The following is a 72089-nucleotide window of genomic DNA, read 5'->3' on the forward strand; positions in this document are numbered from 1 at the left end:
AAGTCAAATCTTGATCAAAGCACAAAAAAAAAGAAAAAGGTTCACGACAAATAAACCTACTAGGAAACAAGAACCAAGAGCTTTAGAGTGATATGTCTTATGTATCTTAAATCTACTGTTAAATTTTAAAATATAGTCACTGCCACTACTGTCACAGGAAGTTTTCAGCTTTTATAAAAAAAAAATACAAAAAAGATCCAGTCACTTTGTCACTGCAGGTCTGTTTAGGTGTTAATGCAGCTTTACTTGTAGCTGTGTCCCCCTAAGAATTCATTCCAAAACCTTACTGAAACTTCTCCCAGATATTATGGGGAAAACAACAACCAGATCAGCATCAGAACTGCTAATTACATTACAAATGAAAATATGAATGATCGAATGTGTTTCAGGCTGGAGTTATGAACTTTTAGGTTTGAACTTTTGATAACCTTCCTGTTTTTCAAGTGCAGGAGAAGAACCAACAAAGGGAAATTAACTATTGGGACGGACACACACACACACACACACACACACACACACACACACACACACACACACACACACGATATAAATTAAATAAAGTGAATCCACTCTAGTTAATCCTGTGATCTAGGCTGCAGTCTTAGGCTGCGTGATGGTGTTCCGTATAAAACCCACCGTGCTGCTTAAAAGTGAACAAAACACAAACCTAGTTCCGCTTTATCCGGTAAATTAGTGGGGACGACTTGTCCTTCGTAGCCGTCAATAATTTCCAGTAAAACTTCTTGTCCAATGTCAGAGAGAAGCTTCCTTAAAAATTCAGTGTCATTAGGCCCGATCTTTACTTTCTCTATCAGACACTCAAACAGCTGAATGCCACTAGTGATCTGCTCGCTTTTCTTCTTCCCAATCGTGTCTCCACACAGAAATTTCAGCTTCGCTAAGTTGTCCTGGGAAAGTTTTTCGGATATTTCCAACAGCATCACTTTAAATTGATCCATGTTTTTTGTGTCTAAAGTTAAAATTGTAATGCAACTTATCTTACAACTTTACTTGCTTACACACACACAGCGGACAATTCCGCTTTCGTTTTCAGCGCCGGTGAACTCAATGTCCAAACCAGCTGGGATAGCAAACTTTTTTATGTTAACCTCCCAAAGGAGGTCGTTGTTGGTTTATCTTGCTTGGTATATCCAAAAGTCGTAGACTGGCCTAGATATCTTCCAGGATTTGAAAATGAAACTGTAGGGCAAATTTCCGGTTTAGTGCTCCACCTCATTTCACTATTCTCATTCACGGTCTTAAAGCTACAGTCTATGGTTTTAGTCAGCACACAGATCAAGAAAGGAGGCTTTCAAACTTCTGTTGTGAACAACTTTTTTCGGCTGCTCCCATTAGGGGTCGCCACAGGGGTCTTCAAACTACTCTGTCCTCTACATCTGCCTCTTTCAAACAAACTACCTGCATGTCTTCCTTCACCACATCTATAAACCTCCTCCTTGGTTTTTCTCTTTTCCTTCTTCCTGGTGGCTCCATCCTCAGCATTCTCCTACCAATATACCCCATGTCCCTCCTCTGCACCAACTCTGGTCCAAAGCATCTCAATCGGACTTCTCTCACTCCCCAAAACGTCCTACATGCGCTGTCCCTCTAAAAAACTTGTTTCTACTCATGTCGATCCTCGTCACTCTCAATGAAAAACTCAACACCTTCAGCTACCTCCAGCTCCACCTCCTGTCTTTAACTTAATGCCACTGTCTCTAAGCCATACAACATCGCAGGTCTCACCACGGTCCTATAAACTTTCCCTTTCACTCATGCAGATACCCTTCACCATCTCTTCTCCCTGAAACCGCACCACTCCACTGCCTTCCCTCTAAATTCACACACATGTACTCTGTCTTACTCCTACTTACTTTCATTTTCCTTCACTCCAACGCATATCTCCACCTCTCCAGGCTCTTCTTAACCTACTCCCTACTCTCACCACAAATTACAATATCATTCACAAACATCATGGTCCACGGAGACTCTGTCTGACCTCGTACGTCAGCCTGTCCATCACCACTGCAAACAGGAAATGGTTTAGAGTCGATCCTTGAAGCAATCCAACCTCCACCTTAAACCGTTGTTCTGACTGCACACTTCACTGCTCTCCCACTGTCCTCATACATGTCCTGCACCACCCTCACATACTTCTCTGACACACCTGACTTCCTCATACAATACCACAACTCTTCTCTTGGCACCCTGTCGTATGCTTTCTTAAAATCCACACACACACAATGCAACTCCTTCTGACCTTCTCTATACTTCAACATCAACATTCTCAAAGCAAATAATGCATCTGTAGTGATCTTCCTCAGCATGAAACTATACTGTTTCTAAGATGGTCATCTCTTCTCTCAGCCTGGCTTCCACTACTCTTTCCCATAACTTCATGGTGTGACTGATCAACTTTATTCCTCTGTAGTTTCTACAGGTCTGCACATCTCCCTTAATCTTAAAAACCGGTACCAGCACACTCCTTCTCTATTCCTGAAGCATTTCCTTACCATCCAAAATCTTGTTGAATGACCTGAATAAAAACTCCACTGCATCTCTCCTAAACATCTCCATGCTCCATGCACCAGATGACATACTGATATGTCATCTGGTCCAAACGACTTTCCACTCTTCATCCTCTTAATAGCTGCTCTCACTTCCTCCTTACTAATCCTGTCCCCTTACTGCTTCACCATCTCCACAACATCCACCCTTCTCTCTCTCTCAATTTCCTCATTCATTAGCTGCTCAAAATAATTTCTCCACCTTCTCAACACACTCTCCCTACTAGTCATCACATTTCCATCTAAATCCTTAGTTGCTCTAACCTGCAGCACATCCTTCCCATCTCGGGCCCTCTGCCTGGCCAATTGGTACAATTCCTTTTCTCCTTCTTTAGTGTTCAACTTCTCATACAGATCCTCATATGCCTTTTCCTTTGCTTTTGCCACATCCCTCTTCACCTGCTGCCGCATCTCCTTATGCTGCTGCCTACTTTTCTTATCTCTCTGCTGATCCAAATTCTGTTTTGCCAACCTCTATCTCTTTATGCTCTCCTGCACTTCCTCATTCCACCACCACGTCTCTTTGTCTTCCTTTCTATTAGCTATTAGCTCCTAGCTATCTCCCTTATCACTTCTGCAGTAGCTGCCCAATCATCCAGCACCTCTTCACAACCACCAAGCCCCCTGTCTGACCTCTTCCTTGAAACCTTACACTACCGTCTTCTTCCTTCAGTTTCCACTATCTTATTCTTTTTTTAGTCCTCACTCTTCTCTTCTTCTTCTTCACCTCCAAAGCCATCCCACAGACTACCATCCCATGCTGTCTAGCTACACTGTCCCCTGCCAACACCTTACAGTCTCCAATCTCCTTCAGGTTGTATCTCCTACATAGAACATAGACCACCTGTGTGCACCTTCCTCCACACTTATACGTCACCCTATGCTCCTCTTTCTTTTCAAAATACATATTTACCACTTTCCCATTTCCCATTTTCCTTTGAGCAAAATCTACCACTATCTGCCCTTCCACATTCCTCTCCCTAAGACCATACCTACCTATCAACTCCTCATCACCTCTGTTCAGGTCCTCTCCTCATCACGCCTTCAACCTCCAGCTTCACGATCATCACCCTATCAGAAACTCTGTTCACCTCCACTACATTCTTACTGTTCTCTTCCTTCAGGATCACCCCTACACCATTTCTCTTTCCATCCACACCATTAAAAGAAGAGTTCAAACCCCCCTCCAATGGTCCAGGCCTCAAATCAAATCAAAACAAATAAAATTTTATTTGTCACATACACATACATACAGTGTACGACATGCAGTGAAATGCTTTTTTCGACTTGGACTCCTGAAGACAACATATCTAACTTTCTCCTCTCTGTCATATCAGCTAACTCTCTCCCTTTACTAGTAATAGTACCAACATTTGAAGTGCCTACCCTACCCTCATCTCTCCTACACTTTTCCTTTCCCTGCTGTCTCTGTAGACGTCTTTCTCTTATCCTTCTCTTCCCTCAGCCAACAGTAGCACAATTTCCACTGGTACCTTGTTAGCTAACAATACCTGTGGTTGTTGTTGGTAAACCAGGACTTAACAATCCGGTATGAAAGTCTGATTCGTGATCCGCACATTTGATTTGGCACGTTTTACGCTGGCTGCCCTTCCTAACGCAACCCTTCCCATTTATCCAGGCGCGGGACTGCCACTAAGAGTGCACTGGTTTGTGCAACCCTAATGGCTGGGTTAAAACTAAACTCCACTAAACGCTAAGTGACGTCATGTCTCATTTGCATATTTAAATAGTTATGTGTCATAGCCAGTCTTGCCGGATTCAAGAAATCTCAACAATCTGTCACAATGGCATACTGTAGACTGCAATTTGTATGAACAGTTCTGCATTTAATCACCCCTCACAGAGCAGCACACCTCAACAATGATAAAATTATAAATTAATAGACAATTGTTGCCACCCAGATGAGAATGGGTTCCCTTTTAAATCTGGTTCCTAACAAGGTTTCTTCCTCATACCATACCAGTGAGTTTTTTTCATGCTACAGTTGCCACTGGCTTGCTCATAATGGATAACTCATAAAGACAAATTTTTAGGCACAAAAGTTAAAAACAAAATTCCAACAATATTTCAATGTAATTTTTTTTTTTTTTTGCATCTTAAAAATCTATATATAAAAGAACATTTAATATTAAACATGAAATTATAAATAAAGATATGTATTAGTGGCTTTTTTCCCTTTTCCCATACATGGTATAGGGGATCAAATCACCACATGCCAACTTTGGCTAACAGGTCTTAATTTGGGCAGCTCTGCAATAGACTTTCAGCAGGAAAATTTTTGATGTACAGTGAAAATGGGCAGTAACCAGATATGACGTTATTAAAATATAAAATTTGTTCACAAGTCATGTGTAATCTCCTTTCAGTCGCTTCATCATCTCCACATGATACAAATTTGCAAATCAGAGAATACCAAGCTTGAACCCAGCCATTAGGGTTGCACAAACCAGTGCACTCTTAGTGGCGGTCCCAAGCCCGGATAAATGGGGAGGGTTGCGTTAGGAAGGGCAGCCAGCGTAAAATGTGCTTAATCAAATATTCGGATCACAAACTGGTATTTCATACCGGATCGGCCACAATGACTGACACAGGTATTGTTAGTCAACGGGGTGCTAGTGGAAATTGGGCTACTTTTGGCTGAAGAAGGAGAAGGAGAGGAGGAAGGCGTCTACACAGAGGCAGGGAAAGGAAAAGTGTGGGAGAGTGGAGGTTAGGGTGGGCACTTTAAATGTTGGAACTATGACTGGTAAAGGGAAAGAGGTAGCAGATATGATGGAGAGAAGAAAAATAGACATGTTGGGTGTTCAGGAGACCAAGTGGAAAGGGAGTGATGCCAGAAACATTGAAGGTGGGTTTAAACAGTTCTACCATGGTGTGGATGGAAAGATAAATAGTGTAGGTATAATCCTAAAGGAATAGTACAGTAAGAGTGTAGTGGAGGTTAGGAAACATACTGACTGCTACAAATTGCTGACACAGGAGATTCCTCCCAGAAAATATTATATAAACCTTTCATAACAGAAACCTCAATACATCAATGATGTTTATCTTTGTGAAACAACACTTTTTTTTTAAAATCCATTTACTAGCCACAGATCTTTTTATAGTAGGTTTCTATTATAGAAATGATAATGTACAAAAATATAATTATGTTTCCCCTGAATCTAACGTAAGAGCTGTGCAATTCTAATTCTGATCTAATTCTAATGCTGATTTTGTTGGTGTTTTATTTAGAAAGAAAGTCATTACTGAATTCCATTGTCATCTCATAATCTCTTTATTCTTTGAACATTCACAACACAAAATACAATCGCAAGTGCTTATCGCAAGCTTATTTGACTGTGACTGTGCATTGTTGCCTTTATTATGTTGAAGAAGCCAAGTTCTAAATATTAAATAAGTTTTATAGACATCAAGAAGTCGTTTTTCTCAGAAGATTTCTTACTGTGGCTATACAGTACACCATAATTGCAAAGTAACATTCCTGTAAAATGTATATAGTTTATTTATATTTCTCAGTCAGTATGAAATTCAGGAGAAATCAAGACATTTTAAGAAAGAGTTTAGTTGTGGAGGAATTTAGCATTGTTTTTTTTCTGATTTTGAAGGCAGAATATGCAAGATTCATGGGCTTTACTTAAAATAAAAAATTCTGTAAAATTTGATTACAAGTGTATAAGTGCAAGTATTACAAGACATAACTATGCACATGCAGTATTAACATTCAAGACAGGAGATGAGACTTTACACAGGTGTGTGGGCATAGATATACACAGTATTAAGGAGTTAATCATGAGTAAACACCTCTGAATCAAAACACTTATGATTTGATCTCACCCAGTCAGACAAACTAGACAAACTAAAAACTACATTAAAAAGTAGAATAATTAAAACAAAAAAGCAACATATATTTCGCATTGTTAAGGCCTCCTGAGTTGCAGATAGTGCACTATGCTCTACCACAAAAAAACATCTTAGTTAAACATGTATATTAAAAGACAAGACATTTTTAGAAGTACAAAAACATTAATGCACCTAATGATGAATGCACCTAATTATTTGTTTGATTACAATCTAGTCTAGTGTACCCCTTAAAGATAATGCATGTTTCTTCTGAAATGTATTACGAAATTCAAGGAAAAAAAATATCAATTTGCTTTTGCTTGATCAGCTTCGACAAAGTGAACCGTTGTACATGAACACACTTCAGCCATTTACATTACAAGGTGCAAATTGATGACTCATTCCAGTTACTTATAATCAGTCAGTTTTTCTTATAGTAAATAGCAAGGGGCCAGATTTTTTATTTTTAAGTATTATACAATAATACTATAAGATTCATTTGCTAGCAAGCATAAAAGGTGCAGGTTTAATTTTTATAAAATTTTCCAGAATATTAGCTTTACCCAAGCATGACCTTGCACGAATATTTGAAATATTTATTACTAAATTATTATCGATTGAAAAGACTACGCATTTATATAAGTGTGTCTTGAAGAAAATGTTTTGGATTTGAGTGTGGTTTTAAAAAAATCAATATAAAAGCATTGAAAAAGTGAGCTTTTCTATAAATGAGACAAATATTAACAAAGACTACATAGAAACTTTCTTATGACACACAAACAGTAAATTAGTAAAAACCTTCACAATTTGCTTATTGATAAGATAAAAAAACAAAACAAAAACAAAACAAAAAACCTGTTTGCAATGTAACCGAGACAAAAATAAAAGCTAAGTTGCAAGGTATATGGCAGTACTGGGGCATTCTTGTGATCATATTTAGCCAGTCTTTGTGCCCGTCTCTGACTCTAGTCAACAAGCTGCTGTTCTTACTTACCGTTTTACCTTAAACCATCGTAACCTTCAACATTTTTACACAAGCTGGCTCATATCGATTCATACAAACTCCAGATGTGTTTTTTGGGATCCCCATTTGGGTACATGGACTAGTGGTTGTTGATTTGCACATGCAAAGGTGTTTGAGTGTGTGCCTTGGGACTGGGGTTGCTCTTTCGCTTGCCCTTAAGCCTCTTTCCATGTTCCTCTTTCATAAAGAGCTCGACAATCAGATTCTTCTCCTTGTGGATTTGCAAGCTGATGTCTTTGGGGATGTCTGGGATTATCCAGTCCACAAAGTCACTCATTAGCATCACCACATTCTGCAAAGACAGTGAGTTCAGAAATCAGCTGGAAAAGCCTCTCATTTACATTTTCTTTGGTAAACAAGTTCAATTAAACCCTTTTCTGTCACCTGAAAGATGATGACAAAAGCCAGCCGTGCTGCCAGAATATTCCAGAATTCTCTTGACAGTTCATATGGTGTATCTGACCATGGAGAATCTCTATAATCCTTATACCTAAGGACAGTATTCAGATTATTAAGAGTAAACTTGCCTTAAGTCAGTTATTAGTTACTGTATATAATATAGATGGCCCAATAGCCACATTGTAGAATAATGTGCATGGAGTGCCATCATGGGCCTTGTGTGACACTGTTCTTTGTATATGTCAATATTTATATACACATTTCTTAGTAAGCCTAACTTATGTCAGGCATCTATCGTACAAGTCCCTATGCTCTTATGTGTGATGTATTGAAAGAACCATAAAATGAATATAACTATGAGCTGAAATCCAGTTGAAAAATAAATCAACACATTCCGACCAATCAGAACCAGCAACTTTGTAGTATAAATGAGAACATCTAAACTCGGTATTGTGGTAGAAATATCATAATAATCAATACTAAAATTGAGCAGCAAAGACTATTGATGTTGAACTAACTGATTTCTGCCAGCACCTGCAAACATCCACTTTGTAGCCCAGGAACATCGGCTCCATTGGTTCTGTTTGTGGCTCAAAGTCGGTGACGTTAAAATAGGAAAGGGTGTGGTTGACGAAGCCGTGCAGTGTTCCGTCAGGACTATACACGTACTGATAAACCAGTCGGGGGATGAAATCCGATGTGAAAGAGATCACAAACGCCTGAGGGAAAAAACAACAAACAAACAGAAAATCTTCGTTTCAGTTCTGATCAAAAACCACAAGATGCAACAGGCCAAATTCAGTATTACCTAGACCTGACAATTTAATAATACAAAATTGCTGTTGAGCAAAAGATTGTTTCTGACAGTTTAATAACAGAAAATCTATAATTAAGAACTTACATTCACTATAACTGCCACTTTACTCAGTCCTCGCAAAAGGTTGTACCAGATACCTGGAGTAGAGAAAGATTTAAAATAAGGGAACTTGTAGATATTTTTTAACACCATTTTTGCGCTATTTTATATCCATTTAAAAAAATTTTACTATCAGAGTATCACCACAAGGTGGTGCTCAAGTATAGACAGATTTTTCAAAGAAGAATTTTCCCAAATTTAACGAAATTCATCATTTGTTTTGAAACAAATGGTGGAGGAAACAAAGTAAACACAAAATGGTAGAGTTAGCGTTTCATGACTCCTATGAATATTTTCTGCTTAAAGTATCCTTCGAGGTTTGCATTATATGAGTTATGGTAAATCAGTACAAGTTTCTTTTCCTCTTCAACCAGGAATAAAACCCGGAATTTATCATTCCCCATTACCATCTTATGTTGTTACTCTTAACCTTTCCTTCAGTCCATATTTACAGTAATTATATCCTACCTCTGCTGTACTCAGCTGAGAAGGAAAAGGCTACAGAAAGGAGGAGTAGGGGAATGCAGATACAAACCAATATCTTTTGCCTTAGCAGCAATAGGCCGTCTGAACTCGGTGACAAATTTCTTGGCATCAAGGCGGATCTCGATAATGTTGTTGAGTAGTGCAAACAATGGCGCCAGAGGGAAGGAGGCCACAAACAAGGTCACCATTCCAAACTGGATCACTAGATATTAGGAAATAACATGTAAACATCTTGTCTGATGAAGCTTTATATAGAACCTCCAGTAAATATAAAAAAAACACAAAAATAGCCTGGGGATTCAATCCAGGATATACATCAAGTGCAGTTCATGAGATAAAAATGTTACAAGGCCAAGTCAACAGATTCCCACAATATTTTTGATGCAAATCACTTAAAGCCACATTCTTTTCTTTTTTTGCCTGAGAGGTTTCTACAACTAACACTTGTAATCTCATAACGCTCTGCAGGACCCACAGTGCTATTCTCTTAGCAGAAGGCCAGCCTACGCTGCAGCAGAGAGAGAGAGATGGGTGAGAAAGCTGCTTGGATTCTACTCTTTCGCTTTTTCTAGTAGTAAGCAGATGGCATTTTCTGAGTTAACATCAACCAAATCCACTCAAACGTAAAGGACAAATGAGGACAGACTGAAGAGATTATGTACAGATTATGTACTAGATAGGCACTGACTAAACAGCCTCCTGGCAGTGTGTGTTATAATAATCATCAATATTTCTACTTCTGCATTATTTTATTGTCCGTTTTACTTATATTTTGTTATATTATATCTGTACTTTCTCCTGCACTGGTAGCTCCTGTCGCCAAGCCAAATTCCTAGTGTGTGTAAACATACTTGGAAATAAAGCTATTTCTGATTCTGATTTTGATTCTGAATATAAAAATCAGGTCTGATAGGGAGGAATAGTGAGGTTTTGGGAAAATCGCAAGAAATGCAGTTGTCCATATTGCAGTTGTTTTTGTACTGTATCTGCATGCGTGTTTCTGTGTGTGGGTGGGTGTGTTATTGACTCACTCATCTCCATATACTCTGGATTAAGGCCAACATAGGGGCTGAGGAAGTGATCTTTCTCGTGTCGGGCCAGGGTTTTGTAAAACTCCTCTTCTTGTTTAGAGTCTCTCTTTGACTTTCGACGACGAAGCAGTTTCTTCAGTTTACTGCAACATGGAATATACAGTGTGGTTGTATGCTTAAAATGGTTATGTAAATTTCACTTCAATATAAAAAATATCAGTGCACTGACATAGAAAATTTGAAGTTAATTATTATTTACTAAGTTCCAATTGTTTTATTCCTCTTATGACACAATAATATATTTTTTTGTAATGAATGAACTATCATTCTTTATTTAACTTAATTAACTTCTTATTGCTGTGCTTAATTAATATAAATTCAACTCATTTCATAAATTCAACTGTTTCATAAAGCAGCTTTACAGAAATATTCTGAAACTGTTACAATCAATTGTTTCTTCAACAAACTTTCTCTTGAAGTAAAAAAAAATATTATTACACAACTAAAAAGTCTGCCCTGAAAAAATTCTTACAAAATAATTATCTCCTTACAGAAATATATAATAGATTTCAAAGTCTTTTGTGTTTACAATCAATTTATTTTTAAGGTTTGTATTATATGGCATGTCCACTATCTCATTCACGAGTTGTCAATATAAATATGATAATGCTTTAGAACATTACCACGTTATATAAACCTCCAAATTGTCTTGCAGCCAAATCTACAGTCACAGCTGCTAAAGAAAATTTATACATTTGTATCACTTATTTTCGATTCTGTATACGAAAGGCATATTCATTGATGCGACATGATCACAGCGGTGGTGGGCTGAGAGCGTACATGCGAGTGCTGGGATTTACTTACGGAATGCCAATCTCAAACAGATTGTTCTGGATAAGCTGCTTGCCAAGCATGGTGATGCACAGCTGAATACACAACTCCATCAGGCAGCCGGCATGAGCACACTATAGAAGGTGCAAAACAGACAAATCACCGTCACTCATAAAACAGGAACACGTGTTATAGTAACAGACTGATATTAAACTTCTTTTAAAATATTTTTTTAAGCAAAAATACCTGTGTTCAGGTGCATGTTTCTACTACAAAAAGCTAAACTCTTAATAGTAATAGTCTGAATAAGCTTAAACACATACCTCCTCCATACGGTAATTCCCGACAACGTAGTAATAGTTGCCTGGCCGACCAATGAGCCTGAAGGTATTGTACATAATGTCAGCATAAGAATTGTTTACCAGCCATCATTCTAATCCAGGCCCACAAATTCAAAGAGGAACAATGCTCCTCTACAACTATCTTCTCTTAATACACTGTTGAAAGATTTAGTTTATGACCACCAGGTGCTTGGTGGTGGGGTGTAAGCTATAAATATGTAATGTAGAATCTTGGAAATTTTGCACATAGGAAAATAGCAATTAGAAAACTGCATGTAGGGTCAAACTGTTAACAATTTTTTTTATTGTCTTTTATAACAATGGTTATCAAAAAAGACCATATGATCACATGCTTGTTTGATTCATCCATTGCCTTTTCATTCCTTTGGTCAAATAGTATATACCAAGAAAGTGCTGCTTTTGTAAACATTTTAGATGGCATCCATAATAAATATAACCCAGTTAACTGATTTTTTAGCTATATGAACATAGCTATTTAATGTTAGGGATGTCAACAAATGTATTTTATGTTATTTAGTTTGACAGCAAGCATGGACACATCTTTCAAGTTAGAAAATAAGATTGAGATGAAAAGAATCAGTCAAAACATGTGTTCTGAGGTGGTTAAAAAAGGAACATTAAACCATTTCAGATTCATATCTGAATAGCTGATTTGACATTTTTATATCGTGGGGAAAATATGTTTTGACAGTTTTAGATTGAATTCAAAGCAGCGTTCATAGCAGCATAGGGTGATGATTAAATGCGACACAAAATACATAAAAGTTGAAAGGTCTGCACATGCATACAGTTTTAAATAAGGGCGTACATCTTAGCAGAACATATGGAGGCTGTATAGAAGTTTTTTACTGTAATGTGTTTTCAGCACCTGTATTTTTTGGTTATAACTATGTGGTAGACTAAAGAAGAAAAGAAAAGCCCACAGGGGTATGCTCTGACCTGCCTCTGAAGAAAGCCAGGTAGACAATTGGAGTGAAGGCGTTGGCAAACTTCAGGACGAAAGCCTTGAAAATCAGCCTCTCTTCAAAGCTTTTGTCTGTTTTTGGCACCTCTGATGAATTTCAAATGAGATCAAATATCAACTTCAAACAGAAGCCCAAGTCATCCTCATTAGACATTTGTCCACATATTTATAAATTCATTAAGTTTCTTCTTAATCTACATTACTAATACATTGAAAACTTCATCAGATGCTGTCAGCTAGCTGCAATCAGGATTAGCTGCATTCACCTGGTTTTATAAGCAGAATTTATTTTCTTGCTAGATAATTTGGGGGATTAGTAGAAAGATTTTGTTACCTTTGGTAAATATTTCCTTACTTGTTGAAAAGGGGCCTAATTTACCATCAGTTACTATGTGATAAAAAATTTAGACAGATGTCTCTTACTTTTGTATTTACACTTTTTATGTTTCTACTATGAGTGAAGGATCTAAAGCTTCTATGAGGGGATTATATTTTGGAGAATCACTGATCTTTAACGTGAGTAAAAAATAAGATTTTTAATTAATATTTATTATTATACTGAGATTGATTATTATAGTGAGATTGATAGTGATTGTACAGATTGTACAGTTATTACAGCAGTCTGGGCAAAAAAATAAAAGAAATACTTGAACTTACCCAGAACCGTGAGCCAGCGTGCCACCATTCCATAGATCTCATCCATGATGATGATGATGATGAGGTTGATAAGAGCCGCTGTGGTTTTCACTGTGGCACGGATGTTTGAACGGAAGGGAGAGGAGGAGCTCATGTGCAGTGCTGTCTTGATAGAAATCCTGTACAGGACCACTCCAAATACGATGGCAAAGGTCACAAAAATCTATACAGAACACACATGGATGGGTATAAATAACAGCTCCAAAAGACCAAAATATTATCATATAAATATGGTATTGTATGCAATATTTAATATATCCAGGAGTATTTTGTCATTAAATCAGTAACAAAAATGCTAGTTATAATATACAATATTTTACTATATTTTACTAGATCTTTTTACACGCGAATGCGCACGCGCACACGCACACACACACACACACACACACACCCACACACACCCACACACACACACACACACACACACACACACACACACACACACACACACACACACACACACACACACACACACACACACACACACACACACACACCTGGCAGGAAAAATGACAGCCAGGGGGATCATTTTTGTATATTTCTATGTTTATTTATTATTATATTGCCAACAACTGAGATAAATATAAGATACGTTGCAATGTTCAATGCTACTTATTGAAGCATAATATAAGGTTAAAACATATTTAAACTGAAGGAAATTAACATACCAGGAAGACCATCATCATAAGGATGGTCATGTAAGCCGGCATCCTGTCTTTGCACGTCAGCTTGTGTTTTCCATGCTAGAGCAGAACAAGAACATAACACATAAAAAAATAAATAAGTGAATTCTGTACGGCCATGCAGATCAAACTGCGGCTTTCGGGATGTGACTCATCATGCAGCACTTATCATTTCAGCATAAAAACGAGTTAGGTCAACAATATTTTTTTGCGCAAGGCACAGGGAAGCAAGAGGCTTTCTGACCACAAAATAGTGGTCAATCAATAAAGAGACAGGAATGCACTGTTGGATATGCCACAGTCAGGGCAATCAATCAGGTTAAAATTAAGATAATGGATGCATAGAATTAGAAAGAAATACAGAGCTCATAAAAAAATTCAGAGGAAATCATGATTCATTGTCCACTGCACAGTGGACAATGAATCAGAGAACCACTTTTGGGACATTAAGTCAAGGCCTTATTCTTCACATGCTCTAGAGATGGTTAACCTTGTGTTTTAACCAGCATTGGAAAAGCCCTATTATTTTATTAATAGATGCAAACACATTATAGTAAAATTTTTCTATTTTTATTTATAAGGGCCTAATTAATAATTACTCAGGTTTTAGCATTAAAATGCCTTAGATGAATCATATAATAAAAAGTACAAAAGTAGAATACAGGTGAAGTAAGAAGTTCACACTTGGAATTTGTGATTTCTTATATACAGCTATTATTATTATTATTATTATTATTATTATTATTATTATTATTATTATTAATATTATTTATTATTATTCAGATTTAAATATTTAAATATCAATTACCATTACTATCATTATAATAATAATAATTATTATTATTATTAATTATTAGCACCATTCAGAAAAGGTTCTAGAGCTCCTCCTCTGAGTTTGGTTCCCCTTAAGAAAAAAGAAAAAAAAAAAAAAAAAAAAGTATATATATAGATATAACAATAATTTAGAACATATAATTAGTATGTTTAAATATAAAAGTCTTTGATATTTGTTTTACATTTGTGGAAGCTCACCATTAGACTATCAGTACTGTTCGTCTCTTTCCTCTGCCTCTTCTTCCTGACATGGAACTCGTACTCTGGCCGCTGTTGGTTCTAGAGACGACAGCACAATTCAAAATGTGCATGAGGCTTTGACACCCAGCTCATCCAAAGGAGTGATTGGTGAAAGATTCAAGTGCATGATGACAAAGTTGAAGGAGGAATTCTGTCAAAAGTGCCATGTTAGCATTTAGTGAGCATGACACTAACACAAATGCATCCACTATACATTCAGTGCAGTTATTCTGGGTGGCATTCTCTGTGTTTGTAATGGTAACGGTGCAGGGTTCTGGGTGACAGATGATGTAAATGTAAGTGGGTTTTGACCGTGGCCACAGGAAAATAAGAGCCTTCAAACCCCCACATAGTCACTTGAATTTGGAATGTGTGTGGATTTTGGGCAACCTATCCCCTGAACAAGTGTTACAGGCCACAGCAAAAACAAAACAACAAACAAACAAACAAAAAAAAAAACACCACCACAATATGGTGACTAGACATGAAGACAACGAGAGTAAGTGTCTGGCTACTAGGCAATGGCTAAAAGTGGTGTTAGAATTCAATATCATAAATCCAAACCTTATTTTTCTCCTGCACAAGACACACAAACAAAATTAAGGATTATCAGGTGCTTTCATTTCTCAGACAGACATTCGCTTCAGGATTAAATCAATAGCTGAAAGTGAATGGTGAAAAACATAGAATTGATTCTCGATTGTGGATTTTTTTATTTTCATGTCAGAGTGCATAACAAACCTCTTCATCTTCATACCCTGTCAGGTCCCAGATGTAATTAAGTCTCATCTGTCTCCTTTTCCAGTGCTCCATGAACATTGTGGCTGCACAACACAAAGATGCCCAATTTAATTTGTGGTACTGTCCAATTTAGACCTTCTAATCCATTTTAACATTGATCTCAACATAAAGCAAATGTTTATGGATCATTAACATGATTAGTATACTACAATTAAATGGAAATTTGCACAGTGTGTCAAAATGTTATTAAAGTCTGACAAGTCTGGAGTTATTAGCAAAACAGGGAAATAACTGCTTTTGTCTTTTATTGCCTGGAACTAGAGATGGGGTGGGGTTGGGGGGGTTTCAAGCTTCTGACAGGAAAAATCTGAAAAATCCCTAAGGAAATGATAAGCCAGTGATTTGACAACAAACAAGACAGATATTCTAAGTAATAAGTCCAAGATATTTCAAATGCATGAAAGGGAGTGAGAGAGAAAAAGACTGTTGATGAGAAAGTAAAAAAAAGTGAGAGGACCCCAACCTACCTGCTGATAATATTGTTTCTAAATACTTCATAATTATTACAATTGTAGATAATTTTAGTTATAAAAAATAAGCACACTACAATGGCACCTACCCCAAAGCGCCATAAAGATGGAAAAGAAGACGGTGGCCTCATTATCGAACAGGTGGCTGGCCCTGGCAGTGCCGCAGGCCTCAATGAGCTTCCAGTAGCTGCATGCGCGATCACACAGCGGGCACATTGTAATGTTGTTCCTTTCATCGCAGATCTCCATACTACAGCATGTGAAAAAACAAGACAGGAGATCAGCAGCATGTTCATTCTTTCCTGAAAATGTTTCATTAGATTTTGATTTTAATGGGTAAAAAACCTTAATAAAATAGCAGGTGCATTAATGCAGATTTACACTCTAAAGTATTTTCTAACCAGTCAAATATAATCTTCATGTATATTTCATAATGTAAATGTAAGTAAGGCAACATATTACATTTGGATTGGAGTTTGAAAGAACAAACAATAAAACAGAAGCATGATTTGTTCAGTTAAAAACAGAGCAAGCAGAGAATATATACTGCAAGTTCATAACCTGAGAGTGAATCAGCACAGTTAATGCACGACACAATGCTCTAAATACAAAATGTCAAGCATTTAATTGTTGCAAATGTCAAAAGACGTTATCACAAGGGTTGTAGGCGGGATTGAGCTTTTTCAGAAATGTTTCTTAAGCTCTCTATTCACTCCTCATCAAGAATAGGTCCTACATGTTAAAGAAACATGTTTGAACACCGTTGTGAAACTTTCACAGTAGACTTCCACTTTTATTTTTATATCTATTAAAAATAAATAATTAAGACTGTAAGCTCTTAACTCAAAAACTACCCTAGATCTTCAAAAGTGCCTTACACAAGATGGAATTAAGCCATTTTAGTCTAACACATGATTTCAATTCAGGATTCTTCAGTAAAGGAAATTCTTCTTTATAAACCCATTTGCTTGTAATTTAAGATTTTAATCACAATTGATAACAACTCCATGACCACAAATCTTTGAACTTCCCACACTCTTTCTTGGAAAAGACATTACAACAATAATTTCAATCATGTGAGTGTGTAGTAGCTTTAAAAACTCAAAAAGCACAAAAGAACAGAACTGCATATGCGACATAGTGGTCCAACATGTAAACACAAATGTTGAGGCCATGAGTGAATATTTAAAAACGTATTTTTAATAATACCTATGAATTATGTTAATCACAAACATGTTCATGAATTGTGATGAAAGACGTGAATGAAAGACATGTTTATGAATTGTGTAACTTGAGGCAACAACTTATGCTGTACTTAACATGCGACCTTTTGTTAATTATTAGGTGGAAACAGATAAAACAGCATCTGCACATTTTATGTGAGAATTCACTTGAGGCGCTTTGGACTAATTTCATAGCCACAGTGCAACATAAGTGTCTTTTTAAGCATGCCTTTAATCATGCCATACTGTGCAATATTGTTATGTTAATCTCCATGTTTAGTTTTATTTTGAATACACAGTTTATTTCAACCGATTTTTCACCACCATTATCAATAAAAAAAACAAAACACAAATTTGTTTTGATGTTGAGATTTTAGATATTTCATTTGTCAAGGCTCAGGAATTACCAACACCAAAACCAATCTATATTTATTTTGCACTTAATTATGGCTTCAAATTACATTTGACTGTAACAAATTACTATACATGGCCACAAAACTGAATTTAGATTGATAGACCTAATTTAGCAATATTTTCTTAAGTCAAGGTATATACTTCATAGAGACTCAAGTCCACATAGCCTCATGAATATAATATTTCCTCATAGTACAAATAACTGCTAAAAAGTCCAGTTTTAGGAGGTTTACCCTTATAAGGAAATTTACTGATATACTGCAAAACACAAGATGTGTTTTATTGAATACATTTTTTAAACAAAAGAGAAATTATTTAATAAAACTATATGTTTTGTTTTTGAAGTCAGGATGTCTATATGGAAGATCAATATAAAATTCTGCATATTCATTTAAGTACAATAATTTAATTCAATGCAATATATTTACTTTATATATTAGGTATTACATATTATACAATATATGTATATTACACAATAGAGGTGTAACATCCGTAACATAATTTTGTAAATCCTCCTCACTGCTAAGGACAATCTATAATAGTCATTATTTTTATAATAATGCTATGCTTTTCTGTTTCTGATAGCATTTTTACCTTTCTGGCCAAACTACAAAACAAAAAGAAAGCCCTCATAGAAGACAATTAATTATAATAGATGGTGGAGTAGTAGGTCTCTTCAGAGCAACTCGATATTCCTGCACAATAACACATTACTGGTGCAGTAAAAGAAGTGTTCAACGTTGCTTTAAAAGCTTCAGACGATAAAAGGATACCAACGGTCTAAATCCATTCACATGTAGTTAATCTGTGCCTTAAGTGCAGCTCAAGAGTGCGGTGAATTCAGTGCATATTTTCTAGAACTGTCATTATAGACTACATTAGTGCCCATTATGACTGCAGACAACTGTATAACAACTTTTGTCCATCTAATTACAATGTGTTCGGAAATCCATTAGAAGGCCAGCTGACTAACCGACTCTGAGGCCAATGAATCAGAAAAGTTTTTCCTTTATAAATGCTTTCGTAATTACTTTTATTTTTCATGTTCTCCACTAGCTTTTCCTAAATAAGCCATAGGGCACTTGGCAGCTCTGTAGTAAACGTTATTGGGTATGGTTTCATATTGACTTAGACATGTACTGCTCCATCAACACATATGTCTCTGTCTCTGTGTTGGGTGAGAACACAGGTTGAACCTGCTCAGCTGGAACTTTAAAAGTATGCCAGCCAAATCATAGTGCTTGCCTTATCGTTCTGCTCAGCAGGTGTGCCACAGGAGGTGTAGATTTAAAGCAATTTTGAGAAGTCAATAATGATAATGTTGCATTGTGGTAAAAGAGTACGCACATTCTCTCAGATGCACTCATGTGGTGTGTTCTGGACTGACCTGGGGATGTCTGAATCCACAGTGACACAACCAAACAAGAAGACAATGACTCCAATGACTGCGGCTGGGATCAGCATCTCAGTGTACACACCCAACCAGGCAAAGTACAAACCAATTTTCTCTCCAAAATATTTCCTGTGTGTGTGAGAGAGAGAGAGAGAGAGAGAGAGAGAGAGAGAGAGAGAGAGAGAGAGAGAGAGAGAATACAAGGTAAACTGTTTAGTAGGCATACACCTACAAGTGAATAATCTTAATTAATAACAGCATTACACATTTGAAACAGTCAATTTGTCCTCCACCTTTGGCCTGTATAGTTTTATAACCTTCTCTTCCATAAATTATTAGAATTGTTATTTGTTTTATATTACTTGGCATGAAAACTTTATTATATTGTGCACAGGTCTTAAGCAAGTGTGATCAAATGCTATAAAGTAAGAATGTTTTAATTGTTTATTTTTATAATTTCACAAAATGCAAAATGAGTACAACATAATTTAAAACAAATCACTATTTGGTGTGACCATCCTTTGGCTTCAAACCAGCATCAATTCTTACACTTGCACACTTTGTACACTTCAGAGTCAGGTGTATGATTGACCAATTATATCAAGCAGGTGGTAATTATGACTAATTTCATATGTAGGTTGAAACATATTCATTGAATGAAACTGAAACAACTGTGTAGGAGGTTTAAAACAGGTTGAGGAACAGTGAAACTCAGGTGTTACTAAGGTGAGGAAGTCAGTTTCATGTCACTTATGGAAAACAATGTCAAGTCAACACCATGGCAGTAACACCATGGCAAAACTCAGCATAGCAAAAAGACACAAGGTAGACACCAGCAAGGTCTCTTCCTGGCAAAGATTACAAAGCAAACTGAGGTTTTAATATGTGGTGTTCAAGCTATTTTGAGAAGCACAATAAAACGGTCAATTGATGCACTGATCAGCCTTGGAAACTCAATGCAGCAGTTGAAAGACCCATCATGCTTACTTCCCTTCGACAATGAAGGATATTCAGCAGTTCCATCAGAAAAGAGCTGGCAAAAACCACTGGGACCCAAGAACAACTAACTACTGTCTAGAGAGGTCTGGCCAGAAGTGGTCTTCTTGGAAGATCTGTGGCCAAAAAAGCCATAACTCTAACGTGGTAACAATGCTAAGCGACTTAACTATGCATTTTTGCATTTATGCATTCAAAATTTATCGGGGTAGCAGGAGGCAAGTTATTCACCAAAGGGCTGGAGAGCGGTACAATAATGAGTGTCCGCAGGCAACAGTAAAACATGGTGGAGGTTCCTTAACTGCATTTCTGCAAATGGAGTTGGAGATTTGGTCGAGATTGATGGTGTCCCTGTTGCTAAGAAATACAGTCAGATACTTATCTATCATGTAATGCCATCAGGGAGTTGTCTGATTTTCCCTAAATTAATTCTACAGTAGGACAGTGATCACAATCGTACAGGCAATGTCATTAAAAACTTGTGATTAAGAACAGGAAGTGAAAGTTTAGCTCCCCACAGAGACCTGATCTCAACATCATTGAATCTGTCTTGAATAACATGAAGAGACAATAGGATTTGAGGCAGCAAATATATATATATACTTCCCGTGGGCTCACCACCTGCAGGAGGGACCGTAAGGGACGGTGCTGTGAGGATTGGGCCGCAGTCGAAGGCGGGTTATGCCTGCTTAGACTGCTGCCCCCGCCAGAACCATGCTACCAGAACACCTTTTCCACAAAATAACTAAGGCATTTACAAAAAAAAAAAACATTATTTTGCAGAAAACACACTGATCAAAATTAGAGAACACTATCAGATACCTCACAGTTATTGGTGTTAATCTGGCTCCTAGTGCTAATTTTCTTGATTATCTGTCAACCCCTATTTAACTGGCAGCCTAACTTTCTAACTTACTAATTGCTGACTGTTGTAGACGATTTCCCTTTGTGAAACATGTGGTGGGAAATTAGCAGCCAAACACCAGAACACGTCCAACATGTTCGCTCATCTTCCAGACAACCATCCAGTGCGATTCAGGAAGATAAATGTAATTTTACTTCTTATTTCCGTTGTTGTAAAATTTTGTTGTAATCTTTTTCCATCCTACAGTAATTGTTGTTCTCTAATTTTGATCAGTGTGTTTTCTGCAAAATAATGTTTTTTTTTTTAAATGCTTTAGTTAATTTGTGGGAAAAGTGTTCTGGTAGCATGGTATAGACAGGACAAAAACTCCAACTGTTGAGCAGTGAAGATGACATTATTTCAGAATTGTTAAATTGTTTATAAATTGTTCTCTAATTTTGATCGCCAGTGTACACATTATATATATATATATATATATATATATATATATATATATATATATATATATATATATATATATATATATATATATATATATATATATATAATGTGTACACTGGCGATCAAAATTAGAGAACCATTTAAAAGCGATGGTATTACTCACTTCCCTGTCAATTGTGGGAGTCTATGGGCTCATTTTTGTGAAGGAGATTTCTTCTGAATGTTCTGCTATTCTGTGAAATATCATTTGCGGCACTGGTTTCACATGTCTCAGAGGAAGCATGTATTCACAGCATCCATTCTTCCTGAGTGGTAGCTGGAAAGCTCACTTTTGAGTAGGAAACAACCAAACTACAAGAAAACATGTGCTTTAAAACACCTATACCTGTCTCTAATAGGTTTTACCTGATCAATCCAATGGGCTGATACTTGTAGAAGAGACTGTATCTTGCCCACTGCTCATAAAGCACCTGCAGGAAAACAAATGCATTTCAATGGGCTATTAATCAAGTGCAATTATACCACTTGTCAGGAAAGCAGGCATGCACTGATTAAACTATGCAATGGGAATTGGTAAACAAAAACAAAATGAACAATGATGGATTCATGACAACAGCAACAACAACAGAAATACATTTCATGTGGGATTCAGTCTCTAATGGGCTGCACACTCAGTGCCTTTAGAACATTATGTATAGAATTAAATAAACAAGACCGGTCCATTACAGAGCTGCTGAGTTGTACCGACAGTGCAATGTATCACAAAGGCAACTTGAATGTATCAATAAGCCATTTAGATGCAAGAGCAAGTCTTTGGCAAAACGAAGCATAGCAAATAACCAGGAGATGAGTCAGAAATCAAGGAAATGACATAGTTGAGTGCATCATAAATCCATTTAAATTTGTCTCCATTGCAAGTTCCTCTGAGTATGTTTACAGGAGTTACTCTTGGTGGTATATTGATTCACCGCCAACATGCCTGTTGACGCACAGCTCGCAGATGGTGAAGTGGGAAATTATACTGTTGCCTTGGTGACACTCACACACTGATAATTATGCCTCGGTTAAAGCTGAGATCTTGTCCAACACCACACTGGGACGCCCCTGACAAGGCCTCTGGCTTTGCACAGGGAAATTTATATTTTGGTCAATACTAATTCAATTACAAATCACCGACAGGTCTAAAATTGCTTTTGGTTTTGAATAAGTAGTAGAAATTCATAAGTGGTATATCTACAGGATTGTCAGGATGTACTGTATCTAGATAAAAAAACATTGGATTTAGTTTTTTAAACAAAAAATTAAATAAATGCTTAAGCATACACACCTCCAAAGTCAATATCATCACACACCCATCGATATCTATTGTCCATGATGTTTGCATTGTAGACACATTTGTCTTTTGGGTGCGCGTTGCTATTTCATGGACATTTACTTCAAACACTGCTCAGTTTATACATTATGTGTTACAAATATTGCAGTGCTTCATTGTTGTTTTGCCAAGCTACACATTACTAAAGACTAGAATTACATTTAGATATTGAAACTCAATTTCTCTTACCTTTCTGTCATTCGGTTCAGCCTCAACACCCTCAAAATCTCCCTGTAATAGGGACAGTATATTAACATCTGCACTTTCATCATAAATCCAAACAAACAGGCATAGAATAAAATACATAATTTGTCTATTCTCATGTGCCAAGTCGAAGGACAAGACAAAGGACATTAGGTGAGTAGCAGCATTAGACAGGACACTTACAGTATCCAGGGAAAATTAAGTTATAAACTATAATTATGTGGTGACATTTCGAATAACACATTCTCTGTCATTACTTACATCATGTAGAGGATAGGCTGATGTGTAAACTCCACGAGCAATGAGCGTGTTAATTCCTAAAAGACATGTAATTTCAATAACACAGCAAATTCTTTAAAAAGATTTTATCTTACAGAACAGAATATAGTACTAAGTCACATTGTTAAGGTAGACACAGTTCCTTCATTTTTAACAGCTAGCCAAATTGCATTGTGAGTAATACAGAAATCCACAGTACAGATAAACCCATTAATCAAGGAAAGGAATAGAGAATAGAAATACTTTAGAAAATAACCTTTGGATTATGTTACATATAAAAGAATAATTCATTTATAAAGATTCATATGCAATCAGAAATGGTTCATGCTTCCTTTAATTTGTAACCCAATATATTTGTTGTGGTGCATTGGCAAAGGATTTAGGCATTCCTTTGTTTGACTTTATATTGCTTTTATTCTAGATCTTGTGATATTATTCAATTCATGAAGTGATAACATAGTACTCTTATTTGTGCCTGTGCTCATATATCCTGAATCTTTACTTCTCAAATAGATAGGAGATGGATAGATGCTTTTCAAAATGAGATTATGAGCACTTACCCATGAGATCCTTCACTCCTATGCACTTCACTCGTTTTATGATCTCACACACCTGAAACAGGAGAATGTGCACATTCTCAGTTGGGAAAAACTTTCAGAATATCCTTTGAACAGTTGTGTGTAAAATTGAAGCAGAGTTGTAGAAAGCATGACAGCGGGTAGACTTGTACTCACGATTGAGGCACGGATTTTACTGTCGAAGAAGGAATCACGGTCTGAGAGATCAAACCTGTGAAAGAGGATGCAGCGTTAATAGAAAAGTTTTCCTCAGTTTCTAGGCAAGTTACTATTATTGCAACGAAGACAGTTTAAAACAGAAGCAACTAATGACCATGGGTTTTGCTGGGGGTAGGATGACAATAATGACATACAATTGTTTGAGTTATTCTGTAGTCTATTATCTATTGAATTTTGAGAGTAACTTTGTCATAGACATTACTTGAAGATAATACCTCTGATGAATGGGACACTTGCTCTAACATTTATCAATTGTTGGTCACCCAAAAGAGCTAATTAGTATTTAAATTGAATGCATGGACATGTAAGGAGAGTAAGATATTTATATTATTAATATTTATAGTTGTTGAACAACTAATATGGTGTGGTTCTGCTCCTATATACAAGTCATCACTTCTTTTATAGAATATTTTTTATTGTAGCTGCTCAGCATGTTAGAAATCTTTCTTTACTAAAGAAATCATTGCCACATTACCATTTCAATTACCGTACACTAGTTTACTTACAAGTGATGTTTTTCCCTGGAGAAAGGATAAGATATGTGCTTCTCATTCTGGGGGGACTTCTCCTCGATTTGGGGAGTCAGTGGTGCAGACAGTCTTTTGATAAAAGTGTTCATTACATGTATACCACTACTTCCTTTACTGACTTCATATTTCTGAAAATGTGCAGAAAGTACACTATGTTTAGAAACACACTGTACAAGAACTGGCCAATATCTGCCTAATGTATAATTATTTCAAATTGTCGAAAAATAAAATGTGCATACTTTTTTGGTGGGCATCTTGAGCTTCATGAATTCTGCTTCTCGACACAGAACTTGCCAGGGTGCATGGATCTTTAGAAAGCCCATGTCAGGAATTTTAGCCTGAAAAGACAACACAGCAGAAATGAAGTGGACCTTAACAAATGCACTCATGCGGCCGGTGTGGTAGCTTAAAGTTATTGTTAATTTGTGCTTGATGAGCTATGGGAACCAGGGAAGAAAAAATGGGGGCCCATGGTGGAAAAAGTGCAACCAAGAAAAGAAAATTCTGCAGTGTATATAAGGGTGAATGGGGATTCTTTTAGTTATCTCCAGCTGGAGGGTGTGTTATGTAAGATTATCTTCATGTCCCACACTTGTTATAACTATCATCCCACACATCAAGTCTGACCCTGTCTGTATAAATGCAACACTGCATTATGTCATCCTAGCACTAGAGTTTTTAGTTTTTACAGCCAGGCATTCTTATATGTAAATACACCTCACACACCCCCTCCAAATATAATCCAACTATACTGAATATCATGTTCCTTATTTATTTTTTTGTACAGTAAAATTGTGGATATTTATAGCAAATTTCAACTGACAGAAGGAGGTGAAGTCAGATAAGAATAAATGCAGTTCCCCATGTTACTAAGGATCCACAAAGTGCTCTGGATCGACATTGAGAACCAACTGTATAATAAAATATGGCCCTGCAAATAAGGAATCTATATAACCTAACTTGAGAGAGAGAGAGAGAGAGAGAGAGAGAGAGAGAGAGAGAGAGAGAGAGAGAGAGAGAGAGAGAGAGAGAGTGAGAGATAAAGAGAAGAATATGCAGTACCTTCTGCATATCAGGTTTGGGTGTTAGCTCCACTAAGTGCACTTAGTCTGCAAACTTCCCATGTCATGCAGTCAATTATATTGTCAGCTAACTGTTAACTAGTTATTCCTGGATAATAGCAAGCATTCATTTAAAAACCAATCTAGTGTAAATCTAGTGTTATATCCTATATTATGAAATGTACAGCTCCTGCTACTTATTTTATGACAGTCTATTATCAGTAGTTCTGTCACCAGCATCTCTCTTATTTAATAATGTTAATAAGCCAAATGCAGAAATCATATATTATTTAGAAATTGTGGGGGGAAAAAAAAGGACAAAGTGAAAAGTTATCTTTTCAGAAGACCTGAAAATGTATGCTAAAGTGCTCTAACTGTTACAAAGCTCTGACAGTGGACATTTCTTTCAACATCAGTAAATAAATATCTCATCATAGAAAACAATATAATCTTTTTAATTGGAGCATCCATAACAAGTTATTATGCAAGTTATTATCACAGAAGTAATACTTCATTAGAATGTCTGCATTAACAAAAACCTTGTAGTCAGATGTACAATTAGAGCTGCTTTTATAGATCACTAAGCAGCACTTTCTGGCTAATTAAAATTATACAAAGTCAAACAGTGAACACGTTTCTATTATAACACTATGTATAACAGGGGTGTTCCAATTTAAGGAAAAAAGAAATCTTAAGAAAAATATAACTCACATCTTCCTCCCTCTCCAGCTCAAGTCCCATGTCTATAAGCTTCTGTTCAAACTCATCTCTATGGATGTGCGCATTACTGGCACTCTCGGGGTCATGATGGGTAGAGCCAGCCCTGTTGCGTTTTCCGATGCATGTCAGGCTTTCTTTCAGGCTCTTGAAGGTGCTAGTGGAGTGGTGGCGAGCACGTTGCAATTTGTCTATATGGTAGGTTAGGATGTAGTCGATGCGCCTTTGACCATCCTTGAAATATGGTCCTAGGTTGGAATGCTCTGGGGCCTTGTTTGAACCTTGGCTGTTCAGGAGCTATGGACAGAATAAAAATGAGGTAGGTCAGGGAGTTCATGTTGCATATTTTGTCAGAGCTATTTGTAAAATTGTAGTCCTGGCACATGATTCACTACTGCTATGAAAAGATTGGCAAAATTTTAACTTCCCCCCAAACCAACCCCTCCTCTTCAGTTAAAATCTGTGTGTGCCTTGTAAGTGACAAAATTAAGAAGTTCTTTTGCAGCTAGGTGCAGAACCTATTTCTGATTTGTGAAAATATTAACCAAAGCCTGAAATACAAATCACCTACTAGAGCACGGACCACTAAATGACAGCTGTGATTAATAACATACAATCCTTCCTCAAAGACACATGAAGTCAACCATTACATCTTCCAAACTGGTGCTCTACATCACAGGGCAGTGTAACACATTCAAATGAAAGTATGATCAGCCGCCTTTTGAATACATGGCCTCACAGGCATAGATGCTTGGATAGTGTCACTTTAACTGAGATGGAAGAGAGTAACACCATTCCACTCACAAAGAAAAACTTCAATGAGTGCACTAGCAAAAGTCCACTGGCCAATAAAAGCTGATTTTGTTGATTCTATTATTTATATGTGCAATCTCCGGATAACAGGAAAATCTTTCTACGATAATCGATTTAACTACACAAGACCTCTACTTTAAAAAGAATGAAGCTTATACAAATGTATACTTTGCACTGTATTTTTATTCTTTCAACCAAAATCAATAAAAAAAAATCAAGTATATAAGCAAGGCTTGTTGGTTTAAAAGATGAGACTTGATCAAACAAGCCAGATGTTTACTCGCTAAATGTTTGCTCATCAAGGTTTACTATGTCTCATTAATTTAACCACTAACCTACTAACCGAAGAAAAGACGACTAAGGAATGTCCTCAATTAACTTCATGATCCTTAATTTACAGAAGAGAACCTGTGTGGTAACACACAAACATGACCATAAAAACAGAGGTGTATGCTCAGGTTCATATCAATATTTGCCTCTTGAAAATGAGCTGTAACATTGTCTCTCACGAAAGCCAGTTTTGTGAAAATGTCAGCACATTCATGAAAAGAGAGCTACTCAATGTCCTCTCTTGTCTCTAGAGCAGGTCTATTTAAAATAAATTATACCACAGAAACTAATGCACATCTGTTCAGGAATAGAATCAATTACAATGTTTAAAAAGAGTCCACACATGCTGTAATTATTTATGTTGCCATAAGATTGACTACAAACACATTGCAGGAAATCTAACTTTATGATGCATCAAGCTGCCATGTTTGTATAAAGGCAGGAAAAAAGTGGTAAATCGCACAGGGTGGCACAATGATCTAAAATAAAGGTGCAAAAACTATTATAGCAACCTTTAGGTGAGACAAATATCTCATTCTAAAAGCTTACACAGTGAAACAGATGAAAAGCAAACCATATAAACACTTTATTTAATCATTGGGTTGCAAAATTGTTTCCCTATAGGAAACATTTTCCTATATGGAGGTGTAACACCTCTCTTCATTTTAGGTATAGTGATTTTGTGTATAAACATGCCTTCTTCACATTTGCATTTCTTTTTCATATAGGTAATTCATATTTGTACACAAAAAGACTAAGTTCCTGAAAAAGCAAGCACTACCCATCATTTTGCACTGCACAAGAAAATAACCTTTTAGAATGTAAAATTATCTAAACATGCCTGCTGTATTTCATTTTGAACATTCTGGTTTATAGTGACCTATAATTGTAGGGATGTGACGAGTTCAGCACAAAGATATAATCAAATACAAATATGCAAACAAAAAAAACAAAAAAAACGAATGCAAATTCAAAGGTGTTCCAAAAAATATGCAAAAGACAGTGGAAAAGGAAAACACAAAATGGTACAAACAAAAGAGCATGGACAGGATGAAATAAAAACCATATTTGCATTCTTTACATTATCCATCAAACAGGACTGCTGCAAAAAAAACCTTGTTGACCAGTTGAACCTTTTAAGTTCATCAATTTTTTTTTTTTGTATCCTAATATCTAAGACACATCATATCTTTAACATTTAGTAATGGGGATTATCCCAGGAAAACTAGCTACAATATAAGCAGGAATAATGCATGTATATAGCTGTACAAAAATAATGGCAAAATATGAAGCTTCATATGATTTTAACAAAACAGAAAAATCATAGGACAATTTTGCCCATTTTGGAGTTTGCTAATTTTTTTGCACAGATGTGTAAATGTACATCCTTCTATACACCGTCACATCTATGGGCAATTTAGCAAAGCCAGTCCACCTGCTAGCATGTTATAGCGAGGTGAGAGGAAACCCATGCAAGCAGTCTATGCACAGAACCTCCACATACAGCACAGAACTGGCAATAGAGCTTATGGAAAAAAAACAAATCAATAAATAATCATTCACCATTGATTTGCATTGCAAATTATTTGGACATTTAACATTCAAAGCAATGCATGTGCTCAAATAAAATGTGATTTTTAAATCCCTCTGCAGGAGAAATAAGCAGAAATAAATGTATCCCATCAACTTTTACTTACTATGGAATCATCTTCAGCATGTCCAATGTCCTTGGTGCTTTTGGAACCTTCGACAGGGAAGCCTTGGTGTTTGGCCTGGGCAGAATCATACATGTCACTCCGCCACATCTTGGCCTCCTCTCCCAGCTCAGAGAGCTGTTCTTCTGTGCTGCTCTGAACCAAACACGTTTCAGCTGGCAAGAAAAAAGAAAGAAGAGAACACACTAATTACAGTGCTAATCAGAGACGTGCTGAAATCATACTGTACCAACCTACCAGGCAAACTATAAACTAATATAGTATTCCCTATAGTCAATGGTGGACAGTAACAAAGTCAATGTAATTAGTTACTGTACTTAATGACGGAATCTTGCTGGTTAGGTGGCACGGGGCAACCACCCCAAAAACATTTTTTATTATTATTTATATACCGCTCATTTATATACTGCTCATTCATAACCCAGCCATTAGGGGGGCACAAGCCAGTGTACTCTTAGTGCCGGTCCCAAGCCCGGGTAAATGGGGAGGGTTGCGTTAGGAAGGGCATCCAGCGTAAAACATGTGCCAAATCAAATATGCGGATCACAAATGAGAATTTCATACCGGATCGGTCGAGGCCCGGGTTAACAACGACCGCCACAGGTATCGTTAGCCGACAGGGTACCGGTGGAAATTGGGCTACTGTTGGCCGAAGGAGGAGAAGGAGAGGAGGAAGGCGTCTACAGAGACGGCAGGAAAAGGAGCAGTGTAGGAGAGTAGAGGTTCGGGTTGGTACTTTAAATGTTGGTACTATGACGGGTAAAGGGAGAGAGATAGCTGATATGATGGAGAGGAGAAAGGTAGATGTGTTGTGTGTTCAGGAGACCAAGTGGAAAGGGAGTAAGGCCAGGAACATTGGAGGTGGGTTTAAACTGTTTTATCATGGTGTGGATGGGAAGAGAAATGGTGTAGGGATGATTCTGAAGGAAGCGTACAGTAAGAGTGTAGTGGAGGTGAAGAGAGTTTCTGATAGGGTGATGATCATGAAGGTGGAAGTTGAAGGGATGATGATAAATGTCATCAGTGCCTATGCTCCACAAGTTGGCTGTGAGATGGAGGAGAAAGAAAGATTCTGGAGTGAATTAGATGAAGTGGTAGATGGTGTACCTAGGAAAGAACGATTGGTGATTGGGGCAGACTTTAATGGGCATGTAGGTGAAGGGAACAGAGGTGATGAGGAGGTGATGGGTAGGTATGGTTTTAAGGAGAGGAATGTGGAAGGGCAGATGGTGGTAGATTTTGCTAAAAGGATGAAAATGGCAGTGGTGAACACGTATTTTAAGAAGAAGGAGGATCATAGGGTGACGTATAAGAGTGGAGGAAGGTGCACACAGGTGGATTATCTTCTGTGTAGGAGATGCAACCTGAAGGAGATTGGAGACTGTAAGGTGTTGGCGGGGGACAGTGTAGCTAGACAGCATCGGATGGTGGTCTGTAGGATGGTTTTGGAGGCGAAGAAGAAGAGGAGGAAAGTAAGGTTTGAAAGAAGAATAAGATGGTGGAAACTGAAGAAGGAAGAGTGTAGTGTGAGGTTCAGGGAAGAGGTCAGACAGGGGCTTGGTGGTGGTGAAGAGGTGCCGGATGATTGGGCAACTACTGCAGGAGTGATGAGGGAGGCAGCTAGAAAAGTACTTGGTGTGACATCTGGAAATAGTAAGCAAGACAAGGAGACGTGGTGGTGGAATGAGGAAGTGCAGGAGAGCATTAGGGGAAAGAGGTTGGCAAAACAGAAGTGGGATCGACAGAGTGATGAGAAAAGTAGGCAGGAGTACAAGGAGATGCGGCAGCAGGTTAAAAGGGATGTGGCGAAAGCCAAGGAAAAGGCATATGAGGAACTGTATAAGAGGTTGAACACTAAGGAAGGAGAAAAGGATTTATACCGATTGGCCAAGCAGAGGGACCGAGCTGGGAAGGATGTACTGCAAGTTAGAGCAATAAAGGATGGAGAGGGAAATGTGTTGACTAGTGAGGAGAGTGTGTTGAGAAGATGGAGGGAGTATTTTGAGCAGCTGATGAATGAGGAAAATCAGAGAGAGAGAAGGTTGGAGGATGTGGAGTTGGTGAAGCAGGATGTAGATAGGATTAGTAAGGAGGAAGTGAGAGCAGCGATTAAGAGGATGAAGAATGGAAAGTCGGTTGGACCAGATGACATACCGGTAGAAGCGTGGAGATGTTTAGGAGAGATGGCAGTGGAGTTTTTAACCAGATTGTTTAACAGGATTCTGGAAGGGGAGAGGATGCCTGAGGAATGGAGAAGGAGTGTGCTGGTACCGATCTTTAAGCATAAGGGAGATGTGCAGACCTGCAGTAACTACAGGGGAATTAAGTTGATCAGTCACACCATGAAGTTATGGGAAGGAGTAGTGGAAGCCAGGTTGAGAGAAGAGGTGACCATCTGTGAGCAACAGTATGGTTTCATGCCGAGGAAGAGCACCACAGATGCCTTATTTGCTTTAAGGATGTTGATGGAGAAGTATAGAGAAGGACAGAAGGAGCTGCATTGTGTATTTGTGGATTTAGAGAAAGCGTACGACAGGGTGCCGAGAGAGGAGTTGTGGTATTGTATGAGGAAGTCAGGTGTGTCAGAGAAGTATGTGAGGGTGGTGCAGGACATGTATGAGGACAGTGTGACGGCAGTAAAGTGTGCAGTAGGTACGACAGACTGGTTCAGGGTGAAGGTTGGACTGCATCAAGGATCGGCCCTGAGCCCTTTCCTGTTTGCAGTGGTGATGGACAGGTTGATGGACGAGGTCAGACAGGAGTCTCCCTGGACTATGATGTTTGCAGATGATATTGTGATTTGTGGTGAGAGTAGAGAGCAGGTTGAGAAGAGCCTGGAGAGGTGGAGATATGCGCTGGAGAGAAGGGGAATGAAAGTCAGTAGGAGTAAGACAGAGTACATGTGTGTGAATGAGAGGGAGGGCAGTGGAGTGATGCTGTTGCAGGGAGAAGTGGTGGAGAAGGTGGAGGAGTTCAGGTACCTGGGGTCAACAGTGCAAAGTAATGGAGAGTGTGTTAGGGAAGTAAAGAAAAGAGTGCAGGCAGGGTGGAGTGGGTGGAGAAGAGTGACAGGAGTGATTTGTGATAGAAAAGTATCTGCAAGAATGAAAGGGAAAGTTTATAGGACTGTGGTGAGACCTGCGATGTTGTATGGATTAGAGACAGTGGCATTGAGTAAAAGACAGGAGGTGGAGCTGGAGGTAGCAGAGCTGAAGATGTTGAGGTTTTCGTTGGGAGTGACGAGGATGGACAAGATTAGAAATTAGTTTATTAGAGGGACAGCACATGTAGGATGTTTTGGTGACAAGGTGAGGGAGGCGAGATTGAGATGGTTTGGACATGTGCAGAGAAGGGACATGAATTATATTGGTAGAAAAATGCTGAAGATGGAGCCACCAGGTAGGAGGAAAAGAGGAAGGCCAAGGAGGAGGTTCATGGATGTGGTGAGGGAAGACATGCAGGTAGTTGGTGTAAAAGAGGCAGATATAGAGGACAGGGTGGTATGAAGACGGATGATCCGCTGTGGCGACCCCTAATGGGAGCAGCCGAAAGAAGAAGAAGAAGAAGAAGATTTATATACCGCTCATTTGTACGGTTGCATCCATTATTATATCATGTCATGGTCAATGAACCTGGGCGGGATTGGAGTGTGCACCCACTACCCGGAGAAGTTCCCTCACTCAGAAAGGTGGATCGGGGATTAGGTGACGTCATGGCATTTAGGCACTAAATCCAAATTAAGATTATGGATGACAAAAAAAAAAAAAGGTCTTAACTGTCAGGAGCCCAATTCAGAAAAAATATGAAAAAAGTATAGGGAAAACGTAAAAAAAAAGATAAAGGTGCATATGCAGCTCTATCACTCATCTCGTTATAAGGATAGTAAAGTCTAATGCATTTAATTACATATTCTAATAACTGTACATCAAGTAGGTTATGCTGTGATGCCTGCTATGCTTTTTTACATAGAGTAACAATATTTATTTTAGCCTGTAAACATTATTATTTATAGTATAGTTTATCATAATATGAGTAGCAACAAAACAATTACAACCTAACTAGTCTAGTTGAATTGTAGTTAAACTAGCTCTTATTGGTTTGGTCAACATTAATTGAGGTGATGTTAAAGGTTTTCTGTGATTGTACTGAATAGGTTTTGAACTGAGTTCAGTAAGCGGAATCTACAGTGCATCTTAAAAGGCTAAATTTAAAAGATGTATATTATAAGGATATAGATGTTGTATGTATTTTCTGGCTACAGTTAGCCAGAGAGTTCTTTGGTTCTTGGTTCTGAGAGTTTGATAAATTGTGCACAATGACGTGTATTTAACTGTGCAATATATGCATTAAGGGTGATATAAATAAAAGGGAGTGCTCAGAAATATATTGTGTACTGCTCTGAGATTATTTCTTCCAGTGATGGTAGATGAAGCAGAGAGGAGCTTTTCAAAGATGAAACTAATCAATGGGGAGATGTTGTGTCATGGCGTGGTTTACCCAGGGTGTCATTCAAGCTAGAACCGCCATTTTTTGTATCAACTTAGCATGAACATACAGTTCAGCGTCAGTTCATCAAGCAGAAGATTTTGAGAGGAATAAATTATGGAAGAAACTCCTGACTCTAACTTGCCACATTACATATTTGAGCGATTATTTTGAAGTAGTTGAAAATAAAGTTTCGGGCTCATGATCATTTTAATAAATATTAATCAGTGTTTGACTCATTAATATCATTTTATTAACAGATTGGTGTGCTAAGAATAACATTGGAGTCTTTTCACATAAACTGAGTTGATTAGGAAAAGAGTCTTGTGACCAAAAAAAAAAAAAAAAAGAGCATTATAGCCATATTAAATTATAGTACTTGGATACTTAAGTACATTTAAAAAGACAACTACGTTTGTACTTTTACTCAAGTAAAAGTTGAAAGGGATCACTTTTACGTTAGTAATATTTTACCTACTGTATCTCTTCTTTTACTCAAATGCATTCTTTATGTACTTTGTCCACCACTGCCTATAGTAGTCCCTCAACAGCCTTGCTTTTTTCTAAAGTTAAAAGATAGCAGAAGTTCTATAATCTAAGGTACTGAGGGAAATCTGTGTGATGATCTATAATGACCAGTAACTGATCATTAACAAAGTACAAGTTGGTACCTGTTTAATACAAAAAAAAACCAATATATACTGAATACTAGTACTGAATATTCATATGTTTATTCATTGTTCATCTTTAGTAAGAGTTCTCAGTGCTTCTCCAGGAACATGGAGCATGAGGTAAGAATGCTCCCAGCTGCACCACCCTGCCTCCACCATGACTGATCAATCCTTTTAAAAATGTTTACACATGGCAGTTTTCATTTTTAGAAATCATAATTGTCATCTTCGATTTTCCTTACATTTTAATGAAACCTTGTCCAATATTATTTAGTGCAATACAGAACGCATTTAAGGGGCATTCAATATTCAGAGCTTTTAAATGATGACAGTGTATGCTGATGTATTAATGTTTCCAAATTTAATTCTGGTGGACTTCTGAACTACATAATGTGATGGAGTTAAAAGGTCTGGCTTTGGCTAGATTATTGTTAACTAGCAAATCATTCTACTCACTTAACTTACAGTTGGAATTAGAAAATCAATATACAATAGATTTTTTACAATTCAGAATTAGGTTTCAGATTCACTTTCTAAAGCAAACAAAAGAGCAACTATTACCCAGACAGTTCAGTTTGTCAAATATAATTGAGAAAGAAAATTATTCTATAGACCTTAGAACAGAGAAATTATTGACATCAGTAACAACTGGGTGTGTCAGCCATGACTAAGCAAGAATATAATTCAGTTTGAATTGTTGAAATGCAGTGTTTTGTCTTTTACATATATTCTCTCTGACAAATATGTTAATCACTCACTGAGCACTTTATTAGAATCTTTATGTACTAATACTCAATTCTTCATTGCATGGTTGCCACAAGGTACTGAAAACATTTCTGTTAGATTCTGCTTCAGATTCTTTAGGTGAATACTCCCTTTCTTCCACATCACAAAGGTGTTCAATTAGATTAATAGATTATTAGATTAAATCCGTTCATTAGATACTGCACCAAAAAAAAAATGCAGTCATGTCCATGTAACCATTTTTCAGATTATGCATGCTTTATGCCATTGTGATGTAGTATTTCAGTAATATTTGAGTTGTATTAACAAGGCCAAAAAGTACCAAGAAAATATTCTACACACCATTGCACATCCTCAACCGGCCTGGAAGTACACAAGAAAGCTTTGATCTATGAACCAAATTCTGACCTTACCATCCGTGTGCCTTCACACTATTTATCATCAGATAAGACTATTCTTCACCTATCCATTTTAGGTGAACCTATGCCCACTGCAGCCTCAGCTTTCTGCAACTGACTCACAGAAGTAAAACCTGGAAGTGTTTCCTGCTGTTGTAGCCCATGCGCCTCAACGTTCAATGTGATGTGCATTCTGAGACGCTTTTCTGTTCAGCATGGCTGTACAGAGTGGCTATTTGGAGTACTGTAGTCTTTCTGTCACTTGGAACCAGTCTGCCCTTTCTCTGATATCCTCTCACATAGAAACGCTTATGCTTATGACAGAACAAATGTCCATGGGATATTCTTTTTTTTCTTGGACCATTTTGAGTAAAATCTATTCATTTTTGTGAGACTTAGCAGTTATAGAATTATTTAATACCAGCCCATCCAGCACCAACAATCATGCCGCATATTTTCCTCATTCTGATGGCCGATATAAACCTTTCCGCAGACCCGTGAATGAGTAGGTGTTCTTAATAAAGTGCATGGAAAATGACCTAGCAACAAAAAATTTTAATCTTAAGAACACACAATATATGTTATGCATAAAGCTTGTACACTTGTTAAAGCTGACATCTAAAGTTTGGCATCTGAAGGGCCGTGCCAACAGGAAGCAAAAACAAATTGTGTGTAGTTCATTCAATAGGTAATCAAATACCAGACAAGCATGATTGACAATACAAAGCAAAATGTAACCTGAAAAATAAGCCCTTAGGTCTATTAATTTTCTATTGATGAAATAAAACACAACCAGGTGTTCCATTATAGAAAACTTACAATAATGTTGGGTTTTGATCTGCCCTGGTAGCTGCAGTGTTATCATTATGTAATACCACATGTGTTTGTCAACAACTGCATTTTAATGAACTCAACCTTGGGCATTTTAACCATTAATGATCACTTTTAATGTTATGTGATCTGTTAGGGTTAGGGTTTTTTGCCGCTCTCTTGAAATGTCAACTACAACCACAAAAAAAACAACAAAAACAAAAAAAAAAAAAACATGCACAGCTTGTCAGGTTATCAAGAAACTGCAAAGCAATTCCACAAAGCTAGAAAGTAACACTCTGTACTGGAGACTTCTTTCATGATTGTTAAACAAATGTCCAAAAGTGTTATTTGCTTCTAAATTAAGAATATAAAACAAGAAATACAATTTCATATTTGTTTAGTATTCTGAAATCTTACCATAATAAAGAACTAGTATTGTGTATTACAATTAGATAGCACACTTTCTATTTTGTAGACAAAAATCATTGAGCTCATTCTTTTTCAGTTTGCCAAGTGGGGATAGTAGACCACTGTGTGATTATTTCAGACAGATTATTAAGGTGACGTTCTTTTTAAAGCAAGAAATATATCATCTTATTAACCGGCAACAGTGGATCCAATGGATTTTTTATTTCCTCACTATTTGATATGAATATTCTTGTAATGACTGTCATTCGGCGCCCATAGAATAGTACAATAATTAGTCGAGTTGCCAGGAAGTCCGGACTTCCTGTTTTACCCATTTTTCTCTCCAGTATGAATCGTCCAAGTTTAACTTTTGAAGTTCTGTTCCGGGTTTTTGGTTTAGAAACAAATTATTGTTTAGTCATAATTATTGCTCTAATCGTTGCTCCTTGGTCAGAAAAGGTTGCATTGTGCTTTCTTCAATGAAACCCCCCCCCCCCACAACAACAGATAACCCTAATCCCTTCTCCAAGTCTTTATGCGACGTTTAAGTGTGGATTTTCAGTTGACTGATACATACCAAAGTTATAATTGACCTTCCCAGTAAGGCGTTTTAACGGTTTCCCTGGGCCAATTAGTTTCCCCGTCAGAAGAGATATTTAGCTCAATCTGGCAACACGGGCAGCGAGGGAATCCCTCAAACTCCAGTCAATCGCCTGCGCGCGGTGAAACGCGCTCTGAAGAAGCGGGCGCTCTTTGCAATCTCGCGTCATTCTTAACAGTTACTACAAACAAAAAAAAGAGAAACAAAAAAGATAGATAGCTACAAAAAAATTGTAATCTGAATTGTGTTAACTGCAGTCGATTATACGATCAATAGATTATCTCGCACATACAAGCAACTGGGAAAACCCCCCAGTGATGAATAAATGATTGTGATGATAAAGTAAGACCCTGAAATTCTGGCTTGACGTAGAAGCACTGGTGGAGCATGCACAATGTAATTCAACACTGTGTTGAATTTTATGCACAAAATTCAGTAGCCTGTCCACGCTGCAGAAGGATTTAACAGGCATGCTCTGAAAGCCAGCACCTATGCAGGAAGAGACGGTTTATTGGAGGTCACGGTCGGAAGCTTCAAACCTGAGACACGTTCACGCGCCACAAAAATATACAAATAAAGCGCAGAAACGGCGAGTGCTGCGACGAACTCACCCGAGTGCGCATCTCCACTCTCCCTGGGGGAATTTGCATCACCTTCAGCCTCCATCGAAGCGCACTAGTCAAATATTCCTATTAAAATCAATACGAAGGGGGTGAGGTGAACGAACGGGTGAGTGTGTCCAGTCCTTCTGCCACAATCCCCCCCTATCAGAATGACACAGGATGCTTACACACGCCGAGGTGGTGGGGATTGTGAGTGCATTAGCAAAGCATGGGTTAAGCCACCCACCGAATGTGGTTTTCGAGGTTCTCTCTCTCTCTCTCTCTCTCTCTCTCTCTCTCTCTCTCTCTCTCTCTCTCTCTCCTGGAGCAAGATCAATTTTTTTTGTGGACTACTCTCTAAGATGCATCCAGTCAAAAATCGTCAATCCTAATAATAAACAATACATGCAACAAATATTCATATTAATGCATCAAAAATTAATCTTACTTATGCACTTAACAAATCTTCAAATGTCTCTGCATATATGGTCAAACATTATATATTTAGTCCTGATTATTACAAATGGTTATATAAGCTGCTTAGTCAGACAGTGTAGTGTGTTGCGTAATGCCTATTCTTTTTTTTTTTTTTTTTTTTTGCAATGTTCCTTGAATCTTATTCAAGAGGAAAAACACGACAGTGTAGATCGCTTTTGTATCGTGCATGCTTCTCGTTGCAGCTTCGATTCCCAAATTTCTCTGTGGGCAAGGGTTGCAACTGTGCATCACAGGTAGACCAGAGCTTATTATAAAAATCAATCATAATTTACATTCATGTTCAATATAGCATGATTGTTTTTGACATAGGCATCCTCTCCAATACACTTACTAAACCTGTGCCTTTGCAAACAGACGCTCAAAAATCTTTGCACGCATTCCGTTTTCCCCCCTAAGAAAGACCTCATTCCACAAGAGGGAGCTGTGCATCAGATTCCCCATCATCAGCACTACTTTTTTATTTTTTTTAAGTTTGGAAAGGTATTTCACCACGTTTCATTTCAACACCATTCCTGTTGATTGCGCTTAAACCCTGTTTACGGATTGATTGAGATTTGCTTTTGTGTGTTTGCTTTGGAGCTTGTGCCATGCCAATTCTGAACACTGACACTGTCACTCTTCAGTAGAGAAGACTATAGTTTCGGCCAATACAAAGTAACAAAAGAAGAGGGAAAAAATCGTGTGATTAGAATAAAGGTAATGTTGCTCACGTGCAGGTTAAAAGGAGGAAAGGTTCTCGTCAGGGATCTTCGGGTGGGTCCGCGCCGCGTCTCGTGTGCCGTGTCACTCTTCAGGTGTGTGGGAAAAAAAAAAATGAAAGTCTACCTGTTGTGCAGCGCACTTTAAAGCACGCCCTCCTGCTCATTAACGAAAATGCAAAATACAAAAAATACCAAGCCCACACTGAAACCAAACCACGCCAGATGTTCCCATGTGCCTGATCCATTTGGCACTTTTGCTTTAAAAATCGATTTCGACGTAAAACGAAACCCTAGTAGAAACCCCAGACATATTTGACAGCTTTCAAAGCAAGTACAGACTCGCTTAGCCTGCTCGGTGCATACCTGACGCAGGCTGTGGCTGTGAACTCCTCTGTTTTAGCAACGTGTAAAGTATGTTCATCTGGAGAAATGAAGGAAATAGGTTTGAGTTGTGGATTATTACTGTCTTTTAACTTCTGATTGATTAGCAAGAATATGTTTAAACACGACCTATTCATTGGGTAAATGTACTGGAATAATAGCTGAAAAAATAAATTAAAAAGTTATACTAGGGAAAGTATGTATTATTTATTATACAATTTATTATTTAATTTATGTAAATCTTGTCTTCTTCTTCTTCTTCTTTCGGCTGCTCCCATTAGGGGTCGCCACAGCGGATCATCTGTCTCCATACCACCCTGTCCTCTACATCTGCCTCTTTCACACCAACTACCTGCATGTCTTCCCTCACCACATCCATGAACCTCCTCCTTGGCCTTCCTCTTTTCCTCCTTTTCCTCAGCATTCTTCTACCAATATAATTCATGTCCCTTCTCTGCACATGTCCAAACCATCTTAATCTCGCCTCCCTCACCTTGTCACCAAAACATCCTACATGCGCTGTCCCTCTAATAAACTCATTTCTAATCTTGTCCATCCTTGTCACTCCCAACGAAAACCTCAACATCTTTAGCTCTGCTACCTCCAGCTCCACCTCCTGTCTTTTACTCAATGCCACTGTCTCTAATCCATACAACATCGCAGGCCTCACCACAGACCTATAAACTTTCCCTTTCATTTTTGCAGATACCCTACTATCACAAATCACTCCTGTCACTCTTCTCCACCCACTCCACCCTGCCTGCACTCTTTTCTTCACTTCTCTAACACACTCTCCATTACTTTGCACTGTTGAACCCAGGTACCTGAATTCCTCCACCTTCTCCAGCTCTTCTCCCTGCAACCGCACAACTCCACTGCCCTCCCTCTCATTCACACACATGTACATCTTGTAAACATTGCATATCCTGCACTTGCTGCTATTGCACTCTGGTTAGACCCAAACTGCATTTCGTTGCCTTGTACTTGTACATGTGTAATGACAAAGTTGAATCTAATCTAATCTAATCTAATCTAATCTAATCTAATCTAATCTAATCTAATCTAAGCATTTGAGTTTGTTCAGGGCATTAGGAATGTGTATTAGAGTAAAAGAGTGGTGAACATAAACCTAGAGTCACACCTGATACTTTGCCTAGGGGCTGAACTCATTTTCTCAATTTACATTCGTCCTCGACAGTAAAGCAACACATGCAGGTTTAGTGGGAATGGTAATCCCCGTCCAAGAGATTTTTCCTACAGCTGTTATACATACACATACATATATATACACACACACACACACACACACACACACACACACACACACACACACACACACACACACACACACACACACACACATATGTATATACACACACAGTGTATGTGTGTATACACACCCACACGTATTAATTGAAGACTGCACCACCCACATTTATCACACAAAAGTTCATAAATTGCCCAGACATTAAGCACAGCTGCTGAGCATCATGTGCACTCAGAGGTGCCAGTGCCATCTTGTGAGGAATTCTGGTCATAGACTCTTAGATCTTCTGAGCTGACTATTCACGTTTATAGTAAGGTACTGATTTGGAGACAGACTCCAAATCTGTGCAGGTATGTTTGAACAATCTGTGGCATGCCTTATCTGGAAGTCATACACACATAATTGATTTCCCTTGGGCTTATTGTTCACATGCCACAATGCACTGTGACGTGACATCACGTAACCTCATTCCCTGGGTGTGGGCAGTTGCTAAGATGTGGCTACGCCCCTAACAACATGTTATTTGAGAGTGTACAGTAGTGTTTATTGTTTTGGGTGTTAGATATCTTGTATTTATATTTATTTTTTTAGCAGTGCATAACGGTTTTAACATTTAAAAATTTTTTTAGGCTATTAGTTGCAATTTTAGCCTTTTAAGATTCCTTTCCACACCATATGAAATTATCCCAGTAACAATCAAATTCTATAATACTGTGCAATATCATGTATCCCATATGATACCGGTCCTCTAATGATAGCATTTATGTACAGAATACATTTCAGAGTAAACTTAGGATAATTTATTTGTTCATTAACAGGATCTTTTTTTATATAATGATTTCTTATGAACACATTTGCGGTTCTAATTCGTCCTATTTCATCTTACTATTTGTGGGTTTGAACATGGGTGTCATAGTAGCAGTTATAAGATTTTAAACAATACTTTGACACTCCTAGAACTTGGAGTTGCACTGAAATGGGTGCTGGTGAACATATTTTCTGTTCCAAAATAATATAAATAATTATTTTATGTCATGCGATACTGGTCTGTGATAACGAAACCAGGCCCCCCAAAAAAATCTTGCCTCCGCTTAATTTCCCTTACATAGTGTGTAAAAAGGTTAGCAGTGTTTTGTTTCTGCCATAATAAATATACATAATGCTTTGTGCCAAAAGCCAAAAAGTTTAACTAATCAGACAATCTTTTTTTTCCTACTTATTTGCTAAGTCTCAAATGTGTCTTTTTTTCATACTTTATGCAATTTCATATGGTTAACCTCTTTTTAGTAATTCTTAAACTCCAAAGTTGTCTATTTACATTGTGTGCTATGGTGGAGGTTACATTCTACTGGTGCAACTGGCTGCATACAGTTTTCATGCCACTGCTCATAAAACACAACTTCTGACAGAATATTCACCAGGTCAACCAGAATTTATTGGTCATCATTTGCCCTTTCACGCTGTCGAACTACCATCTGATTTACACAATTCAGAAAATTGTTGAAAACAGAAAAACTATAGTGTGGCTTACAACCTTTATAGACCTCTACAGTTCTTCTACATCCACAAATGATTAAAACTTTCAAACGTTCTACCATAGTGTAATTAAAATATAAGAATAGGATGGGACTTAGTAAAAACGTAAACCTGTTGTTCTGCAATTCCTAGAATGAAACAAATAATAATAATATTACATAATGTTTTATGGATTTAATATGAACTTTTTGAAAAAATCCTTTTCGCTTGAGTATGCAAGCATGAAATTCAAATCAAGTCTGCTTGAGTTTACAAAAAAGGATTTAAATTGTCTATTTTTTCCAGCATTTAAGTACACCAGCCCTGTCATTTGAGGAAGCCTAGTGCTACATAGCATCCTATTTCCTATTGTTCTTTCTGTATTTAAAACAATCAAGTTCCTCCGTTTTTAACAACTCTTCAGATACATTGACAGTTAACAGTTCTTCATGCATCTATTCATAAAAACATACACAAATATCAACAATAGACACATTCATAAATGCTGTAAAAACTGGCTAACATAAAGCCTTCACTAGTGTGAACTGATTGCAAAGACAAATTCTACTTTATAAGATGATTTATTAGAAAGACAAATTTTATTTAAAATTAAAAAAAAAAAATCTGAGTGGGAAAAGCATTAGATAAAATAAGTAGAGTGGAAGTACAGTAGGATTTAAGCAAAGATTTCAAGTAAGGCTAACAATCTACATGTGAGTGTGCATAAGTAACACAATGCGGATATTTGACAAGAATTGCATTAAGTACACATTGTTCACATACAGATATTTGTTTGCCGTTAAAGTGCCTTTGTACCCAGTGCACAATTTCCCTCTGAATTTGGCCACACCCAGCACACCGGTTTTGCGACCTACAAGACGAGATGAGCCCCCTGACCTGACACTCCTTAAGTTCTTTGAGGACAAACCAGATTTTCAGTTTCACATTAAACTGGGTCTTAATATAACACACCATATTATCTATTAAAAAAAATTACATTTGGTTCAAAGTAATGTGATAATGTGCTATGTACTTAGATAATCAAATGTATTGCTTCTTCAAAAAAATACATATTTCTGAAGTCATTGCAGTTAAATGGAATTCTAAATGAAAATACATGATATACATGTTCTGCAGATTAAAACATTACAGGATTGTGCAATAAAAAGCTAATTTTCTAATTTAGCCATGGAAAGCAATGGTAAAAGGGTAGTGTAGATAATTATGCATTTTTACTTAAGTAAAATGACTTAAAAAGTATAAAAAGTAAATGTTTCGATCTTATTAGAATAACAGTTAAATAATTAATACAATTCAATTTACCAGTGTAACTTTGTTCTCCCGCACATCATACCTTTTAAGAGTGTTTACTATTGTTCCAGACACAGTTAGCGAAAACACCCAGAGAACTCTACACACACTCTCACAAGGTCTCACTGGTGGTTCTCATTTAACACAATTTATGTATTGATTTCAAAGTTGTTAGGAATGTTCTTCTGAAATGTAGTGAAAATAAAATGTAAGCTATTTCACATTACTGTTTAGAAAAGTAAAGATTTACTCTGATAAAGTACAGATTTTTTTTTTTAAATATCTATTTTCTAAATGATTATATAGTTTTAGATTTTCTCTCCTAGCAATAGATTAATACTACAAGTAAATTTTATTTGTCAGTTTTGTTTAGCACCACAGAAAACCCTTCAGACAGAAGTTTTTAGTTTCTTGGTTAATATGACTTTTTTTTTAAATAATTCATATATAAAAGCCTGATGAGGCAAAGACTGTCATAGCTGTCAAAGTAAGTGATCACATGAACCAACTTGTCCATATTCATAAGGTTATATGGACAATAAATGGAGAGCAACCACAATGAGACATTCCCTGACAAATTTAAAGTTGCAGTTGCTGTCAGATATCTGTGGTATAAAGGAAACAACACTTTCAAACATGCTGGAAAATAATACATTTTGGGTGGTACCTGGAACTCTTCCTGTCTGGCCACATCACCCCACCATATCATGGATAATTTGCCTAAAACAGATTATTTACTTGTGTTCGTGTTGCTTTAAGCAATCTAGCATAATACCCAGGAATGCAGTTCTGCAGAGAATGTCAGAAAGTAAGCCCAGCGATGAAGCCAATGAACTTCCCGTTTGACACAGACAAAAGACCCGCATCAAAGATGCCATCTCCTGTGGTAGCATTCATCTTTAGTTTTCTAATACAAAAAAAAGTACAATTTCCATTTTTTCTATTTGCAGTCCTACATGCAAGAGATACTGGTTGCACACTCCTGGCATTATGAACAACACGCAGCACTCTGAAACACCTGCTGAAGTTTAAGTCTATTATTCATTCAGTAAATACTGTATTACACTCCTGAGATACCTGAGCAAAGGTGTGAGCAGTAATTAAGTAAACATATAAGACTAAACCTGCTTGCCTGTGGCATTCATTGATGGAAAGCAAGGTGACAATACATTTGCTGATGGCTTGTCCTTAAACAGGAGTCAAAATCAACTCAAACTGTCAACATGAATGTTAAGTATATTCTTTGGATTATTATGAAGTAGAATTACATAGCAGTTCTACATAGTATATTAATGCAAGACAGATTTATCTTTAATACGTGTTATTTTATTAAAATTCTATTTACATTATTTTTAATTGTTCTTAGTCAAAATTCGTTTCAACGATTTAACAGAGCAGACACTATTGACAGGTTTCTCTGCTAAGTATAAAATAATTAAATAAGAAAACTTTTCATTTAAATTCTCTACAGTAGTACATTTTAATATACAGGAGTGCACTGTGTGAGCAGAATCTGATATATAGTAATTCTCTAAATTCACAACAGAGCAACATTTGTTTCTCTGGAAATTGTATAATAATTCCTGTCTCATTCTTATCAACCTGAATCAACGCTTTGCTAAACAATCACTGGAACAGATCTTAGATGATTCTTGATTCAGTTCAACAAAAGTGACATAAATCCAGAGAATTTCACAAGCAAGTGATTTGTTTTTGAGTTGGCTAGAGGAATATTGGGCTATTTTTAAGCACAGATGGCAGAAAGAAAGTAAAAGAAGACACCAAGCAATCTTATTAAAGAAAATGTTCCTTATTAAACAAAATGAACTGCTGAGTGTGGGTTTGCTTGGAGCTTTGCAAGGACTTCCAGTATGTAATTCAGGAAACACTTAGTGGCTTTCAGAGAAAATGAATTCCCGGCGCAATACCGTACCATCAACAACCTATGTGACCATTTGTTATATTAATTTGTATCTGAATTTTCTATAAGAAACCATACAGTCTACTGAGAATATAATAAAACCAACCACAAATCACGTTGTACTTGTGAAATTAGAATATCTATAACCAATTAGAATTTGTTGTAGTTGAATCCCTGTTGAATCCTTGGCCAAGTGCCCACATGCCAAGCATTGGTGATTTGGGTGTAACACAGCAGCAAGTATCGACCAGTATTTTAGACACCCTAGCGTCTGCTTCTAAACAAAATATACCATAAAAAATTACAGCATGCAAGTCAGTTATTTATGACGCATACTGTAAGAATGACATTTCCTTATAGTGAAGATTTACAATTTAATTGCATGTGACCATATAAATTAAACCGAAACATAAATCCATAAAATGTATTCAATCCAAAAAATGTATTTCTACTGCTTTATTCAAAGACTCAAACACTCAACACTTTTAACCTTCTTATACTACAACAAGGTGTCAACAAATACAATTTGGTATTAATTAATAAATGACACCATCAGTCACAATGAAATGTCTATCACTTATCACTCACCTTACATCAGCAACAAACTGTCTCTCTCTCGCCAGCCTCTTTTTCTTTACTCTCTTAAAGGTGGTTATATTACAGACTAACAGTAAAGCAGTAAAGCTTGCTATCCTGAAGACTTCCATGCGTCAGGAATTATTACAGCTGTACCTTGGATTGCTATAATGGACACTGGAGACTCTTTCCTTAGCTGCAATAAACATGAATGGTCATCTATTTTTTTTGATAAACCTCATGTAAGCTATTTGAAATGAAATGATAATATATTACAAGGCATTAGTATTAACTTGACAGCTAGATTTAAAGTCAACTTAACTTTAAATGACATAGTACATTAGGAAAATGTGCATTATACTGGTTCTCAATTTCTGGTCCTGGACTAGATATTTCGGTGTACTCATACACCATCACAGCTCATCTACACTGGTGTGTTCAAGAAGGGAACAATTATCTCGTAGCAAAAAAAAATTACAGCACGCAGAGCAGAGATTTATCTGCAACCAGGAATCACATAATCATTGAAGATGATTTACATCATCATTGAAGATGTAGTGAAATGCTCATGGAACATGTCTAGGTGAAAAGTAGCCATGTGTAAACTATCAGCACACGTGTGTGTGTGTGTGTGTGTGTGTGTGTGTGGGTCATTCAGTCAAAGGCTTGGCTTTGTTTTGGAATAACCTGTCAAGCAGGTTGTTAACAAAAGTAAATACAGATAGTGATAGACTGACAAAGCAATATGTTGTACAATATCACTATACAACGTCTGGGAGTTCACAATTGTGGGGCAACTTCCACAAGTTCACTGCTTTGCTTTTTGTGACCCAGCAATTGAAACCAGTTTAAGGTATGAATAGGAAACATCACAAATATCTTCATTGCCGTCGTTGTACTCCGTGAAAAACTTGCCTGGGTACAGATTTGAAGAGTTTCTCGGTTGAATCAATGGCTTTTTGGTGGCTCCTTCCGTGAAACCACTAAGAAAATGAGTAAACATGACTTGATCTTGTGAATACTAATTAGGTTGGGAGAGCTTGCATGGCGAGTTTTTCAACTGAGGCAACAGCGACATCTACTGGCGCCGTGTGGAAAATTCCAAATGTACTATTTTGATTTGCTTTTATTAGCAGTGTTAGCAGTGTTAAATATATATATATATTTTAAAAGGAACATTTGTGTACACCTGACCATGATACCCATATGTGCTTGTTGAATATTTCATTCGAGATTTAGTCTCGCTTTTCTGTCAAACTCCACTCAATTCCACTAGATTTTGAAGTGTGCTTGTGGAAATTTCTGCTATAATGTATATAATATAAAAATTTTAACTATTAAACATCAAATATACAAATGGATGGAATATTGTTTTATTATTGTAGCTCCGGAACAACACCTGGTAAAGATACACACTGGTTTAAGCAATATGATGAGATAAATAAACTTCCATATCAGGAAATCTACCACAGGTTTAATGCCAAACGCTTAAGTATTACACATATAGAATACTAGGTAGGTGTGCATGACTGGGTCTGTAGACTCGTAAAGAGGATATAATATACATTCATATGTAACCACGAATGTCGAGGGTTTTACTTTTGGCCAGGCCTGTTTCCGCACCACTTCCTTGTTTTTTTTTTTTTCAGATGTGGTTGGGAGTTATTCCTGTGGACTTCACGGCGCTTTCGGCGAAGTTTCGACTTAACCTCCGATCTTTCTAATGCAAAAAGAAACCAAACAGGGAAGCAAACATTTGTTTTTTGCGGTTTATTTATTTACTGACGTGTCAGGACTAAAAACCATAAAGAAGCCACTCGACTCTGTGTATCAGTCGGGCTGTTAGAGTTAGTTAGCGGGTTAGCCGGCTGACTAGCACCCGAAGTGCCTTCATTAGTCTTTATATATATATATATATATATATATATATTTAAGTTTTAGCTATTGAACAAACACAATGGCAGATGCACACGGCAACGACAGGACGGATGAACGTGAACTACAAGGTGCAACAGGTGGTGAAGGTAGGAGCCAAACTGAGCAGATAAACGTGTGTATATCATATAGATGAAATCATGTTTTAACCTTCTTCCGGATAGCCTTTAGCTTGTAACCGAGCTAAACTTAATCGCTCGCTTCTGTCTAAATTGGGTCAATTTAATTTAACATTTTACTGATTAACCTTCAGACAGGATGAAGATTTAACACAATTTGGTACAAACAAACAAACTTAACATTCCAATGAATCAGTAGTACCCCATTTAGGACTTTCTTCTGACGTCATCTGCAAAGAGAGTGTGTGTGTGTGTGTGTGTGTGTGTGGGTAGGGTGGGGGTCAAAATGTGTAGTGTGCCCCTGTATAGCTTTGTTTCCTGCTTAAAGTAATTTACAGTATAACCACAACAACTGACATGAATCCATTCATCTTTATTAACCACATAATCCTAGTCAGGGTCCTGGTGGATATGAAGCCTTTCCTAGGAACATTAGACCCTGGATGAATTCCAATTAGTTCAGAGCAGATGATGTCAGTTCAGAGCAGGACACCATATCAAACACGTTCATTTAGATAGTCAAGTTACTTTGCACATTTTTGTGTCAGCAGAAACCCCCAAAGCCATGTGAAAAATGTACAAAACTCTAGAGACTGTAACTTCAGCTCGTGGTTGAACCTGGAGACTTTGGGCAGTGAATATGCCCAATTCATGCCTTTAAACAGTTAGTTTGCCTACTTTTTAACTTAGGGCACGTCAAGTTGAAACAGAATAAGACATGGAATAGGGAAAGAACATCACAGACATTGTGATGAGGATAAATAGAACATTTCCAGGAATCCTATTACCCTCTGTTGAGAAATGGTGGAAGCAAACACAAAGACAACAGAAGAACAAAAACAGTAGTTAAGAAATATTATTTAAACTATATATTATTTTATCGCCTGTTGCTTAAGTTTACTCCAACGTGAGTTTTGCACTACATTAGCCCATTTAGGTTTTTTCACCATGTTAAAACGTGTTTAACCCTCGTCTTTGGAGCACATCACTAATCACTAAGGACACAGATGACTGATAAGCACAGAAACGAGTGCAGTTCAGAGCAGGCAATCACAGCAGAACAAAATGATTGTTTTTCAATCAGTGCACATTTAAAACAAAAATAAATGTTTAGCAGGCAATCTAGTTGTTATAAATGTCACTGATCTTACTGTGTGTAATATATATATATATATATATATATATATATATATATATATATATATATATATATATATATATATATATATATATATAATTCATTGTTTATTTTTTTATGTATTCTTTAATGTAAAGCACTTGGACACTATATAATCAAATGGAAAAAAGATTATGAATACGAATTTAATCAAACTGAGTTATGCTTTTATTATTAAATGAAAAATCTGTCATCTGACATCTGTCATATCACTCTTCTTTTTCAAAATAATCATGCCACATGACATCAGCAGCTATGTAGCTATAAGTCTAAGTTGTTCTGTCCTCATTACAGGTACAACTCTGAGTGTTAAACACACACAGTTTTTTTTTTTTCCAGTTCCATAATTCTCTTTTTTTCCCTTTCAGATGTCATTGATGATAGGATTATAGAAGAAGGTGCTATTGTACTGAGAGGGTATGTACTTTAACCCACTTATTTACATTTCTATACTTCAATCGGTGGCCATGTTTTCTTTTGTACTAATTTGTTTTGTGTTCCTATGAAGATATGTAATAGAGCGGATCAATACAGCGGACCCAGCCATGCACGTGAGCCCCATGGACCTCGGTGGAACAGCTAATGAAGCAGATGATCCTCATTTTAAAGAAGTTGTAGACCAGCTCCTTAAAATAGCAGAGGAGTTAAACCGGAACGCAGAGCTTCAACAGTAAGGAAATATTTTGTACTGTTATTGATGAGTGAAATCACACAGTGATGCATTCATGCTAGACCCCCCTGGATAGTAAAGTCACCAATAGCAACACCTCATTGTACAATATCAGTATGCTGAATGCCTGCCATTAAAGTAGATTAAGGTTGTTGGTAGACTCCAAGGCTGACAAGATTGTGTGTGTCCAGGCATAACACAACACTGACACTCCCAAACTCCAGGAAGAACTGTGGGGTGTGCATATGCCAGATCTTTGTGGGAAACATTCAAGGAGTCTAATGGATCTCTTAAACACTTTAGCACTTAAAATACCTTAAGTCTATGTAGGACATATGTGACTCTCTGCACAGGAGATCAAATTGAGTGCAGCTATCTCGCCACCCTTGGTGCTAATATAAAGGCAACGAAAATTAAGTAAGTAAAGAAAATACGAAAGAGTTTTATATAATGGACCTTGCAGGACGGTCAGTAGTGTTTTCTGCTTGGACTTGAAGCACAATTGGCAACCTCAGAGTCTGATCAACAAACTGACCATGTGCTTTTAAGCTAAATTCCATTTATCTATTATCATTGTACAATAAGGCACTGCTGTTGGTGGATGTGACTCATATTTTGTGCTGTTTGTATCTATTTGATCATGAATTCTTGGACTACTTTGTAAGAGTGTCTCGCATCACAGAAGACACCACCAGACATAACAATCAATCATTTAACAATTTGCATTTCTTTCATGTTTGTACATTTGACATTTCAAACTCAATCACAATCACATAGGACAAGGTTTAGAAATTTGCAACAACAAATATTGCTCAGCTAAACCCAGCCTCATCTTCAGTAACCACTTTGTCCTGCAGCTGGTCATGCTTTTAGGAAAGACCATAAAGTAAGATCACAGACACCCATGATTGTTTAGAAAGACATCCTTCTCACCCAGACTGCAAGATCAGTGAAAGGTCTCTTATACTCCCAGCATAATCAGGCATCTAATATGTCAATAATTTTCAGATTAAATTCAGAATCGTCTTTTAAAGTGTGGGTAAAACTTGTTTTGATCTCATAAGTGTTGACTTGTCGATTTTTTTTTCCCCCTTAAGATTTTTACTATTTTTTAAATCGAAATTTCTAAGTAAAAAAAACAACCAACAGCCTCTCCTTTTTCTGAATTTTCAGATGATCCAAAGTAGTCACAGTATGTATACATGTTCAATATGACTATATGTTTGTCTCTGGACAGCCTGATCAATACTGTGCAGGCGAACTGTGCTCAGGAAGTGTTCATGACTGTGGCCAAGAGCATCTTTTCAGATGGCATAAACTGGGGGCGAGTAGTGGCTCTCTTTCATCTGGCCTATCAGCTCATTTACAAGGTAAAACATACCTGCTGTGAAGATTTTAATAACATGAGGAAAATGCATCAGTTTGATATGACTTGTACAAAAATTCCTAATGTTTTTAAGTGAAATGGATTAGTTGCATGTTGCATTTATATAGTGTGTGTGTGTGTGTGTAAAAAAAAAAAGTGTGTGTATGTGTGTATGTATGTATATATATATATATATATATATATATATAAAATACACATGCATCTCAATAACTTATTATTGTATATTGAATATTATTAAAAAGTTAAAAGGTTGATTTATTTTAGTAATTCAATACAAAAATTAAGACTTGTATATTATATAGATTCATCACACACAGACTGATATATAATAAGTGTTTATTTCTTTTAATTTTGATGATTATGGCTTACAGCTAATAAAAACCCAAAATGTAGTATCTCAGAAAATTTGAATAGTGTAATAAAAGTTCAATATTGGAAACTCGTTGGAAACATACTAAGCAGCTAATTAAATCCAAACACCTGCAAAGGTTTATAGTGCAAATGGTGTCTTAGTCTGGTTCAGGCTACACAATCATGGGGGAAGACGGCTGACTTGCCAGTTGTCCAGAAGACGATCATTGACACCCTGCACATAGAGGGTTGTATGGAAGGAAAAAATGTGTTAGAAAAAAGTGAACAAATTACATTCAATAATTTGGAGAAGATTCACAGAGTGGACTGCAGCGGGAGTCAGTGCTTCAAGAGCCACCACACAAAGATGTAGCCATGGGCTACAACTGACGCATTCCTTGTGTCAAGCTACTCCTGAACCAGAGACAACCTCAGAGGTGTCTTACCTGGGCAAAGGACAAAAAGGACTGGACTGTTGCTCAGTGGGCCAGTCATCTTTTCAGATGAAAGGAAAGAAAATGTTGCATTTTATTTGGAAATCAAGGTCCCAGAGTCTGGAAGAAGAGAGGAGAGGCACATAATCCAAGTTGAAGTCCAGTGTGAAGTTTGCACAGTAAGTGGTGGTTTGGGGAGTCATGTTATCTGTTTAGTGGTCCACCGTGTTTTATCAAGTCCAAGGTCAGCACAGCTTTCTACCAGGTATTTTTTAAAGCACTTCATGCTTCCTTCTGCTGATCAGCTTTATGGAGATTTCATTTTCCAGCAGGATTCGGCACAGACTGATCACCTCCATGCCACGCCAAATTGATGCAGTAATTGAAGCAAAAAGAGCCCCTACCAAGTATTGAGTACATATACAGTAAATGAACATACTTTCCAGAAGGCCAAAAATTCACAAAAAATGTTTTTTTGTTTGGTCTTATGACGTATTATAATTTTTTTAGATAGTGAATTGGTGGGTTTTTGTTAAATATGAGCCAAAATCATCATTATTTTTAAGAAATAAACACTTGAAATATCAGTGTGTGATGAATCTATATAATATACGAGTTTCACTTTTTGTATTGAATTACTAAAATAAACAAACTTTTTAATGATATTCTAATTTATTGAGATGCACCTGTGTGTGTGTGTGTGTGTGTGTGTGTGTATAAAACACATAAAAATCTCAAACATCCTAATATAATAATGGGTATGTCAAAGGATATCTAAGTATTTATTTATTTATTTATTTATTTATTTATTTATTTATTTATTTATTTATTCAGAGAAATAAGAGCAAATCTGTTGCTTTTAAATAAACATGCAGTAACAATTATTAAGTTATCGGTGGAAGTGATACAGGAGATTGAGTGTGCAGAGGATATAGAAGCTACTGGAAAGACTCAGTTCTCTAGTCTTCCCACCCCTTTCTTCCTCCCTCAGGCACTGACTCAAAACCACTTTGAAATCATCAAGAACATCATTAGCTGGGTATTGCAGTTTATCAGGGAACACATTTCCGCTTGGATCAGACAGCAAGGAGGATGGGTAAGTGGTTGGTTTGTGTGTGTGTGCGTGTGTGTGTGCGCGAATGCTTTCTGGCCACCCATACAGAGCCACACAGGTCGACTCAGACACAGGCCACCACACACAGAGGATCGCCCACTTGAGTGTCAGGAAACATAAATGCACAAACCTTGATGCATTCCATACACAGGCGTTCTTTACAAAAATACACATACAGCAAAAGCTCAATACAAGCACACGTGAAGTGTATAATAAACACAGATATTCCATTTTTAAGATTTAAATGGAAATCAGATGTATCGCATGTATTCTTTGTGGATTCATGTAGGGGTCAGCTTGGCAGACGATGATTCAGCACGCTGCAGCCCGGATTATCACTGCGGAGACTAATTACTGCTAATTTACGATAATGTACAAACACTCACACAGTAAGAGGGAGGGTGGTTGTCATCATAACAATTACTACAGACAGACAAAAGTAGTCAGGGGGTGGCTGAATTTGTAGCTTTGCTTTACATGTTCATCTCGCATTGCATCTCAAGTGTTTTGCTCGGATGTTTGTGTGACGGTGTCCAAAGACAATCATTACAGCACAGCGAGATGCGGCGAGCATGTGTGGCACAGAAACTCCTCCAGATCTGGTAGGAGTCAGTTGGTGAGTTTTATAGCTCAGACGTGATCATAAAGGCCATAGTAAGTGCGGTCCGGGGTTTTAGACTTCAAACAGCCCAGCGTCATGGAGCATGCTGTGGTTTACACTACTAAAATTGTGGGGCCTCAAGTGAGCACGTGACCCTGCTCCAGTGTGAGTGTGAGAAAGTCGGTTAAAGGCAGGCACAGGTGGTGAAGAACATGCCTACAAACATTGGTGGCTTTTTGTGGAATGCAACTTCAGCCTAAATAAAGGTTTGTTTAAATTAACACATATTTTGTGTTAAACTTCATTACATTTATTTAGATTTGGGAAAACAGATTAAGGGGAAGCCACAACATTATAATTAACTTGTAACTTTGAAGTTAAAAAGTCTAAAAATGCAGCTGGTTGTTACAAAGCCCTCTGTCTTATAGACTTTCTTATAATAATAAAAAAAAAGAAACAGCTTTACAAAAGTATATAAACATGTAGTTATTTGAAAGCATGGTCTATTTTTCTGTCGAATGCATGTGATGCCACTCATTTTAGAGGAAAGTGCTATGTCACCCTTCACATACCTAAGCTCATGGATTCTTACATTTGGCTAGTATCACTGTGCTTAACAAGGAAGAGAAAGTATTTCATCCCTTCCACCTCTTTTGCTTCATTGTCACATAATCAATGTGAGTCACTATATAAAATATCAGACTTCTTTTGCTTTCAGGAAGAGTGCTGAGATTTAACTTGTCCTGTTTTGCAGGCTGGCGTTATGCACAGCGTGTCAAGATGGCGCACCGTTTCAATCGTTGCAGCAGTGGCATTCATAACGGCTGTTGTTTACTGGAGAAGAACTCGCTGACCTCCCGAACATCATGAAAAGATCCAGATTCACTAATTTGCACATCTGGAAAATTATCAGAAGCAATAACAATTGATCATGGTCTTTAGATCTATTTGGAAACTTTCAAACAGTGAGGAATAAGAGCTTTGATTTAGGAAAAAGTGTAGATTGTTCTAATATTGTGTGTTCATACTGTAATCCGACAGGACACAACTATTTATAAACAATACTGTATCCTTTTTTTGATACTCCACTACATTTGTTGCAGTCCATTTGTCCTCCACAGCTCTTAGAATTTTAATAAGTGCCAATATCTTCAAGCCCTACCTCCAACTTGGTGAAATATCTGACAGAAAATTATTCAAATAATTTTAAATTGATTTTTTTTAAATTGTGTACTATTGTACTTGCATTCAAAATATATATATATATATATATATATATATATATATATATATATATATATATATATATATATATATATATATATATATATATATATATATATAATCTCTTTGCATCAAATTTTTAACTTTTAATGATGTCTTCTTTTTAACTCTTGCCTCAGCTGGTCAAGTCTACTTTGCAGGGATGTTGTGAATGTTTTTACACTTATTACTCAGTAGAGAAAATGTTTTCCAGCTCAGACATTTAAAGGGGCAAATGTTCTGCTCATGTGATAAACAGAAAATTCCACAAGCAATACAATAATCACTGCTTTATTCACAATGAAAACAAATATAAAAGCTTTACCATTGGATAACTGGGACTGGAGTTTTAAAACATTATTGCAGCTACCAGCTGAAGCTACTATGTATAAATTCAGTGTGTGTATGTGTGTGTATATGTATATATATATATATTATACATACACACACACACATACACACACGTATTTATGTGTATACATTTATATACTGTGTGTGTATGTGTATATATATATATATATTATACATACACACACACATACACACACGTATTTATGTGTATATGTGTATATATATATATATATATATATATATATATATATATATATATATATATATATATATATTATACATACACACATACACACACGTATTTATGTGTATATATATACATACATATATATTTATATACATGCACACATTATATATATGTATATGTGTGTATATGAATGTATATATGGAGCTTTTTCTGTGATGAAAGTTTGTTAGATTGGCAGGGAAATTTAAAAAGTGAAACAATTAAGTATTTGAATATTTGAAAATGGTAATTTATGTTTAATTTTTAAATAAGTCAAAATAAATTACAAGCATACAGGGCCCATTAATGTGTTTAAATGGTGGTGTGTGAATTCAGGGAAATTATACTTTGTTTATCAAAATTAAAAAATGTCTTTGTTTACATCTAAATAAATGTGATCATGTGTCCTTCTGATTTATATTGTTATTTTAAATAGTTTTTTTTAGATGGCCTCGAGCTTGCTTGGTTGCTTATTTATTTATTTATTTATTTATTTATTTATTTACATTAGCGTGTCCCAGCAAAAACATTGGAAAGCGCCCCAGTAATTGAAATACTAGCAAATACTATGGATGAATGAATGGTGTCGACTTCATGTCTGATGTAAGCGTCATATCTGATGGCTCGCTTATAAAAAGGTCCTATAAGCGCTATGTAATGTTTTCGTAGAACACCTGACGCACACTTTAGATCTGAACCAGATGTTAACATTTCTGGAAAGTTTTCTAAAAAACTAAAAACTAAAAAGTTTGTATCGGATTAAAACAAAAGCGTAAAAATAGCTCAATGAACTGTATACACAATGCACACCTGAAATCTACACAACTTTCTCCACTCTCTCAAGAACTGTCTTCTTTAAAGCCATTAGTGTTTTCCACACGTCCAATCAGTTCCAACTAGAAAGAGAGAGAGCAGCGTTCAACGGTGGGTTGCTCTCATGTATTGTTTCATCCTTCCTTGGTATAATTGGAACCACACATATTCAAATAGAAAAAGGCTCTGCATCGTGTCCACAGGTCCATTATCCTTGTGGGCCACTAGAAAGAAATTCCGTGGGGGTGTGAACTGCAGGGAGGCAGTTTCCTCCTTCCTCCTGTCTCTCTTCAGCTCAGCCGCCCCACAGCTCGGCAGCAATCTCTTAAACCGAAGCATATGGGTATGAGATTGGGTTTGATAGAGGTCTCTGTATGTTCGGGGTTTAGTCATCGCACTAAAACAGAATTGCAAGTATATCCCGTAGCCCTAGGCTGCTGATTATTAATAATCTAAATAAAACTTCAAGTTCTATATATTATGACCTGAAAACTATTATTAAAGTGACTGAGCAAGATGGTAAATCCAAGATTAGGGTGCCATTGGAGTTACTTTGATATGCAATTACATACATCTATGTTAGTTTTTGGATGTAGTGATTGGCTTTAACCACAAGATGTCAGGTTAAACACAATAAATATGTCTACATTTTGCACAGACATGGAGAAAGTTCTCATTTGCTGTTGAGGTCACACCATTACTGATTTGAAAATAAGTACATAGCTGCATTTCTATGTATTTCCAATGCTTCTGGACATATTTTATACTAAATATGTCTAATTGCGAATGTTTAAAAAGATCAAGCGTGAGATATGTTATTCTGAATTGAGCACCATCCCCAGTGTTATTATTATGACATTCATCTTTTTCTATTTAAATGCCAAGTACCTATTATACTACAACCATGTTAAATTCTTTATTCTGATTGGTAAGAAGGTGTTGGTTAACTTTCCATAACAGCAGATCTGACAATACTTTATATTAAACGCTCTGTTCTAAAAGATTATTGTGTCTATACTGCGATGTCATTTTAACATACTTAAAATTTAATGAGCTGAGGTTTTCTCTAAGGAGCATGTCACTGTGGCTAGAAATACAGATATAAAAAAATAATAACAATAGTTTGGAAACGATTGTCTAAAACAAAATCTTGATATTTCTTTCGGCTTTGTTAAGGTGTCTAAAGTTTCCTTAAATGTTCACAACTATGGCCTGTATGATGTTATACAATGAGGCTGCTGTGATTCATATGTGTTTGTTTATGTGCTATTTTGGCCCCAAGGATTCTCATTGACTCATTATTTGTCAACAGTGATGTCACTGTGATCTGTTGTGTCTCATGTCCTATTCTCCTGTGGTGCATAAGCTGCAGTAAATTAAATATAACACTTTTACATAATTGAATTACTTGTCTAGTGAGCTGTGAGTTGTTATTGCTAAGGGCTTAAACAAGGCTACATGCAAGGTCTGTTGCTTTTCAGGAGTCAGGTTGATGTCAGTGACAGGGTCAGCGATTCTCAGCAGTGCATGTGTACAACTCCCTGTAGTGTATACGTCCTCTTTGGGCTCATTGGTATACAAGACAACAAACATGCATAAGGTTGACTCATGAAGTTTTGAAGGAGTGTATACGTCCTCTTTGGGCTCTTAGGTATACAAGACAACAAACATGCATAAGGTTGACTCATGAAGTTTTGAAGGAGTGTATACGTCCTTTTTGGGCTCTTAGGTATACAAGACAACAAACATGCATAAGGTTGACTTGTGAAGTTTTGAAGGTCAGCCAAGTTTTCTTATTAGGTTTTCCTTAATCATCACTTGTAACAAAACTAAGATTTAAAAAAAACATTCAAAAGTCTTTTGGACTGAATAATCTTTGGACTTATATCATTTTGTGGCTTTTGGATACATTGTTACAAATATACCCAGTTTTTTTTTTTTTTTTTTTACAAATTTTATCTATTTTTAGTTTAGCCACAGCATACTGGGGACCAGTTCACCAAAACTGAACAGTTTCAGTGACCCTTTTCCCAATGTAATTTTAAACTGATTGCAACCAAATGTTTTCACTGTTGTAGCTCATCTGAATAAAGGTTGTGCTACAACCTCTGATATATAATGATTTGGTGTGTATTTTAAGATGCTTTTCTGCTTAACATGGCTGTAAATACTGTATTATTATTTTTTTTTTACTTTTTAGTACGTTTCAGACTGGACATTTTTTATTAACAATAATTTTTACCCACATAACTCACTTAATGAATTCTAAAGACTATTGTGTTTGGGAGGGGAAAATCAATCAAAAAAACAAACAAACAAAAGTCAAGTCAAGTCAAGAAGCTTTTATTGTCATTTCAACCATGTATAGCTGATGCAGTACACAGTGAAATGAGACAACGTTCCTCCTGAACCCAGTGCTACATAAAACAACATAAAACAACAGTAAACAACAGTCACAGAACAGAAGAACACAGGGCCAGGAACTAAGATCCTCGCCACATAAAGTGCCTGTGTGCAACTGGTGCAAAGGACAACACAAGACAGTGCAAGACAACACAGGACAGTGCAAGACGACACAGGACAGTGCAGGACAATACACAATACACAAAATATAAAAATAAAAACAACAATAGCTCCGCCAGTAAAACCTGTCGTGACAGAATAAGGTGCACAGTAGCAGAAAAATTTAAACAGAGAAATGTAATTCTAGAATTGTGCAATTCTACAATAGCAGCAATCAAAATAAAGTGATCAGTGACCAAAGGATTTGGACAGAATATTGTGCAAAGAGAGCAAGTCCCGGAAGAAAAGCAACAAACGGCATGTAAACATTTTGCGATAATGAAAGGTGTGAATGGTGCTGAAACCTGGGTGTGCGAAGTGTATGTGTGTTAAGTCCGGTTGTACAGATCAGTCACACAGTTGTGTGTAAGTGTGTGTGAGAGAGAGTTCAGTTCAGATGTTTGTTGAGGAGCCTGATGGCTTGCGGGAAAAAACTGTTGCACAGTCTGGATGTGGCGGCCCGAATGCTTCGGAACCGTTTCCCTGATGGTAGGAGAGTGAAGTGTGTGTGATGGGTGTGTGTGGTCATCCACAATGCTGTGTGCTTTGCAGATGCAGTGTGTGGTGTAAATGTCCATGATAGAGGGGAGAGAGACTCCGATGATGATCTCAGCTGTCCTCACTATCCTCTGTAGGGTCTTGCGATCTGAGACGGTGCAGTTCCCAAACCAGGCAGTGATGCAGCTGCTCAAGATGCAAAATAATATATATAAGCCTTAAATTAAATTACTGTAATAATTAAATCAATAATGGTTGATTTTACATATATATATATATATATATATATATATATATATATATATATATATATATATATATATATATATATATATATATATATATGTATATATCTTTTTGCAAGTTTAGCTAGCTATCATATGTTACCCATCCTTTCTAAATCCCTTGGGATGTATAAGTTTTGTCATGATCCAGTTATGGGTGTAAACTGGATTTTAGCAGATTGGTTTGCTGCTGGGAGAAGCCATACATCATGTTTTTTCTCAGTAGGAGTTTCACAGGGGTCATAGATGGCAGGGGTCCTGTTCTGTATGGAATAACAGCAAACAGAGAGGTGAATCACAGACTACAGAGTTTCTCCTAAATCAAGGAAAGGTTAGGTTTTGAAGTTCCTTTACTGTGACCTGAATATAATGTCTTGTGACAATGGCCTTAAGGTACAAACTTCTGTTTCAGCTCCAATGACTTGTCTGTACATAGGTCACCAATTACAGAATTGCTGACATTTCTAAAACTGTTCTAGATGAGTCATCTGTAATTTAGTTGAATCATTTCTATTAAGGCATAAAAAATATATTTACTGCTAACTTTATTAGGAACATAAATGCACATTAATGCATTTTTCCTATCATATAATTATGTGGCAGGAACACAGTGCATAAAACCTTATTGAACTGGAAAACGTAGATTTCTTTAGTAGTTTAGGTGAACCTCTGGTGACTGTAGCTTCAAAAGTGGAGTGCTCTGCTGTTGTAGCTTTTTTTACGAGATGCTTTTCTGCTCTCCACAATTTAAAAGAGTAGCTATTTAAGTTACTGTAGCCCTTCTGTCAGTACAAATCAGTCTGCTTATTTTCTTTTGAGATGCTCAATTAGTGTTTTTTGTATATACAATTCTTTGTAAACTATAGAATCTGTTGAGTGTGATAATTGGATGGTCAATTTATAAGATATCTGCATTATTTTAGTAAATAAAGGATAACAGATTGGCCACAGTCCCTATGTATGTATAAAGTTCACCCCTATGTACATAAAAAGTTTTCATGAATAAATGGCTTAAAGTGTACAAAAAAACTGTATCTACAAAAGTGTATTTTCATTCACATTTAGTCATTCAGCCTACAGCCTTATCCAGAGCAACCTATAGCAACATTTAGTAAGTATACTTAATAAAGTATACTTAAAAAAAATCTTCCTCCTCTGTAGCTTCCTGTACTCTTTCATCTCTTCCTGACCATGACTTCTTTTCCTCTCTACCCTTGGACACTGCTACTGACTCCTTCCTCTCATCTCTTTCCTCAACTATGGACCTCCTCTGCCCCTTGACTACAAAACCCAAGAAGACTTCTTGTCCCACACCCTGGCTGTCAGAAGTTTTGTGCAGCAATTGCCAAGAATTTAGATCAGCAGAGAGGAAGTGGAAAAAATCACAACTCGATGTAGACCTCGCATCTTACCGTGCACTCCTGACCAAATTTTCTTCAGTTTTGACTTCTGCTAAATAAACTTCTCGTATGCTCCACAACATCTTCTCTTCTCTACTCACCCCCTGCCACACCTGTTCCATCCTCCCTGACTGCTAATGACTTTGCCTCCTTCTATGATGAAAAGATTAAGGAAATCTGCCAGACCTTCACTTCCTCCCCAACAATGACTACGCAACACAGCCAGGAATCCACTACTCCTTTGTTGTCAAGCTTCTCAACCTTAACAGAAGATAAGATACTGCAAGTCATTCAATTTTGCAATCCCACCACCTATCTTATAGATCCAATCCGTTCAACTATGCTTCAGACCATCACACAAGATCTCCGGCCCTTCATCTCCACAATCATCAATGGGTCCTTAACATCTGGCTATGTGCCAACTACCTTCAAGCAAGCAAGGGTCATTCCAATCTTGAAGAAACCTGCTCTGGACCCATCAGACGTCAACAACTACAGACAGGTATCACTTCTCTCCTTTCTTTCTAAATCTCTGGAAAGCACTGTTTTTAACCAACTGCCTGTCTATCTCTCACAGAACAACCTCCATGAACCAAACCAGTCTGGGTTCAAAACGGCACATTCCACAGAGATGGCCCTTTTGGCTGTTTCTGAGAAACTGCAAGCTGTTTGATCGTCTGTACTTATCTTCCTGGACCTTTCAGCAGCATTTGACACAGTCAACCAGACTCTCTTGTCTACCCTAACAGCTTTGGTATACGCAGAACAGCATGGGAATGCTTTGCCTGCTACCTGGAAGGGCGCTCATACCAGGTAACATGGAGGGGATCCACATCTGCCCCATGCAGACTCACCACTTGTGTCCCACAAGGCTTGGTACTTGGTCCCCTCCTTTTCTCCCTCTATACCCACTCCATTGGTGAAGTCATATCCTCACATAGGTTTTCTTACCACTGCTATGCAAATGACACTCAACTCATCTTTTTTCCCCTCCATTGGATACCACAGCTTCCGCTGTAATCTTGGCATTCTTGACAGACATATCTTCATGGATGAGTGCTCATGAATTAAAACTCAACCCCAGCAAAACAGAACTACTGGTCATCCCAGGTGATTAATCTCCAGGTCAAGATCTAAAAATAACTCTTCATGACTCTCTGCTCTCCATTTCAGCCACTGCTTGTAACCTTGGGGTAACTATGGACAATTAACTGTCCTTCTTCTCACATGTCGCTAATGTGGCTCGTTCCTGTCGATTTCTTCTCTACAACATCCAAAGGATTCGACCATTTTTGTCCACACAGGCTGCCCAGGTGCTTGTTCAGTCTTTTGTATTTCAAGACTGGACTACTGCAACTCTCTGCTGGCAGGTCTTCCTCTGAACGCTATTCATCCACTACAATCTGCCCAAGTTCTCCCACACAATCCCACTGCTGCGCTCCATTCACTGGCTTCCAGTAGCTGCACGTTTTAGATTCAAAACGCTGACGCTTGCCTACAAGGCCAAAAATGGACCAGCACCATCTTACCTCAGAGATCTCATCACTTCGCACTGCACCATGTTGTCTGAGATCCTCCAACACTGCTCGGCTGGTATCAACTTCTTTTAGAATGAGAGGTAAGTATACTTCAAGCCTCTGCTCTGTTCTGGCACCGAGGTGGTGGAATGAACTTCCCCTACATGTCCCTACAGCGGAGTGCCCAGCTATCTTTATACAACGGTTGAAGATCTACCTCTTCCTGAAACACTTAAATTAGCACTTTCTAAGTTTGCTTTGTAGAATTAAGTTTGTAATCTAGCATACCAGTGTAGATTTATTCATTGCAAGAGACTCAAAGCACGTTTGTACGTCGCTTTGGACAAGGTCTAAATGCTAAATGCCGCAAATGTAAATGTAAAATGTAAATGTAAAGACATTAGACAAATGCGATTTCCAAAGCTTTCAGTGCAAGCAATCGTCAGTGAAAGGACAAATCAGAGTGCATAAATAAAAATAAATCAAAGAAAATCAAGACAATATAAAAATCAATAAATGCAAAGTCATAGTATTTTCCTAGATCTTGTATATATATTCTATTATTCTTATATACTTAGATTAGACTATAGAAAAAATATACTGACTAAAAGGTTAGGTGCACTTTGGTTAACACATCCCTGGACTGATGTAAACACTAGGGATGTTGATATGAACTGTCATGTTTATTGGCCTGCAATCAGTGCTCACTTTGCTCAGGTGCAAGTCCCATTTGTACAGCTGTGTGTGCAGGAGGAAAGCCAGGTCTCTGATTACCAGGACAGCCTCAGCGTCTCAGGTCCACCTGAATCAGATGACAAAGTCAATGCCAATGTCATTGAACAGAAAATCAATTTTCATACTGACTGTTTCCAAGAATATTATCAGCCATTGCTTTGCATTGGAATAAAATGTTTGCAAATAGCAGAAACAGTCATATTAAATGCTTCAATATGTGTGCACATATAAGAAGCTAAAAGAAAACAGATACTATATTATTTTATTTAGCCATTATCCATTACTGAAGTATAACTGACACACTTAAAAAAATAACACACAAATAATCTTTAAATAACTGCAGAACACTTCCAAGGAAAAATTACTTTTACCTTCTTGCAATTTTATTTAAACATTTTTGTTAAATACATCTTTTCTTCTATCCTTCAGCCTATGACTAAATTCTGTACTCAAGTAAATTTTATTGTATTTAATTTAGTTTCATTTTACAGCATACAATCAATTTAGAAAAACCATGACAGTTCATAATTTGCTGAAGCCTAAGTAATTTTATTAGTTAGTTTTTGTTTCGATGCACCTAATGCAGCACATCATCTTTGTCCACTAACACAGAGCCTCAACCACTGTTTGCTGTTTACAAAGTCCTGCTTTGCAAGTCTCCACCTGATCATACAGATTTTTATAACAGTTGCAAAACAACATGTGTGGACACCGAGCACGTTCATCATTGTCACGTTGAGGATCCATTCTGCACGTTTTGAGCAGCTGAGCTAACACTGGCCCATGGCTGCTGCAAGGTTTACCTAGTTCAAAAGTCATTGCAATTACAACATGAAAGTATTGACTTAAATACCAAATGCTGTTAAGGAAGCTCAGGTGCACAGATTTGTTAAAATCTGGAACAGAAATAGATTTTAGATTAAATAGATTTGTTATTTAATATGTTTAAAATTTGACACAAATTTTAAACAATGATAATGATGGCATATTTGTTCATAAACAACACAGTCAAAAAACTGATACAAAGAATGTGATAGAGTGAATTTATTAACCATTTGTCTCCAAATGAAGCATTAGAATATATTTTTTGATGGAGATTTAAAGCACTTTTGTAAGTCACTCAAGATAAGGGTGTCTGCCAAATGCTATAAATATAAATGTAAATGTAAAGGGTGTATGTCTACCTCATGCCCAGTGTTCCCATAATAAATAAAAAAGATTAACTTTTTACTCTCAACTATTTATAGTTACATTTATTCCACCAACCCCCACTGCTTGTCATGTTACTGAGAAACCAGAAAGCACCAAGTTCTCTGTCTTGAATACTTTAATCTACATTTTCAGTGTGATATTTATATACATTGTTTTTTTGTTAAGCTGTTTTTTTGAATTGCCAATTGTTAAGCATGTTATACAAATAAACATTTGTGCAGCTCTGAAACTGGCTAATCCTTCTACAAACTTTAAAATAAAACACATGGTATAAAGCTCTAGCGTATGAATGTGTATAACTTATTTCAAACTTGTTGAATATTAGCTCAAGTGGATGTTTTCCATTAGCATTTAAATTAATTTATTTAATATTTAATATTTATATAAATAAAATATTTAGAATTCTCCATTTCGGAATTGTGAAAACTAACAGCAAGTGCTGGCTTCATGAACCACTAGATGTCAGCATGAACTGCAGTCTAAATGCTTTGCATGTACTAGTTAGTCATTAGGATAGTAAGATATAAAAACTCACTGAACGTGCGACCAATGGGAAATAGTGAAGCTTATCAGCATATTGTGTGCAAGCATGCTTTAAAAAAACTGCCAAAAAAGATGCAGACTGGACAACTGGACAGTGTTAAGAACACAACAACCATAATAAACAATAGCTGCATCATTTAATAGCTTTACAGGTTGATTTAGTGCACTTTATCTTGTAGGTGAATGCTTTAAAAAAAATGGTGGTAAAGCTAAGTATGCATTTTTAAATTAACTGTAAATGTGTAGAGAAAGTGTACTCAAATAATAATAAAAAAGGATAAGAGCATCTGTTTTGGATTTTTGGATTTCAGGCTTTAGGTTATTTTGACATTTACAGTAAGAAGAAAATAACCAAAATGAATAAAGCAAAGACCTTATGGACAAAGATTGAAAGAAATGTGTGCACATATATTGCTGAAATAAACCTGCCTTAGAGCTTTGGATATGTAATTAAAATAGATGAAACTTATGAACATAGCTCCAGTTTATACCAAGTAGGAGAGACATTCATGAGCTGGACAACTGTTTTGTGGTCACTCCAAATTCCATTCTGACAGCAAGAGCCCTTTGAGCACACTCAAGTGCTACTTCGCCATAGACCTACAGCAATGTGGGTTTGGCCCAAGGGTTTTCTTTTTCTCCACTCCCCCCACCCCTCTATTTTTTTTAAGGCAAGCCATTCAGGACAGTTATTCTAGACAAATTATCAACACTGAGAAATCCTTTAACTTAGATGTCCTCCAAGGGGAACCTTTAACCCTTAGTATGCCTCTGAGAACCATTGAGCTCCGTAAGTTTGCGACTCCAGGTATATCAGGAGAACATTAATTGCATATTGTTACACTAAATTATGTCTAGAGGCTTTCACACTTGACTTGTCTGCTATCAAATAAATGTACCTTTTAATATGTAGTTTGTCAAATTTGACACTTTTGTCATACAGCATACAATCAGCAGGACATTTGGAGCAGTGTTAGGGATACCTTTGTTAAACTGTGTTTAATGCAGCTGTGTTTGCCAGGTTTGAGTATAATTTCCAGCACAACTACATTTCAAAAACCACACAACAGACTTAAAAAAAATTCAGGCATTAGTACAGAGACAACATTTTTCTTCTTTTTCTCAGCCGTTGCGTGGGAAACAAGTTTTCTCTGGTGCACAGGCATTTCTGGTGTACTGATATTATCTATCATTATTTATTCTATAATCTACCATTCATCCTCACAACATTTGATATATATCAAACAGTACTGTGAAATTGGTCCTGTATATTAGACACATTGTCTGTACTTACACTTGTGAAAAATTTTTTTATTTGGATTGGACTTGGTGACTATCTTGGTGGATTATTTTATTTCTTTCTTTGATTAGCTAAAATTAACTCTGTTAGATTGTTTTTTGCATCTAATTTGAGCATAGGGCAGACTAATTCCTGCCTCACTGAACAGATGGATAGTAATTGAATTCCTATGACCTATTTCAGAGATGACAAAAGTACACACATCCTTCACTTAAGTAGAAGTACAGATACTCATGTTTTAAAAGACTCTGGTAAAAGTTGAAGTTCTGACTACACTTTTTTACTCAATTTAAAGTAAAGCAGTTTGGGCTCTGACATGTACTTAAAAAAGTAGCCATTATTACTACCTGTTTTATTGTCATGCTGGTAACTGGATCTCACATCATATTAATATATTAATACAAAACTAATTGTTATCTAACGAACATGTCCAGGCTGAACATCCACCATATAGAACACAAGTAGAGAAAAGATGATGATAATCAGGTGCTCGGGAATGTGTCTGTTCTCAGTCATGTTTACATCACTAACTCCCTCTGTCTCATCCACATTAGCCAAACTTCTTGTTTGCCTTCTGCCTTGCTTGTTGTTAGCTTTGTAGGCTAGCTTAAGTCTGTGGTGTGTGATAGCCAGGAAATGATACACCAGTGGTAGGCTGAAAAAGCCACTCAATGACAAGAAATAGGTTGATGAACTGAAAACAGCATACAATGAGAAGAAAAAAAATATTGATCATGTCTCCAAATAGATTAAAACTAAAGTAACAAGTCTGGTTTGAAAATGTAAGAAGCAAAAAGTACGGATATTTGTATAAAAAATGTATAAGAAAAAAGTAAAGTACTGATACCAGAAAAATCTACTTAATTACAATAATAAAGTTTTTGCACTTCGTTACATCCCACCTCTGACCTACTCTTTATGGCCTAAATTATAAGGACACCAGACCATCCTATATGCACTTTTTGAGTATTCCTTTTCAGATTTAACCTTCTTTTGCTGTAATATTGATTATCTTCCACTCTTTTGGGAAGGATATTAGATTTCGGAGCATGGCTGTAGGAACTTGCCCATTCACCCACAAGATCATTAGTAAGGCAAGAGACTGATGTCAAGTAGGCCTGGGGTGCAGTCAGGATTCTAATTAATTCCAAAGGTGTACAGTGGGGTTGAGGTCAAGGATCTGTGGACCCCATCTTCAGCAAACCATGTCTTTATGGAACAGATTTTGTACACAGAGACTGCTTGGATAGTAGAGGGAAATTGTTACAGCAGACAAAGACATTCTATAAATCTGTGTTATTCTAACTTTATGTGATATGTTATGGTCAGATGTCCACAACTATTTGTTTATATAATGGATATTATTATTCCTATCTTTTAACTGCCCTCCTTGGATGTGGTAACATTATCACCCGCAGGTCAAACACCTGATATTCTTGGATAGAGTAAAGGCCATGTCTATGTAATAATCTGTGTTCAATACAACATTTCTCTCTCACGTTCTATGAACAATGTAAAAATTATGTAAAATTCTTTGTAGTCTGGTAGAAAGTTATTTCTGGAGTACATTGCTAAATCTTTGGTTTCTAATAGCTGAGTGCAATGATAATAATAATGTTAATACATTTTCTACTAGTTTATAGTGACATCATGGCATACAACCAATTGTCTATGTTTGTTATGACATGTGCTGATAAAGGAACATTACATTTGCCTACAAAAAAATGATACATCTTAAGATGTTTTGGGGGATTTTATCAGAGATTTTTAACATGCATTCACTGACCCATAACTGCTCATTTAGCTTTTCTTGTCACTCTATTTCTGTATCTTTTCATCATTCTTTCTCTCTGTCTCTAGCTCTCTTTCTGTCTGAATGGAGCTTGGAAGGGAGACTGAGTGATTGGAAGAGTTGTTGCAGGCTGGCTTCAACTTGCTTTTCAGCCACTGTCTCTTCACTTCTAGCCAGCTGTGAGGGCTAGTGTTCGGGGATTTGGGATAGTTTTCCCCTCTGTGGTTGGGGCTCCCTCCTGGTGTCTGAGGACTAACTCTCAAGCTGGAGGAGAATATGGCCCCCTACTTCTTTCCAATAGTTCTAGCAGACTGCTGGGGGCCAATATGCTGCATGGTGGTCCACAAACCCTCTACTGCTTTCCCAGGTAATACCTTCAAAAGTCTTTAAATTGAGGTCAGACCCTGTTTTTTGGTGGATATAACACTTATGGTCTGCAGGGGAGCACAACTGCTTAATATATTATTTTTGTGCAACAAAAAATATAATTATATAATAAGTTTATGCAAACTTTGTATAAGTTCTGAAGAATGACAACAGGTGTTATTGTAATAATATATCTTATGGAAGTATTCAAAAATATTGAAAATTAGAGTTCTCAAAGTTTTTTTTATGTTTGATTAAAATAAATAATTGAACCTATTAGCAATGGTGACTGTAAACCTGTCCTACTTATGTGTACTCTACTTTCAATAGACACAAACACAGGGATTCTCCTTATGGCACCGAGTAAACATTATTACAGCAAGGGGTAAATCCGGATTTTCCTCCTGACAACCCTCTTTGCTTTTTGTCCTCAAAAAGTCCCAAATCAGATGACAAAGCCTGCTCTAAACAAAGAGATTATCACATCTAATCCTGATCAGGACCTCTGGAGACATGCTGCATCTTATTGAGTGCATGAGAGTAAGGGACACCATGTCCTTCATGAAGTGTAGTGAAAAACAGGTGATGTATGAATAATCACAGAAAGGCCCATGACATCTTCTGGCTTAGTTCTACTTGTTTGCTGCATGATTAAAACTCTTCTTACTGTCTGAACTCTTTTGAGCCCAAGGTCATGGCAAGCATAGGCAAGGACAAATTCTGTCTACTCTTGTGCTACAATAATAATTATTTTTATAGCTGTCAGCCTCTGTAAGGGCCTTTGAGCCTGCATGGCATATTTTTAGCCCGGAGGGGCCTGCTTGAATGCTTTTAGGCCTGCCTTTTTACACATCGCTCATGTTTGCAAGATTATGAGGAGTGTCTGAGTGAGTGGATGCAAACAAAATGTACCTGATTAGTCTCTCTGGTCAAAAGTTGCTGATTCAGTATTTAGATTTTTTTCTCATTTTGATGACTTGTCACATGTACATTAAAGCAAGGTCAGCCATGATACATTGCCCCTGAAATACAGAGAGTTAAGGGCCTTGCTCAAGGGCCTAAGAGTGACAGATTGGCTGTACTGGGGCTTGAACCCCTAACCAGCCATTTAGCAACCCAGGGCCTTAACCACTGAGCTACTACATCCCCGCATAAAGCCCTTTTATGGTCAAGGTCTGAGATGCTGAGATTTGAACTCAGAACCTTCTGATCAGTAACCTCTGAGAAACTACTCTCTACACAATGAGCCACTAAAAACAATAAAAGCTTTTTAAATTATTTAATTTTCTGCCATTCCTATAGTACACTACATCTGTGTTTTTTTTCCTTTTAGGAATAGTCAGTAAAAAAACTAAGTTGAATTATGCAATGGCAGGCAGAAAATGTACCATAGGTTTGTATTCATTGAACATTTACAGTACATATATTTAGAGTGGCATTTCAGTGGAAAAAAACTTGATCTCCCTTTCCCCACACACCACCCTCCACCTAAACCAGCTGAAGCTGGTGGTTTAACACCACACTTGAATAGTGGATGCTGGCCCTTAGATCTCTATAACAACCAGTGGCGCTGTTTTCTGTCTCTCTCCATGAGAATGCATGTTATTTGTGGTTATACATAGCCATTAAAGGCATTTTATATTGGCAGAACCTATTTTATCTGCAAGTATTATTACTGACATGCTGAGTAGCAATGTCTTTAAGTAAGTTATAGCATTATCCCTCAGTCCACCCTCCCTTCCCAGCATTCAACAACATACTTACCTGTGAGTGACACCAGAGCAGGGGTCACTGCCATTAGGCCATGAAGAACTGGATTGTATACACCAGATTTGTTTGCTTTTCTGCTTTCAAAGTAATGGCAAGTCTAACCATGTAACATGGATAAAGGTGCAACTATTCTCTTCATGATCACTGATGGGCTCTGTCAGGTCATGACCTTGACAAGATCCAATGAGTGACCCAAAAAGCAGTTCACAAGCCTGTCTCTAGCCCGAGGATCCCCCCCCCCCAACATCCCCCTTTGGCCAGAACCTCTGCGCTCAACAAAAATAACAGAATCGGGAAGCAAGAATGCCAAGGATCAAAAAGAATGCTGGGGTGGATGGGGGTCCAAACAAATCACATTTGATCCAATGCTAGTCAATGGCTATTTAACTGGGAGTAGGCTTTGAGGAGTATATGGACTGTGACTTTTAGGCCCTGTTTGTACAAAAGTGATGTGCCTTTGAAAGGGCCAATGAATTGACAGCTTTTTCTCACTCTGTGTGGTGTGACTCAGGGCCCCGAGACACTCATATCACTGGGCCATGACGGTAAGAAGAAGAGTTACACTTTGAAAACACACACTGGGTTCTGTCGGTGCTAGCTTTTGTTTCCTGCTTGCCGGCCACTGTTCCTGCTCGTCGCAAGAAGACAATGAAGGGGCAGCTACTGGATTGGTCGCTGCCGAATCAAATAGCAAATGGCTGCTGATGCAGAACTAATCTGTGAAGAGGTCTTTCCTGTGAGATAACCGCCCCCTACCCTTCTGCTGTCCCACCACCACCTCCCCAAACCCACCAACCTAATCTTAGATGGGAAATCACAAAAAACCCTCTCTAACCAACTTTAAGTAATGGTCCATTTTTTTTTCAGCAGTTAGAAGGCTCCAATTCGGAGTTGCTCCTGCTTATTTGATGTGGCAGCAATTAGCGAGAGACTTTTGTGCTCGGCAAGGACGGAGCGGCCCACTTCAATGATCACATTTATGCTCTGAATGGGATACAAAAAAGCCAAGGAGACAGATAACGTGGGTACATCAAACGGCCACGCTGGTTGCGCTTGTTACTGTTATGGCTCCTTTTCCTCTTTTATGGCAAATGAAGCAAGAGTGTTACTTTTCCCATGAGAAAGCTTGCTGGGGCCGAGTGACATCATAGGGTGCCCCTTCTGCACCCATCTCCTCAGACGCTAGGCCGATCTCCCATTTATGCAGGCACCTTGCATTCCACCATTGCCTGGCTGCTTTGATTTTTCTTTGCTCTAGTGGCCCCATTGAGCAATAATAACAATTAGGGAGTCCCGTTTAAAGCCTTATACATTTAATCAGGCCCAGACAGTGTGTTTATTCTTAATGACAATGTTTTTTAATACCAAGAGCCAAGAGTTGCCCACCTCCAGCCTGTGTCTTAACACACACATGTGCTCTTTGTCTTCCCCTCTTCACCCTTTACTGTAAAAATTTTCT

The 72089-nt window shown here is 37.2% G+C and overlaps 3 protein-coding genes and 1 long non-coding RNA gene across 7 annotated transcripts in view; 2 read left to right on the forward strand and 2 right to left on the reverse strand.

The window, feature by feature from the left end:
• fadd (Fas (tnfrsf6)-associated via death domain) overlaps positions 1 to 2083 on the reverse strand; it is a 2813-nt gene extending 730 nt beyond the window's left edge. Inside the window, exon 1 of the mRNA XM_083557965.1 lies at positions 668 to 2083. Coding sequence (XP_083414091.1) covers positions 668 to 959 — 292 coding nt within the window. The 5' untranslated portion in view covers positions 960 to 2083. The remainder of the gene's footprint in view (positions 1 to 667) is intronic.
• Positions 2084 to 5849: 3766 nt separating this feature from the next.
• ano1a (anoctamin 1, calcium activated chloride channel a) lies at positions 5850 to 40654 on the reverse strand. Of its 4 annotated transcripts, none has more exons than XM_083559617.1 (26): positions 40526 to 40654; positions 39249 to 39861; positions 29301 to 29473; positions 26455 to 26757; positions 24922 to 25020; positions 24659 to 24810; positions 24090 to 24144; positions 23916 to 23967; positions 23338 to 23393; positions 23062 to 23103; positions 21906 to 21970; positions 19193 to 19327; positions 16258 to 16418; positions 15639 to 15721; positions 14856 to 14936; positions 13809 to 13883; positions 13102 to 13303; positions 12420 to 12531; positions 11442 to 11499; positions 11152 to 11252; positions 10288 to 10430; positions 9306 to 9458; positions 8756 to 8808; positions 8389 to 8573; positions 7840 to 7945; positions 5850 to 7747 (listed from the first exon to the last, which is right to left on the reverse strand). In XM_083559617.1, the coding sequence occupies exons 3-26, from the start codon at positions 29406 to 29408 to the stop codon at positions 7535 to 7537; spliced, it is 2793 nt and encodes a 930-aa protein (XP_083415743.1). In that variant the 5' UTR covers positions 29409 to 29473; positions 39249 to 39861; positions 40526 to 40654; the 3' UTR covers positions 5850 to 7534. The 4 variants fall into 4 exon arrangements, with proteins under 4 accessions (XP_083415743.1, XP_083415742.1, XP_083415741.1 ...); XM_083559616.1 differs by lacking the exons at positions 39249 to 39861; positions 40526 to 40654 and adding exons at positions 38050 to 38127; positions 38233 to 39153; XM_083559615.1 differs by lacking the exons at positions 39249 to 39861; positions 40526 to 40654 and adding an exon at positions 38050 to 39152.
• Positions 32904 to 37322, forward strand: LOC310736246. The gene is made up of 2 exons (XR_014536497.1): positions 32904 to 37132; positions 37256 to 37322. It is a non-coding gene; the product is annotated as an uncharacterized lncRNA (long non-coding RNA).
• Positions 40655 to 46854: 6200 nt separating the features above from the next.
• LOC310736240 (apoptosis regulator BAX) lies at positions 46855 to 55252 on the forward strand. Its single transcript, XM_083559631.1, has 6 exons — positions 46855 to 48234; positions 49810 to 49858; positions 49950 to 50111; positions 51349 to 51481; positions 53275 to 53379; positions 54753 to 55252. The coding sequence occupies exons 1-6, from the start codon at positions 48168 to 48170 to the stop codon at positions 54849 to 54851; spliced, it is 615 nt and encodes a 204-aa protein (XP_083415757.1). The 5' UTR covers positions 46855 to 48167; the 3' UTR covers positions 54852 to 55252.
• The last annotated feature ends 16837 nt before the right edge of the window (positions 55253 to 72089 follow it).

The sequence above is a fragment of the Silurus aristotelis genome (genome assembly GCF_946808225.1).
Source record: "Silurus aristotelis genome assembly, chromosome: 13".
In the NCBI taxonomy this organism is placed as follows: domain Eukaryota; kingdom Metazoa; phylum Chordata; class Actinopteri; order Siluriformes; family Siluridae; genus Silurus; species Silurus aristotelis.

What these genes read in the sequence shown, in the direction of transcription:
- ano1a (XM_083559616.1), bottom strand. Translation starts at nt 38,104, where the DNA reads ATGGAGGCTGAAGGTGATGCAAATTCCCCCAGGGAGAGTGGAGATGCG. An exon ending in ATGCTGAAGATGATTCCATA is followed by an intron (nt 26,758 to 29,300) that starts GTAAGTAAAAGT and finishes TTCTGTCCATAG; the next exon opens with CTCCTGAACAGCCAAGGTTC. An exon ending in CATCTTTATGGCGCTTTGGG is followed by an intron (nt 15,722 to 16,257) that starts GTAGGTGCCATT and finishes TGTGTTGTGCAG; the next exon opens with CCACAATGTTCATGGAGCAC.
- LOC310736240 (XM_083559631.1), top strand. Translation starts at nt 48,168, where the DNA reads ATGGCAGATGCACACGGCAACGACAGGACGGATGAACGTGAACTACAA. An exon ending in CGGAACGCAGAGCTTCAACA is followed by an intron (nt 50,112 to 51,348) that starts GTAAGGAAATAT and finishes GTCTCTGGACAG; the next exon opens with CCTGATCAATACTGTGCAGG. An exon ending in TCAGACAGCAAGGAGGATGG is followed by an intron (nt 53,380 to 54,752) that starts GTAAGTGGTTGG and finishes CCTGTTTTGCAG; the next exon opens with GCTGGCGTTATGCACAGCGT.